This window comes from Cyprinus carpio, chromosome B4, assembly GCF_018340385.1.
Source record: "Cyprinus carpio isolate SPL01 chromosome B4, ASM1834038v1, whole genome shotgun sequence".
NCBI lineage: Eukaryota > Metazoa > Chordata > Actinopteri > Cypriniformes > Cyprinidae > Cyprinus > Cyprinus carpio.
In genome coordinates, this window is record NC_056600.1 from 18908950 (window position 1) to 18981038 (window position 72089).

At 40.3% G+C, this 72089-nt stretch overlaps 1 protein-coding gene across 1 annotated transcript; it reads left to right on the forward strand.

Moving 5' to 3' along the window:
- The first annotated feature begins 24639 nt into the window (after positions 1-24639).
- LOC109062839 (peroxisomal succinyl-coenzyme A thioesterase-like) lies at positions 24640-48610 on the forward strand. Its single transcript, XM_042722320.1, has 11 exons — positions 24640-24774; positions 29425-29627; positions 30769-30868; positions 30990-31180; positions 31342-31505; positions 31990-32109; positions 32204-32286; positions 33392-33482; positions 33590-33670; positions 47607-47748; positions 47884-48610. The coding sequence occupies exons 1-11, from the start codon at positions 24671-24673 to the stop codon at positions 48006-48008; spliced, it is 1404 nt and encodes a 467-aa protein (XP_042578254.1). The 5' UTR covers positions 24640-24670; the 3' UTR covers positions 48009-48610.
- Positions 48611-72089: the final 23479 nt, after the last annotated feature.

The window sequence follows — 72089 nt, forward strand, 5'->3', positions numbered from 1 at the left end:
CCCCCTCCACGACTTTCGTGAAGACACGGGGAGACAGGGACAGCCCAAAGGGCAGGACCTTGCACTGATATGCATGTCCTTTGAACACGAACCACAAAAATGGCCTGTTGCGCGGAAGGATTGACACATGAAAGTATGCGTCTTTCAGGTCGATCACTGCAAACCAATCTCGGGGACGGATGCACCCGAATTTGTGTTTCTGCATCAACATCTTGAACTGGTTAGCACTTGCAAGACACCCAGATACCACGCAAGCGGGACCAGCAGAGCCACCACTGTACCCGCAGTGGGGCAGCAAGGTGGAACGCAGGGACCCATCTCGGGCAGCTTGTGGGTGGACTGAAGAGGGGTCTGAGTGTGCGGTGCAACGCTTACCTGGTTCCACAGTTTGGCAGAGGGTGCATGAGTAGGGCATTTGTTGATGCTCTTGAACCGCCCGCTGCTGCCTGCTGGCGAGAGAGGAGGATGAGTGTGGTCCGGTGTTGATCCGTCCGCGACTCTCCGTGCCCTCTTGGGACCCAGAGACAGAGAAAACTGCCCTGTCATCGAGATTTTTGGAAACCAGATTCTTCACCCGGCTCTCCTCCGGGGGAGGGAGAGGTGGATTCACCATTTTTTGATAAATGTAGACTGAGTTTGTTTTAGTTAATTTGTTTTATAGTGAATTTTAATAATTAATCAGAAATATGATTAATATATATATCTCGCGTAACAGTTACATTAAAATTATTGAAGATGAAAAATAGGTCAATTGTATATATCAATAACTCATTACAAGGCACTGTAATTTACTCATTAATATGTCAATATTCCATTCTTCATATCAATTAACGTGATATCTTTTACTGGGAATTAATGCAAATCATACAGTGGTTTGTCCAGCAAACGGCCGTAAGATTAACTTATCAACTTCAATAAAGTTATCACTTCTAATAATTCCAGGAAAAATAGTTTCTGGCCATGAAACCATTCTCCCGTCCTTATAAAATTTAGGTTACTGGAAAGTAACAAATAAGCTTTGTAGCTAAGATCAAACATTTCATTGACTTCGTAATGTGAGCATTTTAGACAGAAGCAATCATGAATATATTGGCTTTTAATAATTGAACTAATAATACATCAAACTACGATTCACACAGAGTAAATATGCGTATAACAATACAAACAGTAAAAACAAATACAATACAAAACGAACAACAAAATGAGAGAGAGAGAGATAGAGAGAGAGAGAGTGAGTGAGTGAAAGGGTGAGCGAGAGAAGGTGAGAGAGAGATAGGCAGAATCATGTAGAATGATCGCGCAGTATGGCAAAATCACATACAGTAACCTTTTTGAAAGACAACAAGGAATCAGATCACCTTGAAAAGGGAATAGACAACCTTAAGCAGCGTTTAAATCTCTATAGGAAATAATACTTGCATGTGGGTATCTTTGTGCCTGCTAAGAGCTGGGCGTGTTCTCTCGTGTCTTCCGGGGCGAGCAGACTCGCGCGAAGTTTCAAAGGTTCAACGAACGTGGAGTTACCTCATTAAGGTTCTTAGAATGGCAGTTCTCGTGTAGGGAGAGGCGAATATAAGAATAAAACTTAGTAAAGAAAAGCAAAGAAAAACGGAGATGAAAGCTCCCTAAGGAGCCATCGCGACAGACGTTCTCTCGACGAAGTGCCGAAACAAAAAAAAGTGCGACGAGAAAGTTCTGTGTCAGTCTCTTATGGAGCGACTGGGTTCACGCCTCTGTTTGCGCGAACAACCAATGAACGTCCACGGTCTGAAGCGGGAAGAAGTTCCTTTGTCTCTGGGGAGACACCCACTCGAGTGAGTTATGGTGTTGTCAGAATTCAGCAATTATATTCCAGCAAGATGGTAATTCCAGAATAATACATTTTACTGTAATTTCCTATGTATGAGTGGTTCGGGTCAAAGCAAGACGGTTAAACAGATACCAAAAATGACAGGTAAAGGTAGGAGAAACATAAAGTTACATTCATATGCAGAATTACACACATTTAAAGTTTGATTAACACAATAAAATTGTAGATACTCCAATTTGATATGGAAGACATCTAAGCACAAAAGGGAAATACAGTCAATACATTTAGAATATATTTACTTTCCTTTTTCCTTACAAGAATTCCTAGCGAGCTGGGCTTTTTCTGTTTTTCCCAGTTGGGGTTATAAAGTTTTATGATCTGGTCAGGAATTTAAACCCAGCCATGCTGGCACCAGGCCGGCCATTCAGCTTGCAGAGAGTTTGATTTACCTGCATGAGTTCAGGGGCTAAAAGCTTTGGGTTTTTCGCCAAGGAATGTGCATTGTTTTAGATTCAACGAGCCATGATTCATTAATTCAGAACCAATGAATGAATGAACTGCTCATACGCTACAGTCCCCCTTTCCGTCGGATGAAGTCCCTGTGTGGACATCATCGGACGGCAATCATCACGATGGGCAGATGGCAGGTGAATCATGATGGTCGTGTAGCAGGTGGATCATAATGGCAGGTGGTTCCTGGAGCTGAGGATTCAGCTTGATGAGGTTCGGTGTGGTCTCGGACTTGGCACCCCCCTTCCGGGGATTCTGTCTGAGACCTGTAGAGATGCAAAGTGCAATGTCGGCAGCTGTCCAGGCTTGGACCGCAGATGACGGGTTCAGAACGGGCCGTCGAGACAGTGCTTGGAGGGCTGTGTCGACGGGAGCAATGTCAATGTTTCGGGACCCCCTTTCCTCAATCCGGAGTTCCAGTTCTGGATCTAAGATGAAGTTGTAATTCTTGAAGGATGGGAGTTCCAGTGCTGTCTGGTACTCTTCCCTCGGAAAATGGTCGTGAAGGTAGGGCGTGGCACCTTTCGGTACTTGAATCCCCCTATTCGGGTTGGGCACGTTGACACGGCTGGTTGTGTCATGCTGGTCGTAAGTGAGAGTAGCTGTACGCACGGGAGTGTTGACGAGCCATCTGTCACCTACAATCTCTGCTTGCGTCTCTGTGACTTGTGTACGAGGCTTGGATTCGGCAGGGCAATGTGTGTTGCTGACCAGGGTTTGCAACCCGCAGATTCCTTCAGTGTTGTTTCTGAGGAAGGGTTTGCTAAGGCAGAGATAATGAATGTCTTTGGTCAAAGTACACATGTGCAGGTTTGGGGCCAGGTACAGCTGTGTGTCGCTGTCGTGGTAGGCCACCACATCTGGAACGTGTGTCTTGGTGTGGGTGTTGCTTTTCCAAAACCTGACATTGACAATGTCTTTAAGTCTGTAGACTTGGCTTGACTCACTGATGGGTTTGGTTCAGGAGCACATCCACTTCCCTCTGCTCGGGATTGACGTGCAGTAGGATGGCGCTACCCAGAGAGTAGGCCAGGTGTATTTGTAGTGGGTCAGCTGGCGTGGTGATGGCGGAAGCCAGCACAGTTAGCACAAGGCTTAAGGGTATCATGTAAGGTGGGATTCTACCCGTGGTTAGGCTGTCATTGGAGGAGTTAACCTCCCACTGCATGTCTGTCGTTAGCGCTGTAACCAGCTGAGTCTTGGCAAAGTAATTCTGGAAGGCAGTAAACAGGGGTTTCATGGAGTTCACGGCCTGGTTCGCTGCATTGACACTGGACATACCAATGTTAAACAGAGTTCTGGCGGCAGCAGCGGCTCCGAGCAAAGCTCCCAGGAACCGACTGGAGTGGTGGTTGTGTCCAACTAACTCCACTTGTGTAACAGTCATTCTCTCACGTTGGCTGAACACGTGTTTGACATCGGCCTCAGCGTGAGTGAGGGAGTTCTCTGTCCATCGGGCACCTGCCAAGCTGTATTGGGCTACGGTGCTGGGGTAGTGTGGTCTGTAGTCGGTGGTCAGGAGTCTCAGTTGTTCTCTCGGTGGCAGCCGTCCTCTGGTTGGCTGACAGCACAGCATGGCGAACCACAGCAGCATCCTGGTACAGACAACAGGGAGAGAGAGAGACAAAAAGGGGAGGAAGAAACAAGCGAGGGTTGTCTTTGGTTGGACAGGGCAGTCTCTTTACTTTGTGGGCGGCAACTGGGTTTAGCTCGCCTTGGCCCATGTTTTGCCACATCTTGCTGCTGGCATGACGCTTGCTTCAGTGTCTCGTCAGTGGCTCTGGTGCTGCGTTGTGCAGCACATGATGCGTCATGGAAATACATTGGCATTATCCCCCTTTTGCGCCGTGGCATTACAAGCCTTGGCATTGTGATGTCAGACGGTGCACAACCCACAGTGTTGTTCTGTGCACGCAGCATGTGCTTTGTTTCATGCAGTGGTCTGAGGCACTGGTTGTCAGTGAGTGTAGACAGCGTGCAAGGGTGGATGGAGGAGTTTGAGAGGTGGTTAAGTAAAGTCTTTATGGAGGTGTCAGAAATCCGCTCGTCTGCTATGTTGGTATTTGTAAACAGCGGAGCCAGCGTAAGCGGCTCTGAGGTAGGCAGTCTAGTTTGTAAAGTTCTTATGCTGTGTGTAATCACTTTAACCTTGAAAGTGGGTGGGTGGGTTGGGAGTGACCACAGCCTGTTGTTTAGTGCGCCAGTTTTGGCGAGGGTGTCAGTTTGAACATTTAAGTCCTTGTCTAGACCTGGTAGCTTCTAGTGTCCTTTTACCTTCTTCCAGTACACAGTCACATTGTGTGTTTTTGTGATGTTATCACGTTCCTGGAACAGGTGTTGGTGTTTGACTGGCTTGTTGTTTGCAGTTTTGAAACCATTCTGTTTCCAGCTCGGAAGATGGCACACAAAACTGAGTCTGGCATAGTTAGAGTCTGTACATGCTTTGTTCAGAAAGATGCTGAATTCAGCTGGTGAGTTGGCATAGCTGAACGGGCACCTGTTGAAGGTGAACTGTCGGTTGCCAAATGTGAATGCCAGCTTGTGTTGGTTTTCGGGGTGCACCAGAATGGTCCAGAATCCAGAGGCCACATCAAGTGTAGAGGAGATTGTGGCTCCTCTGATTCGGGGTATTTCTTGTTCTAGCTGGGTCATGGGCCGTTGTGACAGCGGCATCTGTTGATTCAATTTCCTGTAGTCAATGGTGGGTCGCCATTCGCCGTTAGGTTTGAGGACGGGCCAGATGGGGGCTGAGTAGGTGCTGTTGCGTGGACGGATGACACCTTTTTCAAGCATAGATTCGATGATCTCCTGCACTGGTTCGTGTGAGGCGATGGGAATCTTGTACTGTTTGACAAAAGTGGGAGGAGCATCAGGGTGCGTAGGGATGTGCACCATGTGGAGGTTGGTAAGACCAGTCTAAAGAGTCTTTGGCACAGGATTCTTTGAATTCATAAAGAACTTGTCTGAGTCCTTGACGAACTGTATCGCTCTGAAGTGCATTAGCGTCTTGTAGAATTCGCTGCACTGGAGATTCAAAACCAGGGTAAGGCTCCTCCATCGGTGTGTCATCAGTCGGTTTGGTATTAAGAGGTGTAGCAGGTTCATCAGTCTCAACGACACTCTGGTGGGAGACTGTGTATACTGCGAGGTGTTGGTCCTCGGTCAGCTCCGTTCTGCACACCTGGTCTTTGGTCACCGACATGACAGATGTGATGGCGATGGATTTGAAGGGTGCAGTGAACAATGTGTTGTCTGTACTGCCTTCAGGTATCAGTGCAGGTGGAATGGGCCCTATGGACAGGTCGTACACGTTCAAAGTCATGAAAGTCATGGCTCACTAGCCATCCCAGCCGGTAGGCCTTGGGCCTTAGGTTGATGTCAGTTACCGTCCAGTTGTTGCACAGGATGTAAACTATATGAGATGACACTTCAGTGAGGGGTGTGGCTTCAAGTGTGAGTCCGAGTTCCACACATTCAGGTGAGGGTTGGAAGAAACCCAGCGTGGTGTGGTTTAAGGATTGAACACATCGCATGTTGAGCCGAACAGCGACCCCTTTGGTGTAAGCTGGTATCACCGTTCCCTGTTCGTTGACTAAGGTGCAGAGGAGCGAACTTGAGCCTTGGTTTGTTGTTGAGGCTGTGTACCCATGGCTGGCTGCTGGGGTTCCCGTGAGCTCTGTGACCTGGCAGTCTGGCTCTGTGGGAGTTCCCGTGACCTCTTTGACCTGGCAGTCTGTCACCGGCGACCTGTGTGGCTGGAGGTGAAGAGTTTCTCGCACTTGAGCCCAGACTTTTAGCTGTTTGAAGTCCAGTAAAGGTTCAAAGCGATCTAGCAGGTCTTTGCCGATGAGGAGTGGGTAAGTGTCCATTGGTGAAATGTACACAGGATGTACTAGACTCATAGGACCAATCGTCAGGTGAATGGAAGCTACCTTGTCAAACCGGATGTCATTCTGGCTGTATGACTGTACATTCAGTTCACAAGTTTGAGGTGTAAGAGTTTGATCTTGTCTCTTAGCTTCAAATTGGAGTCTTTTGAAAAGTTGAGATGAGATCACTGTAAGGTCTGATCCTGTGTTGATCAGGGCTTCCATGCTCACTCCTTTTCCTAACGTGATGTTCAGGTGGAGTTTTCGGCCCACCCCCTTTTCGACGAGGTTGCCCAGGAATGTTGGCATCGGGGCAGGTGTGACGATCGAAGGGTGGTTAGGACCGGTCTCGTGTAGCTTGCTGCTGCGGCGGCAGGTAGCCAAAACAGCATTTTCTGGTACCTTGGGATTGTGGTACCTGGTGTGAGGAAATGTGCTGTCTCGTTCAGGGTGTGCAGCTGTCAGCTGTGGAGCTTGGGTGATGCTGTCACCTTGTGATGTGACAGTTAGCTCTGTGGTCTGTGGATGACGAGCAGTGTTCGGGGTGCTTGGCTCAGTCAGATGGCAGTTAGACAGGGTGTTGGTTTCAGTTCTTATGCTTAGACATAGGAGGTCTGGTTCGTCTTTCTTGTCTTCCTTGTCTTCCTTGCGAGTTTTCATGTAAAGAAGCTCTTTCAGCACCCTCAGGATCTCTGCTGTCTCAGACGTGGCTGCCCTGTGTTTTTCTGATGTGTGCTCAGGATTGAGCTTACCAGTGTCGTGTCGAGAGTGGTTCCACTGCCGGCTGTCGGAACTTTGTGTCCTGGATGGTGGGGGTCGGCTCTTTTTGGGTCGCCGGTCCCAGAATGTTTCATAGCGTTCGCTCTGGGGCTTTGGACGAGCATCACCTCGATTATGTAGCCCTCTGCTGGCTTGGAACGGTCTTGACTCTCTGTAAAAAGGTCTGTGACTGTGGTGTTGTGGGGCGCCCTCTAGGGTCAAATCCGAGCAGTGCTCAGAGACAGAGTGGATTGTGGGGTTTTTCACAGTCTTTTCAGAAATAGTCTTTTGTTTGGTGTAAGCTTTGTGGGCTAAGTCCCATGACTCTTGTGTAGACATGCTACACGGACACGCTGAGACTCCGAGATGAAAACTCCAACTGGCATGTAGGTTTCGGAGGAACAAAGTTTCAAAGTTGACATTCTGTTCCATACCTGGTTTGTTGCGTGCTCCGAAGTAGGCTTTCCGTAGTTGACTGTAGAAAGTCTGTGGGTTTTCAAGTCGGCCCTGTTTGAGGTCCATAGCGTTAAGGAGCCCGTGGTCTGAGTCTGGATCAGAGAATTCAAGAATCAAAGTTTTTCTCAGTTGCTGGTAGTCCACTTTGACAGTCTCTGGTTGACGATCCAGAATCCTATGCACATCACGGCGGGACGTGATTCTTAACAGGTACAATTTGTCCAAAGCTGTCACGTTGGCGACAGTTTGTAAGTGAAAGCCAATGTCTTGTAAATAAGCGTAAACGTCATGACCTCCTGAAGGATCTGGATTGAACGTAGGGACATTTCTGGCTAGCTTGTCAAGTTCTCGGGGAGCCGTGCAGGGTTTAGTGGCATGCGTTCTCTGGAAGGGCTCTCCCCCCTCCGTTGCTGACAGGTGTTCTTGGAAGCTGGCTGGTGATGTCTTGAGCTGTGGGCTAAAACCCCCCTTTTCAGCTCTGGGTTCTTGGCTGAAAGGGTTGGAGTGGTGGGCCAGGAGAAACTCTATGGTGTGTGTTTCTCTGTTCCAGCCACTCTGTAATCTGTAAGAATGTTTCAGTTCAGCGTGAACAGTGTCAAGTTCATCTTGGAGCTCGTCTCTCTGCAGAGTAAGCTTGTCGATTTTAGCTCGGGGCGGCTTGCAAGTGTTTTTTCACAGGCCCTGGCTTTAGAGTCTCTTTCTTTCAGTTCAGTCTTTGCTCTCTCTAGGAGAGTGTCACATTGCTGGAGTTTTTCGTTGAGTTCCTTTTGGGCTTCTCTCTCCAACTGTCCTCTTTGGTCTGTGTCGAGGCGAAGATCTTGCAGGGCATTTTGAAGTCTTTCTACTTCTTTCTGTAGCTCTGGATCTGTGGCGTCCTCTTTCTCTGGCTGGTTCTGGGTCTCGAGGAGGAGCTGATCAAGGCGACTCTGGGTTCGGGCCTGGTCCTTCCAGGCCTCCTCCGCTTGCAGCATAAGTGTTGCTGCTTGCTGTTCCAGGTCGATGTTGCTCCATTCGCTGAGCCATGCCTGGGTGACGAGAATGTGAACAAGGCTTCCGAGGATCCTGGCGAGCTCTTTGTAGTTGTAGCTTTGGGTTGGATCGTGTGCGATCAGTTCATCTGGCTCGGTGTCCAGTTGCTCTTGGTTTAGGTGCTGCAGGTTACTGGCATCCTTGGGCAGGAAGGGGGTCATCACTGCTTTCAACCATGTTGAGAGGTTGCCCCCGTGGACTGCTGGACTGGATGAACGGAACATCCTGGCTCACTGTAGGTGAGAGAAACACAGCATACACACAAAGAGACCAATGCAAGTTCATTCTATGGTTAACGAGCTATACTCATACGGGCTATGCCGTTTATGAGAATTTTGGGGCTAACTGATGCAAACAGTCAGACAGTTCGCGGAGCCAATTAACTTGGGTCAACGGAGGACCTGAAATGGAGATTTGACAGGCAGTAGCCTAGCGGGTCACGTGATGACACCGGCTGCTGGTTGTCACTCTACTGTTTAGCTTCCTTGGTGGCTCTCATAGGTTACTGTCTTTCTGTGAAATGAAAGAAACAAAATCACAACAGAACAAAGGACAGAAAAGATCAAAGTGAAACAAAACACTTGAAATGAGATAAAACAGTAGTAACACGATATGTGTTAGGGAGAATAAGGAGGCCTAAGCCTACTGCTAGGTTTTAAGATAGGGCCAACAGGTGAGTGGGGCTATCGGGGTAGGAAACCTAGGAAGATGGTGTGGCTTGGAGAAGAGATGGGCCAAACACTTAAAATATATCCGGGGGAATATCTAATATTCTGTGGCTTATAATAAGTGGATGGGTTTTATCACATTTCGGTAACGCTGGTCGGGCAACCTTGCTCACTGGAAACCTGAGATGACTGTCCAATCACCAAGGGAGTTCTACAATCAAATACACAAAGGATGAACAAGGGAAACTTAAAGTGAATTAAGGCTTGTTTGTTTAAAATCAATTGAGTAAATATACAGATGGTGGACAACCAAAATGAGTAATGCCGCCGCGCGTACCGCCGCCGCAGGGCCGCGGCGTTAACTGCAAGTCAGTCGTGTGTTAAATTCATTCGCGAAACTACCGCCAGGTGGCGCAAAGGGACGGATTGCGAACTGAATGTAATTGTAAAATGAGATAAAAGGATGAGGTAAAACAACAATAACATTATGATATAACATTGTACCATTTTTAAAAAAAACATTAAAAAATGTACAGTGAGTTAATTTCAAAATTTAGGATAGTCTTAGGCTACAGTCTACTCATCAAAAATTAAAAGAAGACCTTTACACAAAGGATCTTATGCTTGCTATTGTTATTAAACAGTCATTAAATATAAGGCCTATATATACTGATAAAAAGCTAAATGTTTTCATTTCGGTTCATTCTTGGTTTAAAAAAAAATCCTTCAGGTTCCATTTGCAGACAGAAATGAGAACGGTCCAGCATTTAGCAATAATTATTATTAATTCTGTTATTATTCTTGATTTTTCATACTGCTAACACTTTGCATTTTTAGAATTATGCCTTTACTGTGTGACCAAAAAATTTTTATTTTCTGTTTCAGCTGTTTGATCATGCTGATGCCTCGCGCACATTCATTGGAAACAGTAGTCGTTCACCGTGCCATCCAGCGCGAGCAGCGGTCCACTTTGGCATATTTTTGTTAATTATGATTTTTTTTTTTTTCCTTTGATACTGAAACACGCGTGAACTACAAAGCCTATTTTTTCCTAATGAATAATAGTTGAGCTTGAAATAGGCAACATCACGAATATGGAAACGTTTGGATTTCTCCCGAATGAGAGCCCAACCTTACCTTATGGTTCGCTTTAAATTATTATTCATTTATTTTTTGTTTGTTTGTTTATAGTTAAGCCTATATTATTATATACTGCAATTTTATTTATCCATTAGAATTATATATTTGTAATTATTGTTCTGTTCTGATAAATTTGTAACATTTAAAGGATTTGTTGTAAAGTGAAGAGAACTAAAAATATCCTGTTGGCACATTAGGCCAGCCGTTATTATTTCTGAATGTAATAAAATGCAACTTATACATGACTTATATATGTTTTTTTTTTTTAATATATTTAATTTATTTTTTAGCCTGTTTTAAAAAATAAATAAATAAATAAATAAAATAACATGCAGCAAACGAAAATAGGCGATTAATCGGTTTAAAATTTGTTACTGTGGGGTAATTATAATTATTATATACTTAGAGACAGAGTCTGGCCTAATCTAGGCTATCCAGTGTTTTTAATTTTTTTATTTTCATTGCATATGAAAATGACTTTGTGCAGCACATTCACTTCGCACGCTCAACCTGCCTCACGCGTTGCTCAGCTGTGGACGATTTAAAAATGTTTGATATAAAGGTTGCTGTCCCATTTTATACAGGAATTGTTCATTAAAAAAAAAAAAAAATCAAATTATATTGTTAGTTCTAGTTATATTGTTAACACAAGTTCATTTAGGCTATTTAACATGCACTGTGACATTTTACCCTTTTTAACTTATAAACTCCTTGAGATTTTAAAGTCAGTTTAATAGTATTGAAGTTCAAGTTTTTTAAAAAAGGTTTTAAATGCTTAAATTATTTCTATGAATTAATAATATGTTATCAGGTTTTAATTGCTTAAATTATTTCCATGAATTAATAATATGTTATCATGTTTATTCTTATAGAAAATAAGTGTTTATTCTTTAAGAAAATAAGGGAAAAAATAAGGGACGATCCAAATATTATTCATATTTGTTTTGCTTCACCTACTGTATTTATGTACGCTACAATTATTCTAAAAACAGTGTAAAAAAAAAATAATGTCATTAAAAGTGCCATCGGCCTGAGTAAATTTTACCGTTATAGAATTGTGACTTTAAAGGTTAGTGATTTAGGAGGTGAAAATACTGTGAAATTACAAATGTTATGGGATTTTAAAGCATAACAACTGAAGGTCTAGAAACGTTAGCCAGTAAAGCATTTTTATAACAATGTTATTTTTAAACAATGGCACTTAAAGTTTTGAACTAAAATATTATTTCAACCATATAGCCTGTGAATAAACAAAATGACTTTTCAATGAAAGAACACTGAGAGTTTGCTTCTGGTGTTTGGATTTGTACTTCAATAATGAGCTCCAAGTTTAGGAATAGCCAACACGGTTTTTTTTTTCTTTCTTTCTCTCTCTCTCTCTCTTCTCTCTCTCTCTCTCTCTCTCTCTCTCTCTCTTTCTCTATTTAACTCTCTATTTAACAGCATTAATTTACAATGAAATACGTCTTCCTCCAGGTAGACTGAATGTTTTTCTGTCTTGCTACTTGCGGACTTTGAAGCTGGGTCAGTTAGCGCGAGTCCCGCTCGCTGTGAAGCGGGAGCAGCTGATGGAGGAGTCTTGTTGGTTTTGGAGTCTTCCGCAAACTCTACGTTCACAAATAACAATGATTTTCGTAAAATAATGATTAATTATCAATTGATAATTTGTTATTATTATGGTCTTGTGAAAACAATAATATGGGCTGCGGGAAAATAATGAATAAAAAGAGTAGGGCTGCTGTGAGTGCAGGCATGTTTCAACCCAGTAACATGAGAACACAGCGTTCCTCACAGCCAACAAACAGACCTAGTTCAGTTCAGCTGGAGGGGGGCTGGGGGTAGTTCTGTATCGCTTGTGGGGGTCGAGATAAAGGTGTGAATCTCTTGTTCTTTCATATGGACAGTGTCTTATGAGGGTATCAAACTTGCAGAACAGGTTTAGATAGGACTCGTGATTTTGGTTGTAGGGCAACTTTGAAGAAAGGTTTTGATCCACTTCAAATGTTGACTAATGTATAGCGCAATATAGTTTATTAGTTATTATAACTTCAGAGGAAGTTGCCTTAACTCAAAAATAAATAAATAAATAAATTCGCAAACTGTTGCGTTAATTTTATTTTGTTTCGTCTAAACAATATTTTTTTTTAGACTATGAAATATAAATTCTCACAGAATGTAGCCTATAACCAATATATTGAACCATCTCTTTATGTTTTTCTAAATCCCAAACAGAGTCCAGACATCAGTATGATCCGTCTATGATGTTTTATAGGCTTTTTTAGATTTGGGAATACACATGCGTTACAGACGTGACAAAAAAAACATTTTGGAGTTTTTGGAGACATTATTATTATTATTATTATTTATATAAGTTATAATTTATTTATTTTTTTATTTTTTTATTTTTGTTTATAGTTTTTTATTTTTTTATTATTGTTGTTATTTTGTATTTTGTTTATTTATTTATTTTATTTCAATTTTCGTTTTTGTGTTTCAGAGGAAAAATCAGTGTTAAAGCATCTCTCCATTAAAGACATTAAAGAGGCTATTTAATAGGTCTGCCTCCCATGTAAGATTTTTCTAGTTACTAGTCGTTCATTTGTCATTATTCAACTAATCGCAGGATTATACTACATTTACATCTATAATCCATAATGTGCCTTAATATATTTCGCGCTCAAGCACATGCATTAGCAGAAGTAGCCCAATAATTGTAAAAAAAGGAGACATTTTAATTATTTATTAATAAACAAAAATGTTTTCTTGTCGGCTGCAAGATGAAATTCACAGTGCTGACTCTCTCCACATGAACGCGCATTTAAAGAGAAATACAACCTTCACAGATTACATAATGCTTTCGTTCTGAATTGATTTGTTTAAAAGACATTTCAAGCTTTCTGTAGATATATTTATCATGTATGTGAGACACCACAATTTTAAGTTAATTCATTATCAGGAAAAAAAATTCAAGTGATCTAGAGGGCGCCTCCTTGTCCTGCATGCGCATTAATAATTTTTCGCACAAACACTTAAATATGAATAATTATTCACATTTTGCATGTGCATTACAACGTAAATTATTTTTTACATGCAATTATCCAAAATAAAACCAAACAAGATTTGTAATGAAGATAAACAAATAAGAATAAATGCTGCGCATGCACTCAGCATCACTCTTGCACGCAGACATTTTAAATACATGCATTTAAATGCGGCTGCAATTTTATTTATTTTTAACTTAAATTCTATGTAAGCAAGTAACGGCGGCTCCCTTTAAAATCACTGAAGTTGTCTATTAATGAAGCTCTTTTTTACATCATTTGCACTTTGGTGATTATAATGAGAGAACTTGAGTTTAATTGTGAGGAAGTTTTATTAATCCGTCCATTCTTTAGAATTTCAATGATTTAGCTAAATCGTGCAGGTTTCATTTATTCGTTTCTTGTTTTTAATTAGGCCTAAATAATGGGAACGAAATTATACAGTGCCTCACGTTTTACTAAAATAAAGAAAATAATTTTATAAAACACGCAACAATTTCTTACAGACAAATATGTTTTCCCAAGAAGTTGTCTGTCAAAATAAAGGACAGGTAACGAATAACAAAAATGCATGTTGTTTTATTAAAGGAATTTTAAAATATAAATTAAAATATAGGCCTAATATATGAGAATATTGACATTTTGCATATAGATCCATGTAGCCTAGCTCACTAAAATAGCCACTTTTAATGCTCTGATGCAAAGTAAACCACAATTTCTTTTGAATAATATAACACATAATTCATATTATATAAATAATACTGAACACCTATTAAATGTGTCAAATCTAAAATATGGTGTAATACTGTGTAGCTTAGAGAAAATATAAGCACAGGCACAGGCACAGGCTTGACATTTATCCTGCTTGAATTCGTTCTAAGAAATGCACATAATTTCATAATTACCAAACTTTCATCTGTGAATATTAAATTTTTTAACTATAGTGTTTTTCTTTCATTTTCCCTGACTGCAGCCGTCAAATGTAACACATCAGTGAGGCAAAACTGACGTCTATTTGCGAAAATGTGCTTTGATGCGCTTGTTTGAAAACTTGTGATTAAAGCGCCACTCAGCGGTCAAAAGCTGCAAATGCACTTTCCAGACGCCGCGGCGGCGGTACGAGCGGCGGTAGAAGTGACGTTTTGGATGTCTACCTACTGTATATGTAGAAATGAGAGGTAACAGCTTTACCTAATAATGATAAAACAAAAAGGGAATTATGATAGTGATGGTAATTATCAAAATAACCTAACCCAAAAGAGAGAATAAAAAGGAATAAAAATCAAAATAGAAATAGACAGGGTGAAATAATGGAGATGGAATTAGTAGATGGTAATGAAACAAGGGAGAAGGTGTATCTGGGTGCTTCACCTGGTAAACAGAAAACTTAATTCAAATTAAAAATTCAAAAATGGGTTTAAACTGAAATTTAAAATAAGCAAGAAGAGAGCTGAAAGCTATGAACCGACTTAACAGGAGACGGCCACTAGATGGCTCACTTCCTTCTAAGTGGGTCAATCAGTGGTTAACCTGAGACACTTAATTTACACTATTAAACAATTAAATTTTAATTCAAATCATGTTTGAACCAAGCTCAAAGTAAGTGTGAACAGTCAAAGGCAGGAAAATTTGTCTAACATAAAATAATATTCGCACGAGCAAAGCTGTAAATGCAAATAATTATTGAGAATTTAGACGGGCTAATTCAACAACCACAGGAAAAAAAAAATTAGCATTATCTGAAACGGCCACGAGATGGCGTAATTGCACTCATGCAGACTGAAGTCAGAAGGCAGGGCGTAATTTGAGATTACTAAACCCTTAAAAGACGCCCTCTGGTGTTTAGTTAGTGGAATTACACCCTACTTCAGTGTGATTTAGAATCTGAGCGTTTGTCAGCGCTGATTCTCCAACAGACAAAGGTTTGTACCTTTAAGGTGCTATACTGCACAAGAGCGTGAGGCAGGATTTCTTCGCTGCAAAACACGCAAATTTGAACAACAGGAATTGTCCGTCTGTTGCACTCCCATACACATTTATCAAAATAGCACTTATGATTTAAATGTTTTAGGTTTAAAATTGGGTAGCCAATTTTTCGACCAGGAGTTTTATCGTTTATTTTTGAATATCACTGTGGTTAACCACGAATTCAATAACGATATGTAATTACAAGGCCTTTTAATTACTGAATCAAAGGAACGTCGCTCTGATCAGATTTACGTCTCGTCCTAAAAAAAGAGATTTCTTCGTCTTTAATAGGCGGGTTACTAATATTAAAATGTTCTCTTTGCAGAGAGATCTTGATCTTCTCTTAACAGGACATTTAACATTATACTGCAGTGTACTTTCAGCAAAATAACAGTGACTATACTGTTAGGTATTTCTAGAAACTGTTAATGTGCTGACTGATCAGCTTTTTGCCTCAGTCAGTTAGGAGTGAGTTCGCGTCTTGCGACTTATCTCACAATCTCATAATTTCATTGCGCGCGTGCAGAAATTATTAACCATATAAACAGATTGAAACTGAATTGCTCATAAAACGAAGTTTGAAATGCCCGCGTTTCTCCACCAAAATAATGTAGCCGCACTGGGTAGTACGTTAACGTTAGCTCAAATGATATATAGGGAATTTTAATAATTAATCTGGAATATGATTAATATATATATCTCGCGTAACAGTTACATTAAAATTATTGAAGATGAAAAATAGGTCAATTGTATATATCAATAACTCATTACAAGGCACTGTAATTTACTCATTAATATGTCAATATTCCATTCTTCATATCAATTAACGTGATATCTTTTACTGGGAATTAATGCAAATCAAACAGTGGTTTTGTCCAGCAAACGGCCGTAAAATTAACTTATCAACTTCAATAAAGTTATCACTTCTTATAATTCCAGGAAAAATAGTTTCTGGCGATGAAACCATTCTCCCGTCCTTATAAAATTTAGGTTACTGGAAAGTAACAAATAAGCTTTGTAGCTAAGATCAAACATTTCATTGACTTCGTAATGTGAGCATTGTAGACAGAAGCAATCATGAATATATTGGCTTTTAATAATTGAACTAATAATACATCAAACTACGATTCACACAGAGTAAATATGCGTATAACAATACAAACAGTAAAAAAACAAATACAATACAAAACGAACAACAAAATGAGAGAGAGAGAGATATAGAGAGAGAGAGAGTGAGTGAGTGAAAGGGTGAGCGAGAGAAGGTGAGAGAGAGATAGGCAGAATCATGCAGAATGATCGCGCAGTATGGCAAAATCACATACAGTAACCTTTTTGAAAGACAACAAGGAATCAGATCACCTTGAAAAGGGAATAGACAACCTTAAGCAGCGTTTAAATCTCTATAGGAAATAATACTTGCATGTGGGTATCTTTGTGCCTGCTAAGAGCTGGGCGTGTTCTCTAGTGTCTTCCGGGGCGAGCAGACTCGCGCGAAGTTTCAAAGGTTCAACGAACGTGGAGTTACCAAAGAAATAATTCAGAGTTCGTCTCCCTCGTGTAGGGAGAGGCGAATATAAGAATAAAACTTAGTAAAGAAAAGCAAAGAAAAACGGAGATGAAAGCTCCCTAAGGAGCCATCGCGACAGACGTTCTCTCGACGAAGTGCCGAAACAAAAAGTGCAACGAGAAAGTTCTGTGTCAGTCTCTTATGGAGCGACTGGGTTCACGCCTCTGTTTGCGCGAACAACCAATGAACGTCCACGATCTGAAGCGGGCAAAAAGTTCATTTGTCTCTGGGGAGACACCCACTCGAGTGAGTTATGGTGTTGTCAGAATTCAGCAATTATATTCCAGCAAGATGGTAATTCCAGAATAATACATTTTACTGTAATTTCCTATGTATGAGTGGTTCGGTCAAAGCAATACGGTTTAAACAGATACCAAAAATGACAGGTAAAGGTAGGAGAAACATAAAGTTACATTCATATGCAGAATTACACACATTTAAAGTTTGATTAACACAATAAAATTGTAGATACTCCAATTTGATATGGAAGACATCTAAGCACAAAAGGGAAATACAGTCAATACATTTAGAATATATTTACTTTACTTTTTCCTTACAAGAATTCCTAGCGAGCTGGGCTTTTTCTGTTTCTCCCAGTTGGGGTTATAAAGTTTTATGATCTGGTCAGGAATTTAAACCCAGCCATGCTGGCACCAGGCCGGCCATTCAGCTTGCAGAGAGTTTGATTTACCTGCATGAGTTCAGGGGCTAAAAGCTTTGGGTTTTAGCCAAGGAATGTGCATTGTTTTAGATTCAACGAGCCATGATTCATTAATTCAGAACCAATGAATGAATGAACTGCTCATACGCTACACCATCCCCCCCAAAGAGTAGTTTCCTCTCTCTCTTTGTCGCCCATCCCAGGGCTTCTTGCTCTTCCACTCACCGCCAGGTCTGATGGGGGCCTGAACAGGCGGGGCGGCCTGCTTACACCCAGCTCCATGGCACCGCTGATGCGGCACAGTTGGCAACGTGCATGCTGGGGCACTGTGGCTGGCGGACGGGTGGAGGCAGCAGCTGCCAGGGGCAGGATGTGACGAATCACCTCAGTCTGCTTCTGTGCAGCCGAGAACTGCTGGGCACAGCTTTTGACTGCGTCGCCAAAGAGGCCGGTCTGGGACACAGGGGCATTGAGCTCCTGGACCATAAGTGTGGACATTGCATGACCCAGAGAACCCGTGGTGACCTTCATTGCTCGGAGTGCAAGGTCAGTAGTGGTTAGGAGCTCTTTCAGAACTTCTGGATTGGGACCACCCTCCTGCTGGTCCTTCAGTGCCTTGGCCTGATGAACCTGCAGTCACTCCATAGCATGTAAGGCGAAGACAGTTTCTCCACAAGCTGTATAAGCACCGCTGGTCAGACAAGACGAATACCTACAAGCCCGGTAGGGGAGCAACAGGTCTCCGCCAGGAGCAGGAGGTCTCAGGACACAACTGCATTGCTACCGAACGCTCCACCGGGGGGATTGCCACATACCCCCTAGCTGCACCCCCGTCGAGGGTGGTGAGGGAGGAGGAACCAGCAGGTCGGTTTCTGTCCATGACCTGGTGAGCTCCTCATGCACCACCGGGAAGAAAGGCACAGGGGCGGGGTGCTGAGAACCAGCATGAGCCACCCCGAGAAACCAATCATCCAACCTTGAGGGCACGGGAGGTGGTGGAGGTTTCCACTTTCCCTACCCTCTCAGCAGCCCAGGAAAGCATAGCCGACATCTTCGGATCTGATTCAGGCCTTGCCACCATCCCAGAGGGCAGCAGCACAGTGGAATCTTCCTCTCCAGAAAGCTCTCCCTCCAATGCAGTGATCGACATCTGATTGTTGGAAGGAGCACCAAAGGATACCACTGGTGCGCTCTTTAAAAGGGAACCGTAGTTGGGAAGCCCTAGAGGAGTGATGGTCCCCCGAGGGTTGGTTCCCTGAGGGGTTTGCCACCACTGTAACACTCAGACTGCCCGTGCTACTGCTCACAGGTGAAACGGCATCTTTAAAAAGACAATCCGTTGTCTTTACAAAGACGCACACGTGTACTCTTTTAGAGAATTTGGCTCCTTCAGGCAAATGCTCTTTTACGTGCCGAGACGCACAAGGGAAATGGCTGCTTGGAGCACGACAGGGGGTAATGCAGCCTGAAGTGCGCAACCCACTCGACACAGGAACAACCACCGCTGAAGAGCTGTCTGCCAACTTAAAAAGCTCCCTAGAGCATGCTGAACTCGTCGTCACTAATAAAGATATTGGCAGGAGCAGAACAATGTTATCGCTCGACTCCGAAGTGAAAAGCTGGTATGTGTTGCACCGGCTGCCTTTCTATGCTTACACTGTGATCAGCAGCAGCTCGATGCAATCATCGCATGCCAATATCCATTGGCTTGTTTAGTTTACACTTGAAGTAGATTGGTCTCTCGAAGCGAGATCCCAATTTGTCGTATACCAGCATGACGTCGAGGATGACCACCTGAAAGGGAACCATGGTTCCCCCAAGGGATTGAGATACTGAGTGGAGAGTGTGCATCTCCCTCGCACTGCTCACTGCGCATCACCCAAAAGGTCTGAAGAAGACAGCGTTCGCATTTCCCATGCATAATGCAGACAACACCATCTATTGATGACTCGAGGAAAATGCAGGTATTCACTGTTTCTTCTGACTTGATAATTTACAGAAAACAGCAAATAAAAATAAAATAAGTTTAACAATGCAAAGGGAGAAATAAAAATCTATACTTTTTACCACCTGTAAAAATTTATTTATTTATTTTTTCCGCATCAGAGCAGCAAAAACCGCAGCTCAAAAAGGCCTTTCACAGCAGTAGATCTAAGCCCTCAGTCAATGGTCATCAGACGCCTTTAAGAGCTATATCAGGTCCAGACATTTCCACATAAAGACAGCCCATCTAACCCTGATCAGCTAAAAAAAAAAAAAAAAAAAACTTTCGTTCTACCTCTTTCCGATGTTTCGGATCACGCTGCTTATTCAGCAGCAAGTGGGGCTCTCCCTTCTTGTGCAGTGAGCCGCCGCTCCTGTTGGTTGCAGTGTGAGCCCTCCATCTATCGTTTTGAATTGCGCTGCTCATTCGGTGGCGGAGAGGGCTCTCCATTCCTATGCAGTGAGCCACTGTTCCAGCGGTCGCAGTTTGAGCCCTGCATCATTTTGAATCGTGCTGCTTATTCAGCGGCAGGTGGTGCTCTCCCTTCTGTTGCAGTGAGCTGTCGTTCCCGTCGGATGCAGTGAGAGTCCTCCATTTGATGTTTTGCATCGTGTTCCTTATTCATTGGCAGGGAGGGCTCAGCTCAATGTTTTTTAATGTATTCCTTTAATCACGGCTCCGATGCTGTGAGCCGCAAGCTCCCGTCTGGCACTGCACAAGTTTTCCCAGTCGCCTTGCCTCCTCCTCACAAATTCTAAGCTGTTTCTCTTCACGGCATGCATATTTTGGGGGGCTACTAATCAAATTTTACTTTCTGGCTGCTGTCTCATTACTATTAGCTTCTTTTGAGGAGTTTTCTGATTTCAGCCTATATTCCGAGTTTGGAGCGGTCCCTCTGGACAGCAAGCTAAATATGCTTACTATTTGCTCAATCCTATTATATGTGTGAACTCATGAACCGTATAATAGGTAAAATCACTTTGATAATTGTAAACATACAACAAATGCAACATTACATTATATAATTGAATAGGATAATGAATAGAAAAATGAACGACTCGGACCCAAAGACTAGGGTGGAGAACTAATCATTTTGCATGGGCTGGGAAACGGAGAGGTTGTGGAAGTGGACCCCCACAAAAATTATAACCCAGAGGGAGGCAAGATTGGCATAGTGTGCATTGCCATTTAAAGAAATGTATCATCAAAAATGCTACAGTGCAGTTTCTTAATTGTATATTATTATAGTCAGTGACATCATTTGCCATACCACAGTTGTCAGGTGCTGCCAATTATAAGGTGAGGTCTCATGAACAGAGTGTGATTTTTTTATACGTAAAAAAAACAAAACAAACAAACAAAAAAAAAAACATTGGCAGAACAACCTGTGATTGTCTTGCCATGCAGTCTCTTGTCTTGTTGTTTTTTTAACGCATAAAAACAGTCACACTCTGTTCACGAGTCCTCACCTTGTCATTGGCCACACCTGACAACTGTGGTATGGCAAATGATGTCACTGAATGTAATAATATACAAATGAGAAATTGCACTGCAGCATGTTAATGACAAACTTCTGTTAATGGCAGTGCACACTAAACCAGTCGTGCCTCATTCGAGGTTATCATTTTTGTGGGGGTCCCCTTCCACAACGTCTCACTTTTCCAGTCCATGCTAAATGATTAGTTCTCCACCCTAGTCTTCCGCAGTCGTTCATTCATTTGTAATGTGATGACTTCCCGGATCAGTATCTTATGCAATAATACTAATGTAATGTTTTATTGGTTGTATGTCGTATTATATTTAGTAATTATCTAAATGATTTTGCGTTTAAGTTTAAAGCATCACTGTAAAAAATAAAAAGTTGAGAAGACTTAAAAGTTTAAGGCAACCAGCTTCAGCAGATTTTTGAGTTCTCAACTTGTTTTTGTATGAGATTTTTTAGTTTTCTCAACTTTTTGTTGTATAAACTGAAAACTGTTGGAAGCCGTGGTCGAGTCTTAACTTTTATAAAGAATATGTCTTCGGGTTTGAGACTTTAATCTTTGCAACTTTAGGGATCTTATCTATGCACAAACAGCTTGTAACACTCCAAAGAGAAAGGAAAACTTGAAATTGCATTATATGAACAAACAAAGTAACAAAACAACAAGTAAGATTGTAAGACATAACAAAACACTACCAGAGATGCATCACATAACTGTAACTTGTTTGTAAGGAAGGCTAGGAGTTATTAAAGGGGTCATATGACGTTGCTAAAAAGAACATTATTTTGTGTATTTGGTGTAATGCAATGTGTTTATGCGGAAATGTTACGCCCCTTACCATTCTGTGATGCTGTGTCCTGGTGCGACAACACAAAACCAATAAAACCCATTACAAACAAGGCATTTGTTGCACCAGTGGGGACATAATTACTGATTATAATGACTTATACTGTCTTTTTACGCATTGCGTTGCATATCACGCAATGTTAACATAAAACAAGCACTACTCTACACTGCTCAAAACTCAAGTTTGAATTGTCAGTGGCAAATTCTTTTAATATGAAAACGCACTTACAGGCTGTGAGTCAGAAGCGCCAGACTGTCATTGCAAAGTTGGAACTGCCCTACTTTATAGAAACAGCCTTTGTGTGTAGACGGTATTATAGGCTGCATTCCCAGGTTCAGGAAACAGTCCTCCGTAAAATACGCTGCACACATCTGAATATTTGGGTGGAACTGTTCTGGAACAGTGTTGTAAATACAACTTAACCTCTGATTTCTAGTTGTGTCCTCTTTTGGAAGGCCACACAAAGTAGTTTTTCTTTCACACCAAAACACACAGCGTCTCCACGACATGACAGCGGCGGCAGCAACAATACTACAGCGAGAATCAAAGTTATGCTTTCTTTCTTTGCGTGAACATTTGGACGGTGTTATGCAAATCTTCCCACACAGTGACGTAGACATGTGGGGCGTGTTTAAACGAGGCGTTTAATGAAGGCGTGGTCGAGTCAACTTTTATAAAGAATATTTCTTCGGGTTTAAGACTTTAGTCTTTGCAACTTTAGGGATCTTATCTATGCACGTACAGTTTGTAACACTCCAAAGAGAAAGGAATACTTGAAATCGCATCATATGACCCCTTTAACTAATTTCAGTATCCAAAACAGCTGAAAAGAACAAATGACTTGGACCCAAGGGTGAACTAATCATTTATACTTCCGTTATACAGATATTCTTAGCCTATGGGGCTGTCACATGGTGAACAAACAACCCGGACCCCAAGACCTGTAAGGTGAACTCTTTTTCCTTTACAGAACCTATAGGATGTTGTGCATGCTTGGTCATGCACACAAGATTAACAAATCACTCTTTGAAGCCCCTTTCACACTGCGATTCCGGAAAAAACACGGGTAATGTGTCCCGGCAATTGTTCCCGGGTTGCTAGATTTTGCACTTTCACACTGCCAGTGATTACCCGGAATATGTGTGTGCGTTCACACACAACCCGTGAAGGTCCTGTAAAGACACGTGATATCAGGGTGTGACGTGTAATGTACGAGTCGAAAACGCTAGGCACGTTAACTTTCACTTAGGCTGGTGAACGATCTCAGCGTCAGCGCGGAAAGTAAGGAACTAACTGACCTCTGCTTCGTTACAGTTCACACATATTTGTTTCGTTGCGAACGCTGATCTGCCTTAAAAACAACCGCTAAAAGAGTCGCGTGATAATGCGCGTCATCACTACGACACGGCATTAGTTCTGGCTTTTGTTCACACAGCGCTCGTTCCGGGACTGAACCCGGCAATGTTACTAGGTCCCCGACCCGGGTTCAATCCCGGAACGTGTTTGCTTTCACACAGAAGTCGACCCGGCAATGTACCGGCAATTTGCCGGGTCCGACTTGCAGTGTGAAAGGGGCTTGAGACAACTCGTTGTTCCTGAGACATATTAAAGATTTGTTCAAAAGAAATCAATATTTAATGAACAACCTATCAGTAAAGGGTGGTTTAACTACAGTTATTCAGGCTGCAGGATTGGTGAATGACTAAAGAAGGGTTATCAGTATGATGGTATAAAACTGTACATTTCTTGTCTATTACAAACCACTGCTATTTATACCACCTTGTATTGCACTCCTGTTAATGTTGATTCAAAACGAGTTTGCACTTAGTTTGTAATCGAAAAGATGTATTAACAGTAATAACATGTTATTATATTAACAGCTTGGGATGGTTACAAAATAGATGTATAAGATGATAAATCATACTGTATACTATTAATCATACGAGCATGTATTTAGAATGTTACCAGAGAGAGCGAGACAGAGATGGAAGGCAGAGGACAGGTAGAGAGGAAGAACAAAGCCCCCAAAAAGGATAGCAAAGAAGAGGCAAATAAAGAATGTCCCAAGAAACAGACAGAGACCAGAGATAGAGCAATTGTTACAGTCTTCTTTTATCCCTTCCATGACCATGTGACTGAAAACCAAACATTCAAACTAACCAATCAGCAGATTAAAGCTTTCCCAACTTTAATAAAGGTGTGACAATTAGCAGACCTCCGATGTCTACACATCTTGGCCTATACGCTTTGATTATTGTTAGCACCTCTGTGTCTTCAGCAATTCCAAATGTCCATTTTGTTATGGAAGATATAGTTTAGGACAGGAAAGCAAATGCCTTTGTTGATTTTCAACCCAACATAACATTTTTTTTTTTTTTTGATGTAACTGGTTATCTCAATTTTTATATTAATACTATTTCAAGAGTGATGTTGCCATATATGTTACTTATAAAGTCATATATAATTTTCACATCTGTATATTCCCTGGGGGGATGAAAATACAAGTTTATAAGATATATAAAATCCCCAAAGTAAAATCTGTATATTATGTCTGGTGGCTCCTTTATTGGGATGATAGGTTCAGAACAATCCTGCCATGACTTGTGTTGACACGTTGTGTTTTGTGTTTGACCATGTGGTTGGTGTAACCAACTTAATGTGAGTTTTTAGGTTTGTTTGTCTTGCCATGTACTCTCATGTCTATGTAAACTATGTGAGCAGGGTGTTCTGTCCTGTGGGCCATGCCCCAGTTATGTTGCCGCCTAACCTGCACTGATCACCTCAGGCAATTTTTTTACCGTAATAAAAAGCCCATCATACTCTGTTCCTGAGTCATTGCCTTTCTCATTGCCTGCACCTGCACAACCATATACAATTATGTATTACTTCACTGCAGCATTTTTTAATTCTAAACTTAGGTGTGTGGCAAATTTGACAATATTAAAACAAATAAACCGTGTGGACAACTTGATTTCCTTAAGGTAAGCCATTTGACTTGTATAATCAGTGTTTTCTTCAGGATGAGAAATTATATAAAAATATTTTGATAGCCACATTTCATTTTTAGTAAATGTTATAAATGTTCAAAGGTATAAAAATGTTTAAATTAAAAATATAAAAGGTTACATTCACTGTAAATTCCTCATTTATTTATATTCTTACCAGGGAGTGGATAAATTGGTATTACAATTATGTTACATAAGTAAATAAATATTGTATTGAGGATAATTGAAGATTTTTTTTTTTTTTATCAGTTTAATTACATGGTAACACTTTAGTATAGGGACCAATTCTCATTATTAACTAGTTTCTTATTAGCATGCCTATTATTAACATAAAGCACATATTCTGCATGACCATATTCTACATCCCTAATCCTACCCTATCCCTAATCCACTCATACATGCATTATTATAAAAGACTCACGGGTACTTACTGTACTGTACGACTTCTGTACGCCACCGCAATCGCCTTTACCTTGATTGCAGTCTTCATTAGTCAAAGAATTACTAGCGAGACTGGTTATCCAGTCGAGAAAACATAGTTTGAGTCTCATCTGCCCATACAGTGGTGGGATGTTGACAATCTGTTCAGTCTGTACTTCAAACAGCGCGACTTTTGAGGGAGATTGGCTCTTCAGAGATAATCACAGAATATGACAGAGCACGTGTTTTAAAGCCAAACACACTGGAATGAATAATTCACTTAAAACGCAATGCGAGTCTCTGTTCTCTCTGCAATCTCTCTCTCATCCTTTATATTAACTCTGTTTTGGATGGATTGTTTGAATACATTCGCTTACTGGATCATTGGACTGAAAATTTCCCGGAGTTTAGCAGCTTAAAATGATCTGATTGCAAGCAGAGAAGCAAAATTGGGTTAAAGGGTTAGAATAAAAAACGTGCTTCAGTAATTTTGCATTTATTGCGTTAATAATAATTATTTTAACACGTTAAGGATTGTAAAATTAATCGCATGCTTTAACGGATTAACGATGACAGCGCTAATTCATTTATTATATTAATTTAAACAATTATTATTAAACAATTAAATTCATTTAGTAACATAGAAATATATATTAGAATAGGCTATATCTTTAGAGTTTAATAATTAATTATCTTCTTATCGATCCACTGGTTCACATTTATAACTGCATGATTCCTGCATTAAAATAAGGGGCGTTTTGGTCTAAACAAAGACCAAAGAATGAAAAATGCTAATTCATTCTTTGCCAGCAGGTGGCGCTTTTCGCCAGTAAAAAACAAAGCAGCACAGCACCTGACTTTGAAACTTGCAGCGTTTATATTTATTCACTTAAACCATAGCCTTTTGAATTGTAAGCTACATCTCAATTTACATGTATATTTTGTTTGTTTTTTACTGGAGCACCACCTGAGTCTTATCCTCCCATGTCTACCAGTGATCCTTGTTTTACTCATACGGTACTCCCTGTGCAGATATCAATAGCATCACTGGGTTGTAGATTGCTAAATTGAGGGGGCAGATGGGTTGAAATTTGTATGTGTCGATTGTTTGAGAAGGATGTGTTTCATACAAGGTTTGGCAACTGGACAACCTTGGAATATGTTGACATGATTATTCATATAATGAGGTTTGGGCCAAACAGTATAGAAGCCAAGTATAGAAGTCAGTATAAGTTCTTTGTTTGGGCCATACAAATTACGGAAGTTTCACCGGAGGCGAATGTAGCAAACATAAAAGTGGGATTAGTGGGATTTTTAAAATTCAAAATACGGGAGAAAATACAGGAAAATATTTAAATGGGATTATAGTGGAATAGAATGGTAAAATACGGGAGAATCGCAGGAAAAATGGGATGGTTGACAGGTATGCCTGAATGGTTCATAAGCGGTTTGATTCTTGTATATTCACAGTCCTCTGCCTTGTTAAACCCAGCAACTTTCCAGATTTAGACTAATAATATTGCCCCTCCTGCCTATTATGAGCAAAGACTTGATTTTCACACATTTGGTAGCCCCATTCATTTCAAACTTATACGTTTATTGCACAGTTATGTTATATTCTGTTATACAATCATTATAATATACACATTATATTCATATAAATAGATTAGGCTATGTGAAAATTAATTTTTTTCTTCACTGTTATTTCAAAGCCTTAAAGGGTTAGTTCACCCAAAATGAAAATTAGCCCATTAATTACTCACACCCAAGTAATCCTAGGTGTATATGACTTTCTTCTTTCAGACGAATCCAGTTGGAGTTATATTAAAAATTGTCTTTGATCTTTTAAGCTGTTTCATGGCACTCAGCGGGTGTTGCATGCATCAGTCCAAAAGAAGTTAAATAAAAAGCGTCCCTCCATTAAAAAATTGTCTCACATGGCTCCGGGGGATGAACAAAGGCCTTCTGTAGCGAATCGAAGGCCTATGTTCACCCCCCAAAGCCGTATAAGACACTATTTTTATGGATGGGCGATTTATATTTAACTTCTTTTGGACTGATGCAAGCAACACCCGGAGTACCATGAAACAGCTAAAAAGTTCAAAGAAAATTTTTAATATAACCCTGACTAGGTTAGTCTGAAAGAAGAAAGTCATATACACCAAGGATGAATTGAGGGTGAGTAACATATGGGCTAATTTTAATTAGGATGTAGAAATGTTTAACAATTTACAGCATATTAAATAACGACAATATTAATTATATTACTTTTTATCCTGTGGGCCAGTGAAAATGCCATGTCACGACAACAACCCATATATATATATATATATATATATATATATATATATATATATATATATATATATACATATATACATATATATATATATACACACAGACACACAGTGCCATGAAAAGTTTTTTTTTTTTTTGCATATTTGTCATTTAAAAGATTCAGATCATCAAACAAATTTTAATATTACACAAAGATAATGCAAGTAAATTTTTGAATGATGATTTCATTTATTAAGGAAAAAAAAAGCTGTTCCAATGTATCTGCCCCATGTGAAAAAATGAATTGCCCCCTCCTGTTAAATCATGTAAGAACTGTGATTAACCACACTATTTTAGAAAGATGAGTAAAATTTCACTAGCCACACCCAGGTTTACAGCCAGACCTGTTGAATCAAGAAATCACTAATATAGAACCTGACTGACAAAATGAAGCATGCTTAAAGAGCAACACATCATGCCACGATCTAAAGAAATTCAAGAACAGATATGAAACAAAATAGTTGACGTGTATCAGTCTAGAAAGGGGTATAAAGCCATTTCTGATGCTTTGGGACTCCAGCAATCCACGGTCAGAGACATTATCCACAAATGGAGAAAACTTGGAACAGTGGTGAACCTTCCCATGAGTGGCCGGCCTACCAAAACTACTCCAAGAGCACAATGATGACTCATCCAGGAGGTCATAAAAGAACCCAGAACAACATCTAAAGAACTGCAGGCCTTACTTGCCTCAATTAAGGTCAGTGTTTTTGTTTCAACAATAAGACAGAGACTGTACAAAAATGGCATCCATGGGAGAGTTCCAAGGCAAAAGCCATTGCTGACCAAAAATAACACAAAGGCTTGGCTCACATTTGCCAAAAATATCTTGATTATCCCCAAGGCTTTTAGGCAAATATTCTGTAATTTCTGTAACTTTTTGGAAGGTATGTGTCCTGTTACATCTGTCGTAAAACCAACACAGCATTTCATAAAACGAACATCATACCAACAGTCAAAAATGGTGGTGGTAGTGTGATGGTCTGGGGCTGCTTTGCAGCTTTAGGACCTGGACGACTTGCCATAATTGATGGAAGTGTGCTTTTTTTGAGTTTTGGAGTGGCCAAGTCAAAGTCTAGACTTAAATCCAATTGAAATGCTGTGACTTTAAACAGTCCATTCATGATCGAAAACCGTCCAATATGGCTGATTTAAAACAATTCTGCAAAGAAGAGTATGCCAATATTCCTCCATAGTGATGTGAAAGACTCATTGTCGGTTATCGCAAACGCTTGTTTGCAGTTGTCGCTGCCAAGGATGGCACAACCAGTTATTAGATTTAGGGGGCAATTACTTTTTCATGGAGTGCCAGGCAGGTTTGGACAGCTTTTTTCCCTTAATAAAAGAAATCTTTGTTTCAAAACTGCATTTTGTATTTACTCGGGTTATCTTCGTGTAATATTAAAATTTGTTTGATGATCTGAATCTTTTTTAAGTGTGACAAATATGCAAAAAAAAAAAAAAAAAGATTAAAAAGAAAAAAGAACAGGAAGGTGGCAAAAACTTTTTATATATATATATATGCATGTGTGTGTATATAGGCCTTAGGGATTACATGGATATTTTATGGACATGTTGAGTGGGGTAGAGTAACGCTATTTAATCTCTGACTGGCAGATCTGTGTCAGACCATGGTTTTTGTTTAGCATTTTAAATGTTTACCCCCTATTTAACCTTGAAATAGAGAATTAAAATGTGCTGGGTAGGTTCTGTGGTTTGGTCTGCAGCTAGAATTTTTTCACAATAGATATTTGGACACTCTGAATAGGATGTCTTCGGTCTACCATTCATATTCCTTAACACAATTGCTATTCTTTATGGTAAGCCAGAAGAAAATTTCAGATGCTATTTTCACATGTATTCTAATAGGTCTGTGAGCACTCAGAAGAGGACATGCCCTTTGCTCTCTGTTCAGCCCGTTCGAGGACTGTTGGATGAGAAGTTTCAGATTGCGGTAACAAATTTACCACCAAATCAAAAAGTGACACTACACTCTCTGCATCAGTCAGATGACAAGGACTTCTGGGAGGCATTTGGACACTATGTCAGTGATGAACATGGATCAGTGACAGGTGTGTAGTACAGTCTAATGCATGATTTGATTCTGGCAGTTATTGGGAGCAAGTGGAGTGAGATCAGGAGAAATGTGACATGGGTTCTCTTTGACTAATTGATGAGCTGCTGGATTCAAGCTCATCTGTAGATACTTAGTCATGCTGGTTAGCAGGGCATTGCAGTAGTCTATTATTGAAATGACAAGAACTTGGTTGAGGAGCTGTGCATTGTTTTTTGACAAGAAAGATCTGATTTTCCAGTGTTATAAAGGGCAAATTTGCCTGAATGTGCCATTGTTAAAATTTTGGTGGCAAAGCTCAGCTGCTCATGAAACATTTCCAAGGTTTCATACTGTTCCATTTGGCATTAGGTCTATCAGCCCCCAGTTGGATTACAAGGAGCTCCATTTTAACAAAGCTGATGCTCCTTTATACAAGCTCCTTATAACAGCATAAGTCATGTTTTGGATTAAAGTGGAAATTACATCAGCTAGGTACTAGCCAGGTTTGCCAAGATGGTCTATCAGCCCTAACCAGGTTAACCATCAACCAGCTGATTGGACAAGTTTATGGCCATAAATTACATAAAATAAATGAATTACAGCTAGGTCCTACTTAAACTAGATAGAAACTAAGTAAATTTATATTCAAATGGGACTTGTTTTCCAGGAGAACTTTAGTGAAATTAAAGTTTCAGAGATATACTGGCTTAATGGTTAGAGAGTCGGACTTGTAACCCAAAAGTCATGGGTACAGTCTCAGTACCAACAGGGATTGGAGGTGGGAAGAGTGAAGGACCAGCACTGTCTTCCACCTTTAATACCATGACTGTGGTGAGAACCTTGAGCAAGGCACCGAACCCCCAACTGCTCCCAGGGTGCTGCAGCAAAAATTGCTGCCCACTGCTCCGGGTGTGGGTGTGTGTGTGTGTGTTCACTGCTCACTACTCTGTGTGTGCACTTGAATGGTTTAAATGCAGGGCACAAATTCCAAGTCACATCACTTCCAAATTCCAAAGCAAATTATCTACAGATTTTCAGCAAGGATTTCCAAATAACAAAAACTTTAAAACTGGTCATTTTGATATCAGTTTCGGGGAAGATACACATCTAGATTTGCAAGTACATGTTGTGGATGCATGCTGTCATATATAATTTAGGGTTCAAAGATGAAAGTTTGGGAGGCACTTATGATGGCACAGAGCCAATGGGGTTGCTGTGGAGCATGAGGCCCATACCAGGAAGTCGACATGGACTCAGGTAGCTTTGACTAGAAAAATGTGATGTGGGCTTTTTATTACCAAGTTTAAATTCAGATTTAATTTTTATGTGAGGAGCTTGGAAGCCAGAAGTCACCTAACTACTGTTCTTTTTACGCTAGGATACGTAAGAGGGACATTTTCAGACCAATGGAAGTTCGTATTTCAGTATACAGTGGGCATCTATCTCAAGGATTCAGTCAGCAAACACCCCTGACCACCAGAGTCATAGAACGCTGGTACGTCGCACCAGGTGTGCAGCGGGTGAACATCAGGGAGAAAGGAGTACGAGGAACATTATTCCTGCCTCCAGGTACAAATATCCATATTAGATTTCTAATCACCCACAACCATTCATGTTCAATTTTGACATTGTTTCATATTCCCCGGTTTCCCAAGGGGTTGATTTATATTTGATTTTGTGTTAAATACGTTATGTAAATTGCTTGAAAATGACTTGCCAAGTTTTTTTAGGCTCCGGGCCATACCCAGGAGTGCTGGACCTGTGGGGAGTAGGTGGTGATTTCGTTGAGTACCGTTCTGCCCTGCTTGCATCTCATGGCTTTGCATCCATGGCACTTGAGTACCTCACTCCAGAAGACCTGAGCCTGGAAGACACTGATGCTTCTTACTTTGAGGTAATTCAGAACTTTTGGTTTAAAAATGTGGACCAACTTGACATGACATTTGATGTAGTTTGGCATTGTAATTACCTGCCTGTTGTTCCGGAGGAACTGTTTCAGCACCCACTCAGATTTTCGGGCCATAAAAGCACATGTGATAATATATGGAGTTGATTTGCCATATGCTTAGACTGCTGAGTTTTAGCTTAATTAATTATCACAACATCTCATTATCTGTGACAAAGAAGGTGGTCACATATTGGATGAATGCCAAAAAAAAATAACAAAAAAAATAAATAATAATAAAATAAAAACACTGTCCATCAGCAGGAGAACAGTCCTCCATCCCGAACCTTCACTCAAAATGTAAATTCCATTTGGATTGAGTGCATGCAAACCTGGACCCAAAGTTGGGTTATGTTGTGGGACAACTGTATATAGTCTTTATATAGTCTTTACAGATATGCATGTTTATGTACTGTATACATGTTTCCTGTAGAAAGCATACCAGATCCTGAATAATCATCCAATGGTAAAGAAGGATCATTTGGCTGTTCTTGGGCTAAGTTTGGGAAGTGCCATCACACTCAGTATGGCGTCCTACTCCAAAGTCATTAAGGTTTGCTTGGCACATCTAAACACGTGTATCTACATTTTAAATGCAGATTATTTGTATTACATTCCATATTTTGGTGTGTCTTTTTATTGTGCAGCCCCAGTGTTGTGTGTGCATAAGTGGAAGTCATCTGATGCCTGTTGAAAAATCCCTCTCTGAACTCTTTGAGCTGATGAAAAGGTTAGACACAGAAACCATGAGGATGTAGGATTAGGATGTTATGGCATTATAAGTGTTTAGCTTTTATCATACTTTTAATTACACAGAGTTCCACCACAATCATTTGAGCACTTAAGTCGCAGTTAAGTGTGTGTGTATGTAGTAAAAGAGGTATGAAGCACCAAACAGAAAATAATGACATAAAATAGGGTGACCAAACGTGCTATTTTCCCAGGACACGTCCTGGCCACGATTTCTATATTGCCTAAAATATCCACGTTTTGGCTTTGGTTTCCTGTTTTCATACTTAATGAAGGTAATGATCATTTGACCAATAACATGCAGACATTGTACATAATCGACCAATCGTGGGATCTGCAGAGAAAGGTCAAAGCAAAGCAAATATCTGTACATATTAGTGTTCGACTTGAAGCAGCACTGAGCATACTGATCGGTGTATAACATCAAAGTTCCGTAAGAGCGATTCAAAAGCACAAGAAGCCATCTGCTCTCTAGAGCTCTCACGGTACTTTGTCGTACAACAATTGGTTTGTGCAGCCAAACAAAGCTAAAACGTGGATATTTTAGGCAATATAGAAATCCTGGCCAGGACATGTACTGGGAAAATGCCACGTTTGGTCACCCTAACATAAAATCTGAATATATAAATTATATAAATGTAAACTGTGAATATATAGAAGTAAATCTGAATATACACATATAGGTCTGAATTTATACAAGTAAAGCAGAATATATTTATAAATCTGAATATATATTTATAAATCTGAATATATAAATGTAATTCTAAATATATAATTGTAAGTCTGAATTTATAGACAAATCTGAATATATAAATGTTAATCAGAACATATAGTTATAAGTCTGAATATATAAATGTAAATCGTTAAATGTAGTTATAATTCTGAATATATAAATGTTAATTGTAATATGTAGATGTAAGTGTAACTATATAAATGTAAATTGTTTATACACACACACACACACACACACATATACATACATTGTGTTCACACTATTAAACAACTGTAATATTGAGTAAATCTGTCCATTGTGAATATTTTACTAATGTTAAAAATAAAAATATATATATATTTTTTAATTCCAGCCATGCAGATAAGCTATGTGTGAATGAGGACAACCAGGTTATCCTCAGAAATCTGATCTTATCACTTCCCTGTCAAAGTGCCAAAGTTGATGTGAGTATATATCATGATGGATTTGTTGATCTGTTTGTCTAGTTTTTAATCTATTTTTAATAATTTGTTTTTCTGTTAACGCCAATCATCTTTTAAAATGCACACAGGTTGGGAGAATAAAGTGTCCTCTTCTGTTGGTGAATGGTGATGATGATCAGACTCTTCCTGCAGTGGAATCTGCTGAAGACGTGAGTTACATATTTTTCAGTTCTGTCACAGTAAGCTTATAACTAAACATTGCTTTCTACTGTAACATAAAACAGAGCAAACTTCAAAACTTCATTAAAAGTTCATGGAACACTAAATTACATTTTCTGACATTTTAACTGAGGTGTTTGTGTTGTACATCATTGCAGACAATGTTAGCATCTGTTAATTTTAATTGTATGAGAAAACGTCTCAGGTTACGTATGTAACCATGGTTCCCTGAAAAGGGAACGAGACACTGCATCTGCTAAGGGTCACTATGGAGAGTGCCTTCAGTGTGACCGGTGTCTGAAGCTTACATTTGAGCATGACAATAACATTGGCTAGTTACAGCCTGTGACATTATCGCCCAGTGTGACCACAGTATAAAAGGGCACCGGGAGAGCACGTCATCCACTTCTTTGTCTTAAGCTTATGTGCGAAGCATGGCAAGGGACCTAGAGGACGCAGTGTCTCGTTCCCTTCTAAGGGAACCATGGTTACATATGTAACCTGAGACATTCCCCTCCAAGGGAACTTAAAACTGCATCCTCTAGGGGTCACTGTGGGGAACAGTATACCCACGCCAAAATGTTGTACATGATTGTGTTTTTGAGAAAACAACATTTATGTGTGGTCAGTGAAAAACTAAAATTTTGAAGTCACTGAAATAAGGTCATAAAACTGTAACCGGGTGGTCAGGAAAAAGAAACACACACGGCAACAGATTAATTTGTTTGTATAGGGGTTTTATCTGACTGCTGTTTTTTTTACTTAAAAGAAGTTACAGCGGTCGGCGGAAACACAGCTGAGCAAAAATAAATAAATACAAATAAATAATACACAAGAAAATAGGAAAAGTAAGAAAAATTACTAAATTCAAATTATTACTCCCAAGAGTTACACAGTGTAATGACACTGAAGACTTACAGAAAGAAAAAATAATAATAATGAAATGTTTCACCGGTTCCAATGTAACAAAAACAAAAATGTAGATTAACAACAGATTAACACTGGTTGAAAAGCAGTAGGAGACACACACTCCCAAATAATTTACTCTGGAGTGAGCACAACCAAAAATATCTTGATACTTGATCAGGCCGTGTAGACAAAGTGCAAAGGAACACTTAGATAAATGTTTTTAGCTTCACCAAAATCCTGAATCCTTATGCAAACATGGTCAAAAAGTGAGGTACTGACACAGTAAAGAATACGGTAGTGCTATGGTACAAAGAAGAGATAAAAGAAACACATTAATAAAGTAATCTCATCTCTGCTCTCACAATAACCACCTTTTTCACATGAAAGCACATTGTTAAACATTAAAACAGGAGTTTTAACAGGACTGATAGCATTTGTACAATCCCAGATACTAACACAAGAACAGAACAAGAAATACTGAACTTGAACTGGAAACTTCCACTATCACCCGACGCAAGGTTCACATGGATCACACACGATCTGATCTCATCTACAGAGAATTACACATCGAAAGTTCACACAAACAGGTCTCTGGTTCTCTCGGATATCAAAGAAAGGTTTTACCGTAATATTTACCCAGAAAGACAGCATCACTTCATAATAAATCTCCCTGATGCCAACACCACGACATGGCACTCGGCAGCTACATCGGATTATGACAAAATGGCTGTTCTATTCACGCACATGCAAACAGGAAATCTCGCGGGCAGAGATCGGTGATCTCTTAAAGGGGCCATACACTGTTTTAACACACATTAAAAACATGCTGTATTTATACCTCTGGCCACAAAACACCCAATGAACATTTGTTCACAAGACTGTCAAACCTGGAGCTTGTAGCCTAGAATTTTTGCTTCAAAATGATGTGAAAATCATCTTGTTTACTCGCTCACAGAAAACAATAGATTAATTTAAATTTTCTAAGACACTTTTTGTTTTGAAAGGGCATATGCCTGATTGACCATCAATATTAGTGTGATTCACACCTGAGAAAACAAAAGCCAGCATAATGAGCTACATAATGAGCCTTTCAATCAGGTGTGTGACCAAGAAGGCTCACCTGAGCTGGAGGGCTATGGTTAGAAAGGAAACGCTTGTCAACGCAGCCTCGAGGCGTCACTTTCTTGGCCCACTTTCACGGCAAGTCAAGCCTCACCATGGCTCAATCCATAACTTCAAGCAGCTCATTATACGTGGGGCAGGAGGATTATGAGGACTCAGTCTTGACTTCTTCATCCTCATCTGCAGTGTTGGGCAGTAACGCATTACTTGAGGCAGAGATTGATACACGGGAAAACAGGCAAGGAAGGACTAGACTAAACGAGGAACTATGAATAAGACAAAACTAGGACAATAGACTGGCTCCGTATCGCAGCTGACACTGGGAGAGTGAAAAACACAGAACAATACTCAGTGATCTGAGCAGCAAATGAACAGGTGTTATATAGGGAGTCTGACTGATTGCAGCTGTGTCATTAGTGCAATGGATCGTGCGATATGTAGTCTGGGGTATAGTGTGTAGTGTGAGAGTCTGTGTGGTGGATAATGACCTCTGGTGGTGAACAAACAGAGTTCGTAGACCAGATTCATGACAGCAGCATTGAGCAATGAAGTGCTGAAATTTGCTGCTCACGAATCCTCTCATTAAAACACACAAATTTCAGACATTATGAAAGATTCTTTATGCATATATTTATTGTGTTATAACAGAGATTTGTGAGACTGCGATGAACTGAGATAACTTTTAGCAGTGCTCTTTGCTGGCATTCTGCCATGCCAAACCATGAACGCAGCAGCCTATGCTTACTTTAGTTAAAAATAACAGTGTTTTGTGAATGTTGATGCTTTAATAAATATTTATCAGGAGCGTGTATGCTGGGATTTCATACATTTCATGGAGAAAAAAGTAACGTAAATAGTAATGTAACTAATTACTAATTACTTTTGAAATAAAGTAATCAGAACAGTAACGTGATTACTTTTAAAATGAGTAATTTGATTACATTTTCAGAGTAACTTGCCCAACACTACTCATCAGACATCTCCTGCTCAGTCTGGCTTTGACCCAGTAGAGCACTAGCTGCTGGATCAGACAACGTAAGAGAGATAGCATCGTTGTCCAGCAGCTAACTCTCATCTGTCACTGATGAGCACTAAAGGAAAATACGCTTTTTTAACTCATCAGCCAGGTCCATCTGTGATCCCCACAAGCTCATTTCCTTCTGTGCCTCAGGTCCTGAACCACGGGCAACTGATGGCTGTCCCTCTTTCCTCAAAAAGGGAAACAAACGAGAGCAGAGCTTTTTCATAGAAAAAAGCTCGCAGTGTGTGCAATCTGCCCCCTCGAGGACATGCTCTTCGCCCAAACAAAAGACACAAAGATTGTGTGTGTCATCTGGTGTCAAATAACGAGGACACGGATCCACACACTTCTTAAATGCCTTACTAGTGCCCAACATTGTAAGGAAGAGTAATCGTTCTTACCGGAAATGAACGCTTCAAACAAAACAGTCCTGAAGACAAAGAAGAGGATGTTGTGTTCTCCCAGTGCCCTTTTATACTGTGGTCGTGGCTGGTGATGACGTCACATAACGAGGTGTCAAATAACGAGGACACGGATCCACACACTTCTTAAATGCCTTACTAGTGCCCGCCATGGTAAGGAAGAGTAATTGTTCTTACCGGAAATGCACGCTTCAAACAAAACAGTCCTGAAGACAAAGAAGAGGATGATGTGTTCTCCCAGTGCCCTTTTATACTGTGGTCGTGGCTGGTGATGACGTCACAGGCCGTCACCGGCCAATGTTATTGTCATGTTTAGATGTATGTTTCAGACACTGATCACGCTGAAGGCATGCCCCATAGTGACCCCTAGAGGATGCAGTTTGAGGTTGCCTCGGAAGGGAACTGGTTAATTTTGAGCTTTTCTGCATTATGTTCATTCCACCAGCCAGGAACAGTGAACGAAAAAGTTCTGGAAAGTGACTTTGTGCCTCTCTGTGATGGTACCATGAGGCATCGCTCACTCATAGATCTCAGACTTCTGGAGGGGATGTAGATTCTCAAAAGTGAGTGGAAGTAGGAGGGTGCTGAGCCTGTGGCATGAATGTCTTGAACTTGATGCAAGCTGCAACCGGGAGCCAGTGCCGGGAGATAAAGAGAGGTGTGACATGGGCCCTTTTGGGTTCATCGAAGACCAGTCGTGCTGCTGAATTCTGAATCATTTGTAAAGGTTTGATTGTGCGTTGGAAGTCCAGCCAGAAGGGCATTGCAGTAGTCCAGTCTAGAAATGACAAGGGCCTGGACAAGAAGTTGTGCAGCATGCTCCCTTAGGAAGGAGCTAATTTTTCTGATGTTGTGCAATGCAAACCTGCAAGATCGAGTAGGTTTTGCAATGTGGTCTTTGAAAGTCAGCTGGTTATCCAAGATTACACCAAGATTTCTGACCAAACTTGATGGGGTAATTGTTGATGAACCCAACTAGATACTGAAATCATGCTGTAGAGTCGGAGTGGCAGGAAAGATGAGAAGCTCAGTCTTTGTCAGGTTGAGCTGTAGGTGATGTTCTTTCATTCATGCTGTGATGTTCTGCAGGCAGCCTGAGATCCGTGCAGCTACCGATCGATCATCTGGTTGAAATGAGAGATAGAACTGTCTGTCATCAGCATAGCAATGGTAGGAAAAACCATGTGCCTGTATGATGGGACCTAGTGATGCAGTGTTTATATGGAGAAGAGTAGAGGTCCAAGAACTCATCTCTGCGGAATACCGGTGAGCAGTTGATGTGCTTTGGAAACCTCCCCTCCCCATGTCACCTTTAAAGACCAATCATTGAGATAGGATTCAATGTAAAGTGGAATCCCTGTGGAGAACAAACTCGTGAGACTAGCATATCTCAGAGATGTGCATGCTGCGCATACGTCCGGTGTCATCTGCTGGAACGCCTATGACAGATCTGTCCACATATGACAGATACCGGAAGTGAGAGAAAAGTGCTAGGATGCCTCGAAGATGAGTAAAACAAAGGCTAATTTTCATATTCGGGTGAACTAACCCTTTAAGTCCAGTTGCTTGCCAGATTTGTGAGTGCTTGTGGTGGTAAGGCATTTGAAGTCAAATGAAGCTGGGAGTGAATGGAAATCTGCAGCATAAGGCAAAGTTACCAGAGACTATGAGTGGACTGCCATCCTCAGGGAATGAGGACAGCAGCCCATCCAGCTCTTTTAGGAAGGTCCCCAGTTGCCCAGGAGAGCGATAAATGACATACAACAAATACAACATGGAATTTTATCCGAGCTGTTACAGTAATAGCATGAGATTCAAATGAGTTATTATTGCAAATAGGGTAGCATAGGTAGAGTATTTTGCAATTATTAGAAACGAGAAGACCAGCACCTCCATCCCTCCCAACCTGTCAGTGGGTTTGAGAGAAGGAGAAGTTTTTAGAGAGAGCAGCAAGGGTTACTGAGTCTTCTGGATGAATCCAGGTCTCAGTCAAGCCCAAGATGCTAAGTGCAGTATGAGAAGCAATAGCAGGAATAAGGTTTTGTTGACAGCAGACTGATAATTCCAGAGACCCACAGAAAAAGAGAAAAGGTATCGAATAAGAGGAGCAGATAGAATGCAGGTTAGCAAAATTGCATTGCCATCTGCATTTAATGATAGAGCGTTGTTGTGAGACAACCGGAATCTATTGAAAACACGATAGAGGTGGAAAAGAGAAGATGGAAAGGGAAAATAGAAAAAAATACTTAAGTGCGTTGCCAGTTTTGTTGCTTGGTTAAAGTCATCCTGGTAAAAGTAGCAGTTCTTTACACTCGTAGATCCTTCTACCTGTTGCAAAATTGTCTGTGACCTCTTATAAAACCATGTCAGCTCATGGGCACCATATAAAACACCCCCGGCAACTTGGGCTAAAATGCCCCCAGAAGGCATCACTTCCCACTATGAAAGTTAATTACTGTAGTTACTGGATCAATATTACCATCGTGCATTTCAACCCTCACAATACCCACAAATTTTGGTCTTAATTTCCCATTCGCTTTATGTCATGTCATGCCTCGTCTCGTCCTGTTTATGTGGTACTGACACAGAGTTCAAATGTCCTGTAAAGAGACTAAACCTGTTGCGACGTGGCGGTGTCGCATCCGGTGTAGACTAGACATGGTTCACTGTTCCGCCGCCAAGCAAGTGGCACATTAACTCCTCATCTGCACACGCGCTCTCTTTGAATTAGGAATCGTTCCCACATTTCTTGTTAATATCTTTCATTTATCGCTGTGTCGTTTGTATTTGGCCAGTTTGGAGAAAGCATCACCAAAACTGACCAGCCCTGCGTTTGCGATCATGGGAACTTGAAGATACTTGTACAAACGCAGATGAGTGACATGAATGAAGATGGCTCCAGATCGGTGATATATTTGGTTTCCCAACAAGGTCCATAGACCAACACAAAATTGATTTGCTGAATACAGAATAAACTGTATTTTCCTGCGCTCAAATCTGCCAATCTAAAGGAAACGCTGTGTACGGCATTTGAGGTCATTTGAGAACGCATAAACATATAGTCTAAATAATACAATTTGCAACTATTAGTGTTATTACACTTGCATACAAAACTTTTTATTATGCTTGCGTGACATCACGTGCACTACGGCCAGTGGCAGTAGATGCGGTTCTCACGGCGACCGTCACAGCCCTACAATTATGGGCCATTATTCGAAGCATAAACCATAAAATATGTCCACCCTGACATGGACATATATTACTGTTAAATACGTTTTCATTGCAACATTAAGATACAAATTATATTTTCCGAAAGGTATGTGTAACGATTAGTCCACTGAAGGCGAGTGTAGATGAACCCAAGTGCAGTTTATTTACAGTGATAATCCAAACAATAAACAAAGACTTGACTTGCACAAACATGAACAGACTTGACTAGACTTGACTCGACGAGGCTTGAACAGACTTGGCATGAAACAGACTTGACTTGGCATGAAACAGACTAGACTCACCGACAGCAGGTTACAAACGTTACGTTAATACACGACAAGCGCTAATGACAAAAACATGACTACTTGTAACAAACAGTACAGGTCACATGACAAGAACAAACCAATGGGAAACAGACACATGACTAAGACAACCAAAGAGTAAACATAACTGATAAATCACATGACAAGACAATAAACCAATCAAAACATGACACAAACAGCATGAATCAAACTACAAAATAAAAGACATGAAAACAAGAACATGAAACAAAACCACAAAACAGACATTACAGTATGATGTCCCTTTCCTAAACAGGGTTATTTATTTGCTTTCAAATTATAAATGCATAAAATATTATGTAAACCATGTGTTTTTAGAGAAACTCATACAATTCACACATGTATTATTTTTTCTTATTTGGAGAAAACTTACTCGGTTACTAACGTAACCTCGGTTCTCTGAGATACGGAACGAGTACTGTGTCTGTTTAAGCAATAAAGACCGCCAAAGCCTGCCATAATGGGCAGGGTCATCTGGTTATATAAGCGGCAAATCGCCATAGGATCCTCAGGTTACTTCGACTGAACTGACGACTGAGTCGTGCAGCTACATAGCACGGCAAAGTACGCAGTACTCATTCCGTATCTCAGGGAACTGAGGTTACGTTAGTAACAGAGTACATTTCCTATCAATACTTCACTCATACTGCATCTGTTTAAGACACTTTGGGGAACCATTACAATCCCTCCATGCTACGCTAGAGAAATGACTAATACTTGCCTTAAGTACCAAAGGGGGCCCAGAGGGACCAAGTATTTTGTATGGAAGCCCCACAAAAGGCAGCAGGGCTAAACTTAAAGAGGTCAGCCCAGCCTTGTATAATCTTCCTGAAATAATTCAATACAGCTTCAGAACTCATACATGAAGTAGGCAAATGCCAAGCACTGGTTTTCATACGACAGAGCGCCCTGCTATGCAGAAAGGACCTGCATCTGTATGGCCAGGATGTCCAGACTATAGAATCTGGCAACTGTGGACGGCGTGGCCCAGCCGGCCACCGCACAAATTTCTGCAGTGGACACACCGCTAGACCAGGCCCAGGAAGAGGCAATGCCTCTAGTTGAGTGGGCTCCTTCATAGACTTTCAGTGCCCTGACGGTGCAGAGTAAGTTCAACTCTTGGTCTTGCTCTGAAGGAGGACGCGCCGATAGAGTTATTACCTTTGCTCTAAATGGAATAGAGAGAACTTTAGGTGCATAACGGTGCCTTTGTTTAAGGATGTCCTTAGAGTCGTTGGGCCCAAATTTGAGGCAGGTGGAGCTCACTGATAGCACCTGCAGATGTCCCATACACTTTACCAATGCTAATGCTAGTAGCAGAGCAGTCAGTACGGGCTGTACACCAGGCAGAGAAGACAGACCATTTAAGGTCATAAAGGTGTCTTGTAGACAGAACTCTAGCCTGAGTGATTGTGTTTAACACGTTCTTGGGGAGGCTCGCAAGCTCCCATCGAGAAGCCAACAGTGCAGAGCCCACAGCTGGTGCTGGGGGTGCCATATCGTTCCATTTGCCTGAGAGAGGAGATCCCGTTTGGTGGAAAGCTGGTTTGCCATCACACAGCACTCCCCAACCCGTGTTGGAGGCGTCTGTCGAGACCACTTTTCATCAGCAGACATTCTGCACATTCTGGCGCGGCTATCGCCCTCATTTGGGCTGAGTCTAAAACTGTTCCCAGGAACTATATCCATTGGCTGGGGGACAGCGCACTCTTGGCAAAATTGCCCCTTTGTCCCAGGCATTCTAAGTGGCTGAGGAGGAGGAATCTGTGAGATAGTAGCTCGTCCTCCAACTGGGCCAGAATGAGAGAGTCATCAAGGTAATTCGATGAGTAGGCTCGTCTGGCGAGAGCTTAAGTCACCCTACACGGCTTGGACGGGACTTCCAGCCGATGCCCGTGGGTCGGCACAGATGCGTGGCCACTGACTCAATCCAGGGGAGGCAGTCTGTCATATCCTTTTTCTTCAGCGCCGTCGACTGATGTGTGGTCGGGGTGAGGTGATGTTGGAAGTCGGTGAGGGTGGGGGGAGTTGAGGGTCCTGGTGGTCGGGTCGTGTAGGTGCGGGAAGAATGGTGAAGCTCGTTGTCGGGGGGCCTGACTGTGCCCTGGCAAGAACCACTAATCCAAATAGCTGCAGGTGGGCTCCTCTGGCAGAGACCACTCCAAATCCAGCTACTCCATAGCTTTAGACAGGACACAGAAAAGCTCGGCGTCCATGGCCATGCTGGGCTGTGCAGATGGCAAGGGGGCAGGTTCGACATACGAGCCCGACAGTTCCTTTGCATCTGAAGCCTCCAACGACATGTTGTCATCCATGGCATCCCACTCTCTGCCTCCGAATGAGACCAGATTGCTTGCAGCCGCAGAGGGATGCTTGTCTGGGAGTGAGAAGTGGACTGGAGAAACCTCTCTAAGTGGAGAGAGTGAGGCACGTTGGGGCTCAGCCAGCGTGGGCTCAATAGTCACCGAGCGCCGAGTTCCTCTGCCCCACTGTTTTTTCCTCACAGGCTCCTGGGCTCACGACAGTAGCAGTGTGGCATTTGCAGCAACGCTGAAAATTTACTCTGAAATTTGCCCTTTTATATTTCCAGATAGCGGCAGGGAACCGGAGACCGTCACTGCTGCAGGCGTGAGGGCAGCATGAAGCTGCGAGAATGGCCGAGCAGTAAGGGGTCTCTTAATCTGCAGCGAGGCTTGATCACAGAGAAGGCTTAGTAGTCTCGTAGAGCGAGGATCTAGTAGTCGTCACTGAGGGAGAATAATCTCAGGATCCTATGGCGATGTGGCGCTTATATAGACAAATGACCCCACCCATTCTGGCGGGCTTTACCAACATTGGCTTGTGCAGCTCCGCTGCCGAGCCAGTGTTTTTTTTTTTTTTTTTTTCTCTGCACGAAGCAATGGCCGTGCAGATACACTGTGTTATTGAAAGGCTTCAGTCTTCGGAGAAAAAGGAGTTTTTCCCAAAGCATCTCAAACAGATGCAGTATGAGTGAAGTAACGATAGAGACCTGATATTTGGATGCAGTTTTTTGTTTGCATGTTATCGCCACCACACCTAGCTATTGAAAACACTGGATTATATAGATAAGATTGAATTATTATTATATTTTCTTAAAGGGGCGGATTCCCCAATATGACAACCATTCAAGAAACATGGACAAACTCTTCTTATTTATTAAATAAAAATATTGTTTTTATTACCAAGTGATCAAAACACTCAAATTAAGTAATCTCTTATTTAACTAAATATTAATCTGAGAACAAAATTTTGGAATTTTATGATTTGACTATATTCTACTCTCATTCAAATTTAATGAGCAGTGCATGGGACATGGCAAAATACAACGCATCCAAATTTTATTTTAGTTATAAGAATAATGAAGACTGGACATCTCATACTCCCCCAGAATATGCGGAGTCAGAGCGGCACTCCCGGGCCGAAGGCTTCTAAGCAGAAGGCAGATCTGCAGACCATCATTCTTGCTAGATAGTCTTCAACTAAAGCATCCTGACTCCAATGGTCCAGGACTTCTGAGGTCGGGCCCCTCTGGGGAAGAGCAGTGTACACCTCATCATATAGTGCCCGTCTCTCCTCAGTGCCATCAGGAGTCTGGTTTGTCAACCTTGCCACCCCCAGTGCTTCAGGCCACAGCGGTTTCCAGCGAGTGCATCTCTCAGTATCCCCCTGGAAACGTAGCAGTTCTGGGAGGCTCGCTACCTCCTAGGAGGTCTCCAGAGTGACTAGATCGGCCGTCCCCTGCTGGACCTCAGCTTCAGGGCACCATGCTAGCCGCTCCAAGTACACCAGAGGTCAGTCTCAAGAGGAAGATTCTGCCAAATGTGTCTCAATGGGTCCTGCAAACTAAAAAGAGGCTACAAGATTCAAGGTCTCGTCCACCTCGGTTCTACGGGGTGTTTCCCACTCTGGTGGGCCCCGAGCAGGCTCTGGTCACAGAACAAGAAGTAAACACTCTCCTGAGGAAGGAGACCATCAAGGTGATCCCTCCTTTCAACAGAGAGTCTGGGTTCTACAGCCGGTACTTCATCATTCTGAAGAAAGATGGAGGGTTGCGTCCCTTTCTAGATCTTCTTCAGCTGAACCGTGCCTCAGGTTCAGAAAGCTGACATTCAATCAGGTCATGTCTCAATCACATCCCAGGACATGTTTGTCACTAAAGATTTGAAAGAGGTATACTTCCCATCCTTCCTCAACACAGGAAGTTCCTGAGGTTCGCTTTTGGGCGCAAAGCTTAACAGTGCTGGGTTCTTTCTTTTTGCGCAAGCATTGCTAGGTGTCCTCTCGCTACAGAGTGCTGAGGCCTCCACTCGCCAGAGCTCTTATAAGACAGCATCTATGAGTTGTAGGCTCTGGGTCCTCTGCGACTCCAGGGCATTTGCATATTGAACCATGTCAACGATTGGTTGATATTAACTCGTTCAGAGCATTTGGCGGCTCAACATCAAGATGTCATTCTCGCCCACATGGAAGAACTGGGGTTACGACTGAACGCCAAGAAAAGTGTGCTTCCCCATTACAGAGAACCACTTGTCTGGGCGTGGTGTGGGATTCGACCACAATGCAGGCACATCTGTCTCCTGGTCAGATCGAGTCGATCCTCGCGGCAGTCAAGAGAGTGAGAGAAGGCCAGTCACTCACTGTGAAACAGTTCCAAAAACTGTTGAGTCTGATGGCAGCTGCATCCAGCGTGATAACTTTTGGCCTGCTGTACATGAGACCCTTGCAGTGGTGGCTCAGGACCAAAGGGCTAACCCTGAGGGGAAACCCACTTCACATGATCAAGGTCACACGTTGCTGCTTTCGGGCCTTAGACATGTGGAGATAGCCTTGGTTCCTATCTCAGGGCCCGGTGCTGGGGACTCCTTGTCATTGTGTAATGCTTACATCAGATGCCTCCCTCACCATTTGGGGAGCAGTCAAGAGTGGCCGCTCAGCCCAGGGTCTGTGGAGCGGCCGCCACCTCATGTGGCACATCAGCTGCCTGGAGATGCTGGCCATGTTTCATGCATTGACCTCAGAGGCCACCATGTGTTGGTGCACACCAACAACACAGTGGTGGTCTCTTACATCAACCACCAGGAAGGTCTGTGTTCATGCCACCTTTACAGGCTGGCACACCAGATCCTTGTGTGTGCCCTAGGGAAACTCCTCTTCTTGAGAGCCGTACATATCCCAGGCCTTCTCAATCGGGAGCAGACATCCTGTCGGGGCAGGGACAGAGGCCTGGGGAATGGAGGCTCCAACCCAAGGGGATGGAGCTCATCTGGAGAGTGTTTGGACAGGCACAGATGTACCTGTTTGCAACTCAAGAGACTTTACACTGTTCCCTCTGGCTGTCTCTCACTCACCCAGCTCCTCTTGGACTGGATGCTATGGCTCAGACTTGGTCAAGGCTTTGTCTGTACACCTTCCCCCCTGGGAGTTCTGGAGAGAGTGCACCAGGACAGGGAGCCCAGTTCTGGCCAGGCCGAGTATGATTCTGTGATCTAATTTCCCTTCTTGACGGCTTTCCGTGGGAGATACCCATCAGAAAGGATCTCCTCTCTCAAGCAGGGCCTTCCCACTGCCTGGAGTTTTTTTGAACTGTGGGTGTGGCCAACTCATGTCTAGATTGGCTTTGATCGGCGCTTGTTTTTGCTGATTTAATTTGTTGAATCAGCCTTTTGGAATATCTGACAGATAGTAGACACATAGTTGCAAATTAATGAGAATTAGTTGACGTAGTTGGAAAGTTACTTATTGTTAGTAGAATGTCTAAGGTGGACTATTAAAATAAAGTGTAACTGATAAATTGAGAAATAAGTGACGTTGTGCATGTGTATTTTGTGTTCAGTCTATAGATATGTGTGCTGGCATGTAGTGTTTCTTAACAAAGTGACATTGTCAACTACTAGCCTGACATAAATAATACAGTGTTTTTAGTCATTTTCACAGATCAGTATGAACGGGGATCAGAAACATTCTGACAGCACTGTCATAATCAAGGACAGGAACTATTTGTTTTAAAAGTTTATTTAAAGGGGTCCTGAACTGACTTTTTATTATTTTGTACCATTTTCTGAGGTCTACTTATAATGCCATCAAGATTTTTTACATCAAAAAACATAATTTAGTAGTAATAAGCTATTTTCTGTCCTGTTTTTGACCCCCCCCCCCCCCCATCAGAACACTCTGTTTTAATAGGCATGGCAGATTGTAGACTACGAAGTAAATGCCCACTGCTATGACTGGCTAACACTTGTGTATGTTTGACAGATGGATGCATAAATACTCTTATCAAATATCAAACGATCTGTAATAACAGACGAAGCAAAATTAAAAAATCTTGTCTTTTTTTGTAAACAAATCTGCACTAAAAAAAGTGAACAAAGAACCAAGTTATCACTGATGCGGTCTGGAACTTTATTAAAAATAAAAGTTCATTCACTCTTTCCTAAAGTTGGGATCAGAAGGAAGACAATGCAAAGACAGTTTTTCCACAGCTTGGCACTCTACAGTATCTTGTCTTCGGAGCCATCTTTATCATTTGATTTGATTTCTGCATAGATCTACATGTTTGCCTCTCTCGTTATTAATACACTACATGCACAAATCGGTGGGTGGGGCTAAACAGGCAGTGATGTAGAAGCAGGCTTTGATCTTCTGCGGAGGCGGGGCTTATCCACACTTTTATATATGTCAAAATATCAAGGGCATTTTGGTTTCTCAGTTCATGACCCCTTTTAAAACTACAATTAAAAAAAAAAAAAAAAAAATTATATATATATATATATATATATATATATATATATATATATATATATATATATATATATATATATAAGTTGAAATGTATTCTCATCAATGATTTGGTTATTGACTACTGACCTTTTAAACCCAGATGGCGATGATGATGGAGAAAGCTGGAAATCGGCACTTGCTGGAAATCCTGATGTATCCTGATGCAGGTCATCTTATTGAACCTCCGTACTCACCTCACTTCCGTGCAACTAACTATAAACTAGAATGGACAAAGGAGAAAAGTATGAATGCATGATCTACTCTATCATTTCTTTTTGTTGTTTATAAGCCCACTCAATGTCAATTCTAATTTTATGTTTAGACTTGATTTGGGATTGTGTTTTACTTGTGAATGTGTGTTGTTATTGTTGCTGCAGTTGTCATGCTGTGGGGTGGGCAAACCAAACCGCATGCATACGCACAAGAGGACGCATGGAAGAAGATATTAGCATTTCTGTGGCAGCACCTGTCAGCACCTGTCAGCACCGTGACTTCATTTTAAGTGTCACCCATTTAAATGTAACCATTTTAAATCTCTGGTTTATTTTTAAATGGTGACATTATGATTCTGGAAGCTCTGTTGGCAGCCATCTTGAGAAGGTTAAACATTTAATTTCAAAATTTTTTTGAGAGATACATTTAAAGATTTTATTTAGTTTAGTTTTAAGTGTAAGTTTTTCCGAGTGATGAATGAACAGCAGAAAGTTGATACAATCACCCATTTATCCATGTTTATGCTACTGTGTCCATATCACCAAATAATAAGTAATCATTAAAAAGCAATAATGAAATTAATTTAGAATGAATTTGATTATCTATTAATGGATTATGGATTAATTGCATGGAAAACATCTGCTAGACACAGCAGTCTTCAGTGCTTCAAATCTGAAATGATGCCAGGATGTACTGTAATACGTTTCTGAAGTTTTTCATCTATAAAACGGATTTTAACACTCAAGCATCCTTCGTATAACAGCCCTTAATCTGTCCTTCATGGACAAATTTGGGCACAAAGGTCTCAGGTGTGATCCCAATTTTATTTATTTAATATTATTATAATATTTTAGAAATGTTCTATTACCACTTTCAATAAAATAAAATCTATCAAATTATGCAATTTTTGTGATTTTTTTTTTTACCTTTTTTATGTAAAATATGCTTATTTTATGCTATATTTAATATTTATTTTACTTCAGTAAAAAAAAAAAAAAAAAAAAAAAAATTCCAATAAGTTCAGACAGCCAAAACTTAAAAAACTGGTGACTTTGGTGACATCTGGTGGCTGATGATGGTATAAAAATATCAAAGTATCAAAAATATCAAAAGCCACTAGTTGGCAGTAGTTTTCAACGATGCATGCATGTGTATGTGTGTGTGAGAGAGAAACAGTGTTATTGTTTGACACATTAGCTGTGTCCCAAACTTAAGTGCGCATTTGAAGTGCGAATGCGTCACAGTGGCGCGACGAAGGGTGTCCCAAACTGAAGTGTGTGGACTCCGAAGTGTGGATGTGGCATCGTTGTTAACTTACAAAAATGATGATAATTCGGTGGCTAATTTAAAAATGTTCGTAAATCACCTGTAGGTAGCGCATTCATTCTGGTGTAAAATTAACGGTCGCCTGAGGGCGCTCTATGACCATTATCTTATCTGAGCTCAAAACGCTGCTCCGGAGAGTTTCAGGATACTAAAAAAAAACAATTACATAAAATTATGAACGTGTTAATGTGTGTTTATTTTTGTTCTTAGTATTTTAATAATATATGAACATAAAAGCATTACAAAACAAATAAATAATATACCATCAATGAAAACACACAGCTGACATGGAGGTATGTATAATTACAATAAAGTAATTTTGAGTGTTATTGGTATTAATAGTATATACATGTAATATAAAATTGCATATGTGACGATATTTTTGCAACCGTTCCAAGTCTCACGCGCAGTGTATACGTCACCGTCATAGACTGTATAAAAACAGGTCACCGTCCGAATCCGTTCACTTATTTCGTTCACTCCTTTCTGATTATAGTCCACTCAACTGATATACACTATATAGGGATTAGAGAATGAGTGAACGAGTGAGCGATTTCAGACACAGCTCTTATGGACACTTCGCACCCTACCATATCCCAGAATCACTTGCGTGCATATGACAAAGGTGTTTATATTCAGAGTGAGAGTTCTGTGGAGGACTTCACATTGAAATGTAAGTATTGTGTTTTCATTTACTCAAATACCTAGCGAAAGTGTTTAAAGCCAGGGTTTTTTTTTTAACATAAAGCCCACAAACAATAAGACAGCCAATATATAAGGCAATGGTCTTTCCCTTTGTTGTGTTTTTGAAGTGCTGTCATGCAAGAGATGTCTACAAATGTTTTAATCAAACTTCAGTATTTTGTATGCATGTCCTGCTGTGTCATATTTTCTAATGTTAAGATTGTTTCCATTTTCTTTTGTTTTAATACTATTCTGGAGAAAGTGAGCATGTGTTTTTGTTGTTAACAGGCATGGTTTATTTGTGAAGTGTCCTGAGACAGGTGAGGGAGCTAATGGACAGGGAGGACATCAAACTCAAACAAATACATTCTTCATTAGCCAAGAGAAAACAGTGGGAAAAAATGAGTACATTACAGGTTTTCCAATATATTTTTTTAAATGTCATGTTGTCAATGAAACAACCTAATTTCTGTAGTTTATTTTTGTGTCGCAAGTTAAAAATGAAATGCATAAATTGTATACATTATTCATTTTTTTGTGTGTAATTTATTCGTAAATAAGCCTGAGTACTGTCTGTACATTTTGTATTATTGTTTTGCATATTCACTTGTGTAAATAAAAGAAAAGTGCTTATGTACATTGTTATTTTTTTTTTTTAATGTAGCTTATAATTTTTTTCACAAAACATTGTTTTATATGTTTATTTATTATTATTATTTTGTATAAACATGAGCCCCGTCAGACTGGTCGTGGGGGAGGTGTTGCAACAATATATTGTGATATTCTCAATGTTACCCAGAAAACGGGATACAGGTTTAAATCATTTGAAATACTTATGCTTAATGTTACACTGTCAGATATGCAAAATAAATCTATTGTATCTCTTTCTCTGGCTACTGTGTATAGACCGCCATATACAGAATTCCTAAAAGAATTTGGAGATTTCCTCTCAGACCTGTTGGTTACCGCTGATAAAGCGCTAATTTTCGGAGATTTTAACATTCATATTGATAATACAAATGATGCATTAGGACTTGCGTTTACTAACTTATTAAACTGTTTTGGAGTAAAGCAAAATGTCAGCGGGCCCACTCATCGTTTTAATCATACGCTAGATTTAATTATATCGCATGGAATCGATCTTACTGACATAGATATCGTATCTCAAAGTGATGATGTTACTGACCATTTCCTTGTATCGTGCATTTTGTTCCAGCCACCAAAGACCGATTCGCAAATAACCTGCCTGATTTATCTCAACTGCTCTGTGTACCCATAAATACACATGAACTAGACGATATGACTGGCAACATGGGCACTATCTTCTCTAATACATTAGAAGCTGTTGCCCCCATCAAATTGAAAAAGGTTAGAGAAAAACGTACTGTGCCATGGTACAACAGTAATACCCATGCTCTCAAGAAAGAAACTTGTAGTCTTGAGCGCAAATGGAGAAAAACGAACTTGGAAGTATTGCATGGAAAAACAGTATGTCCAGGTATAGACAGGCTCTAAAAACTGCCAGGGCCGAGCATATCCACAAACTCATAGAAAACAACCAAAACAATCCAAGGTTTTTATTTAACACCGTGGCTAGATTAACAAATAACCAGACGCCACCCGATCTAAATATTCCCTCACAGTTAAATAGTAATGACTTTATGAATTTCTTCACTGATAAAATAGATAACATCAGAAATACAATAACAAATGTAGATTCTACAGCGTCTAATACTTTAGTTTTATCCATCGCACCCAAAGATAAACTGCAGTGCTTTACAACTATAGGACAGGAAGAGCTAAATAAACTTATCACTGCATCTAAACCAACAACATGTTTATTAGATCCTGTACCCACTAAATTACTACAAGAGTTGTTACCTGTAGCAGAAAAACAGCTTCTCAATATTATTAACTCGTCGTTATCTTTAGGTCATGTCCCAAAACCATTCAAGTTGGCGGTTATTAAGTGTCTTATTAAGAAACCACAACTAGATCCTAGTGAACTGGCAAATTACAGACCCAATTCAAATCTTCCATTTATGTCTAAAATTTTAGAAAAAGTTGTGTCTGCTCAATTGTGCTCCTACCTGCAAAAAAATGATCTCTATGAAGAATTTCAGTCGGGTTTCAGGCCCCATCATAGCACAGAAACTGCACTTGTTAAAATTACAAATGACTTGCTTCTTGCTTCAGATCAAGGCTGCATCTCATTGCTAGTTTTACTTGATCTTAGTGCTGCGTTCGACACCATAGATCACGACATACTCATAGATAGATTACAAAACTATACAGGTATCCAAGGGCAGGCTTTAAGATGGTTTAGATCCTACCTGTCCGATCGCTACCACTTTGTTTATCTAAATGGGGAGTCATCTCATTTATCACCAGTAAAATATGGAGTGCCACAAGGATCTGTCCTAGGTCCTCTACTATTTTCAATATACATGTTGCCCCTTGGTAATATCATTAGAAAATACGGGATTAGTTTCCATTGTTATGCTGATGATACTCAAATATATATCTCAACAAGACCAGGTGAAACTTCAAAATTATCTAAGCTAACAGAGTGTGTTAAAAATGTAAAAGATTGGATGACCAATAATTTTCTCCTATTAAATTCAGATAAGAAAGAGATATTAATTATTGGACCAAAAAACTTTACACAGAATCTCGTAGATTACAATTTGCAATTAGACGGATGTACTGTTACTTCCTCTACAGTCAAAAATCTGGGTGTTATATTAGACAGTAACTTGTCTTTTGAAAATCATATTTCCCATGTTACAAAAACAGCATTTTTCCATCTTAGAAACATTGCCAAGCTACGACACATGTTACCTGTTCCTGATGCAGAAAAGCTAGTTCATGCATTCATGACCTCTAGACTGGACTATTGTAATGCACTTCTAGGTGGTTGTCCTGCATCCTCAATAAACAAGCTACAGGTAGTCCAAAATGCAGTGGCTAGAGTCCTTACCAGGTCATTAAATTATGATGATATTTGTAGAATTTTACACTCTCTGCACTGGCTACCTATTAGGTTCCGTATCAGTTACAAAATATTATTACTTAAAAGGCCCTTAATGGCTTAGCTCCTGCGTACCTAACTAGTCTTCTACCACGCTACAATCCATCACGCTCCCTAAGGTCACAAAACGCTGGACTTTTGATAGTACCTAGGATAGCAAAGTCCACTAAAGGAGGTAGAGCTTTTTCGCATTTGGCTCCCAAACTCTGGAATAGCCTTCCTGATAATGTTCGGGGGTTCAAACACACTTCCTCTGTTTAAATCTAGATTAAAAACTCACCTTTTTGGCCAAGCATTCAAATAATGCATTTCATAATTTTGGACTGCAGTTATATCTGATCAAATGCGCACTATTATTCTTTAGCTTGGGTTAAACTAATTAATTTTACTTGGCTGGAACAGCAGCTACGCTAATTATGTCTCTATTTGTTTCTCTGTTTTAGGATTTACACAAGCTCCAGTCTGGATCCAGAACACCTGAGAAGAGTTGATGCCAGCCCCTCAGAGGACCTCAGATGATGCTAACCCAGAGACAACATACAGAACTACCACATTTTTGCTCTAAGTTTGATTGCATAATTTTTTTTATTAGTTTTTTTTTTTTGTTCTTTTATTGATTTTTCTAAAAACATTTCTGCCGTATACACATAAACTGACAGTCACCACTGATAAGCTACTACTAAATATTGTAGAAACTTAATTTTCTGTAAAGTTGCTTTGCAATGATTTGTATTGTAAAAAGCGCTATACAAATAAACTTGAATTGAATTGAATTGTTTGTCCTGTAAATACTTTTTTACACATTAAAACAAATTGTTCTATACATAATAGAAAGTACTTTTTACAACCATTTACAACATAGCTTAGGTTTAACATCAGAAAAACACCATCAGTTTGAGCCCAGCCCTGCCTCCGTGTGTTCTGGGGTCTTCAGGAGGTCAATCTCTTGGTGAATGGCCAGCACCTCCTCAGAGACTCGGAGGATAATGCGGTGACAGTGGAACGAGGCACTTGTCAAACACTCTGGAGACCATCTGTATGATGTACCGCTGGCAGACAGAAGAGAAACATCAGGGTCTGGATCATGGCACTCCATCACTGTTGCCGTTCACTTCTCAGTAGATCCAGCAGCACAGTCAGGGTCTCCCTGCTCAGAACAAAACTATTAAACACCTGTCCAGCACTGGCACATTCAGCTTTATCCTGCAGCACAGGGGTCTGCTCTGATTTAGGGAAAGAAGGAAAAGAGAAATTGTTTAGAGCTATGACAACGTAATTAGTACAAGAAATATAGACATACTTTAGTAAACTACTTTTAGTAACTACCAATACCATATTGGGGAAAAACTACTACTCATATTTGAAACTTTAGCTGAAGGGATAGTTCACCCAAAAATATAAATTATAAACCTGGAGCAACTGAAGGGTGAGTAAATGATTACACAATTTTCATTTTTGGCTGAACTATCCTTTAAGTAAAAGTACTTATCTTGCATACTCTAATATACTTAAGGTATTGAGAGTAAAAGTAAAGGTATGTGCAGTATTGTCTTGAAAAAAAGAATTTGTCAGGATGGTTTTACATTAATAATACTGCTGCACTTCTGTGTATGTTGCAGTTTACTTCAAAATATGTTCAAGGTTTTTAAATTTAAAGTTGCTGGACATTAAGCTGTACTATGCTCTTTTTTTAAATACAGTTTTATTTTTATGGTTAACTGCCTAAAAAATACGGGTTTCAAACCTGTCTACATATGGTCAAGACAATAAACTACATAAAATTGCACCTTTGTAAGATATCAGTCAGCATTTGAACTGCTATGTGTGCATTTTGCAGTTTTTCGTATGTATCATTACATTATTCCAGTAAGCTCCAAGCCAGTACCTGAATTTAAAGTTGTAATCCGACAAAGGATGCAGCAAACCAGTGTAGTTTACCTGGCCTCTGTCTTGGCTAAGCCTGAGGTTCATAACCGTCTCCTCTATTATGAGTAAATCATAAAAACAAAAACGATCAGTTCTGGCTCCACCTATCCTGGCAGGACTTTCCTCTCGTCAGAGCTCTTCTCACACCGTTGCTATGCGACAGAACACCAATCGGAAACACCTGGTGACGGAATTAGGAAATCCTGTGAAGGCGGAGCATCTCACGCACTTCGGAGGACCTTTCGTGCACTTCGGAGGTCTGGTGTTCGAAGTCCGTGGCCTTTGAAGTGTGCACACTCAACTTTGGGACACAGCTGTTGAGAATGTTGTATAGGCTCACCCCTTCATTTATGTGTGTGTTGATCTGCATTGTGTTGGATTTATTGGACAAATAATATATATATATTTTAATTTTAATATTTTATTACTGAACTGTAATAAAGAACTGTCATAGACCTAAAATTATTTTTAAAATGATTAACAACACTATCAACCCTTCGGTCTGCTCTCTCGCTAAAGTGTCTTCATCTATGTGTGAGGACTTTTTAAAGTTTTTTGTTAGTAAGATAAATGATCTAAGATTAGGAATTATTCCATCTCCTTCTGATCCTTCAATTCACCATAGCTGTACGGCTGTTTTTAGTCAATTTAACCATATTACTGGCACTCAGCTTCAAGAAATAGAGCACCTTAGGCCTTCAGGCTCTTCTGCTGATGTGATTCCTCCGTTTTTTCTCAAACAAGTATTTGAGGATGTTTGTTCTTTTCTGCTGGTCATGTTAAATCGTTGTTTAGAAACTGGCATTATACCTGAACTGCTAAAACATGCATCAGTCTACCCCTTACTTAAAAAACAGAACCTGGACCCCACAGTGTTAGGCAATTTTAGACCACTTTCCAATTTTTCATTTATGACTAAAATTTTGGAGAAAATAGTCCTGCAACAATTACAAAGCTTCCTAACTGATAATGCGATTTTTGAAACTTTTCAATCTGGGTTTAGAAAACACCATTCAACAGAGACTACATTTCTGAAGGTTTTTAATAACGTACTAATAACCTGTGACTCTGGCGACTATGCAGTTCTTGTGCTTTTAGATCTAACTGCTGCATTTGATACAGTAGATCACTCTGTACTTATTGCCCGATTGGAACAGTGTGCAGGCATTACTGGCAGTGCACTGGACTGGTTTATATCTTATTTTACAAACAGAAGCTTCTCAGTGAAGATTGGAGGATATTCCTCTAGTAAGGCTGTGTTATCATGTGGGGTTCCTCAAGGGTCGATTTTGGCCCCCATTCTTTTTTATTTATACATGCTTCCACTAGGTTCTATTATTAGAAAACATGGGCTGTCATTCCATTTTTACGCTGATGACACTCAAATTTATCTGCCCTTAAAATGCTCGTCAGATAATCTGGAAACTCTTATGGCCTGTTTGACTGAAGTAAAGACTTGGTTGTCTTTAAACTTTCTGAATTTTAATGAGAGCAAAACGGAAATTATTTTATTTGGACCGTCAAACTTCTCTACCATTCCTAAAGTAAATTTTGGTGGTCTGTCTTCTTGTGTGAAGCCGAGGGTGAGAAATCTGGGTGTAGTATTTGGTGAAACTTTGAAATTAGTAAAAAAGTAAAAATATTTCTTTCTTTTAAAAATTTCGAAAAAGTAATACATGTATTAATTTCTTCAAAGCTAGATTACTTCAATTCTCTCTACGTTGGGATTAGTCATGCAGCAATGTCTCGATTACAATTAGTACAAAATCCGGCAGCTAGACTTTTGACGGGTGCAAAAAAAAACGGAATCATATCACGCCAATTTTACGTTCTTTACACTGGTTGCCAGTGCATTATAGAGTGGAGTTTAAACTTTTATTTTTTGTTTACAAATCTTTAAATGGTCTGGCTCCACCTTGACTCCTGTCTATCCCGAAGTCAAAATTGAAGTGTAGGGGGGACCGTGCCTTCTCTGTAGTTACCCCTAGATTATGGAATGACTTGCAATTTCAATTAGAGTGGCCTCATCGTTATTTGTTTTTAAATCCAAGTTAAAAACATTTTTGTTTGATAAGGCATTCAACACATGCTGATGTACCATTCCATTGTATTTCATTATCAAATTGGTGAAGCACTTATTTTATTTTATTTTATTTTATGATATTTTATTCAAATCTATATTTGTATTGTGGTTTTATTGTTGTTAGTTTATGATTTTTTTTTATTACTGTAAAGCACATTGAACAATGTAAATTGTATTTAATTGTGCTATATAAATAAATTGCCATTGCCAATTGTCATTGCCATTGCCACCAGTTCATCTTCATTGATGAGGTTGGATTCAACCACACAAAAAGACGAAAGAGGGGAAGGAATATCATCGGCCAGCGTGCCATTGTTGAAGTCACTGGTCAGCGCGGAGGGAACATCACAATCTGTGTAGTGATTACCCACCACGGCGTCATCCATCACCATGATACCCTTGGCCCCTACAACACTGCCCATCTGATCACATTTCTGTATGTGTAGAACTGTAGTTGTGTGATTTGAGTAATGCCAGCCATCCATGCTATGTATTTTTTGTTGCAGAAAATCTTGGACATGGATGGAGCTACACAGCCTCATGAATTTATTTACCTTGATGAGGCTGGTTTCAACCTCAGCAAAACTAGACGACAGGGTCATAATATAAATGGCCAAAGGGCAATTGTGCACGTCCTGGGGCAGCGTGGGGGAAACACCACAATGTGTGCCGCCATAAGCCTTCGAGGGCTACTACACCTCATGCCAAACTAGGTCGCTACAATACGCAACATACTGTATACAAACATTTTTCGATGCACTTCTTGATGCAGTTGTATAGGACAGATCAGAGCAGCCTCAGCCTCAGCAAAACTAGATGACAGGGTCGTAATATAATTGTCCAAAGGGCAATTGTGCACGTCCCGGTGCAGCATGGGGAAAACATTACAATGTGTGCTGCCATAAGCCTTCGAGGGCTCCTACACTTCATGCCAAACTAGTTCCCTACAATACACAACATATACTCACATTTCTGCATGCACTTCATGATGCAGTTGTACAGGACAGATCAGAGCAGCCCAGGTTTGTTGTTGTCTGGGATAATGTTAGTTTCCACAACTTTAGCTGGACCCTTCCATTTTGCAGACAATTTAGAAATAAACCCCTCATCTGCTTTGGATAAAGGATGAGCTCGAACCCAAACTATGTCTCCTACTTGAAACAGAGTATCTTTCTTTTATTTTTATCATAATAGCATTTTTGCTTGGCCTGAGCTAGTTCCACCTGGATCAGACTTTGTTGGCTGTCTATCTCTTCATAGGTAGGGCTGCTTGGATCATGCTGTGAAAAAAAATCACCTGTGTCCTGTCTAAATGACTACTGTCCCATAGCACTGACTCCAATCATGATGAAGTGCTTTGAGAGATTAGTCATGCACAACATCAAAACCAGCCTCCCCAACACACTCGATCTGCTCCAGTTTGCATACCGTCCAAACCGTTCTACAGACAATGCAATTTCCTCCACCCTCCACCTGGCTCTTACCCACCTAGAAAATAAAGACTCCTATGACAGAATGTTGTTCATCGACGTCAGTTCAGCATTCAACACAATAATACCACAACAGATCATTAAGTAAGTAAACCTGCTGGGCCTTAAAAATTCCCTCTGTAATTGGATCCTGGACTTTCTAACCGGAAGACCTCAGTCAGTCCGTGTCGGCCACAACACCTCTAAGCACTACCACACTGAGCACAGGTACCCCACAAAGCTGTGTGCTCAGCCTGCTGCTATTCACGCTACTGACCCACAACTGCACTGCCAAGTTCAGCTCCAACCACAACATCAAGTTTGCGGATGACACAATGGTGGTAGGTCTCATCAGCAACAGCGATGAAATGCACTACAGAGAGGAAGTGGCACAGCTGGCTGAATGGTGTGGCACCAACAACCTGTTCAACCTTCAGGGGAAACTCCATTGATCACCCCCACTGACCAGCGATAGCTTGATTGTGAAGAGAGTTAGCAGCACTAAATTTCTGGGGGTGCACATCACAGAGGATCTCACCTGGATCACCAACACCATGTCAATCTCCAAGAAGGCACAACAGCGGCTACACTTTCTCCACCGGCTGAAAAGAGCAAGTCTCCCTCCACCCATCCTCACCACATTCTACAGGGGGAACCATTGAGAGTGTGCTGACCAGCTGCATCACTGTCTGGTACGGGAACTGTAGTGCAGCAGACCACAAGACCCTCCAGCGGATAGTGAACACAGCTGCAAAGATCATCGGTGCCCCTCTCCCCGTTATCCTGGACGTTTTCCTTAAACGATGCTCCAGCAAAGCCAACAGTATTGTGAAGGACCCCACCCATACCTCCCACGGTCTCTTCCAGCTCCTACCATCAGGAAGACGGTACCGGAGCATCAGAGTCCGCTCCGCCAGACTGCTAAACAGCTCTTTCCCCCAGGCTTTGAGAGCCCTGAACTCAAATCACCCTGCCCTCCTCTGAAACCCCACACAAACCCCAACCTCCTGAAACACGGACCATCTCACCTCCTAGACCCCCTCCCCAAACACCCCCCAACCTTACCACATCACAGAAAAACTGTCTGAAACATCCTTTTTTGTGCAATTAAAATCTCCCAAGCCAACTGCTTGACTTACGATGTTTCTCTTTTCACATGTACAGTGTTTATGTGTAGCATTGTATAGTTTGTATTTTGTTTTTTTTTAGTTTATGTATAGGTAAACATTTATATATATAGTATACTTAAAGTCAAAATCTGTCAGCCACCAATCTTTGGCAGTACCCTTTAATGTCAAAGAAGCAAGAATTTCACAATCATTGAGGCCCCGTCCACACGGAGACGCGTTTCTGTAAATACGCACAAATTTTTTATCGGATAGGCATTTCGTCCACACGGATCCGGCGTTTTCGTAAGGTGAAACTGCTATTTTTTGAAACCGGGTCCCAGAGTGGATAAATTTGAAAACGCCGTCTTTGGGTTTTCGTCTGGACGGCTAATCCGAATATTTTCTGAAACGATGACGTCATCAGTCCACGTCTCCCCCCTAGTCAGACACCGCTACGTCACGTAACAGCAACAAAAACATGAACAAACACTGAACGATTGTCTTTTTATTAACTAACATTAACACAGATTAATAAATGTATTGTTCCATGTTCGTTTGTGTACCACGCGCAAGGTTTATGAGCGTAGTCCATGTCTTCTTCTCCGTTTTTAGTGTCTCTCTGTGGCATAATTACAGCGCCACATGCTGGTCTGGCATGTATACTACATCATTTTGCGGTTTCGTGTGGACGCGGATATTTCTTGAGACGAGGAAAAAAAAAGATCGGATAGGGAAAGCTCTGGCTTCGTGTGGACATAGCCTGAGAGGATGAATGGCAAAATATTCCTCATATCTCTCTATGAAAGTAACAGGATCTTCCTCTTTACAATTGCGAAAACCTTGAAATTATTTTTTCACTGGAGGATGGAATGACATCATTGACATACCTTCTAAGCAGGACATTTGGCTACTTGGCACATGGCAAGTCTGGTTAACCACTGCTGCTCTAGAAACAGGAGCAGAAAGATTTGACTTGGGAAGTATTGGAGTAGACATAACAGGCATAAGGGTTTTTAATTTGTGGTTTATTTGAGCATTTCACATTTTCTAACAGTTCACCATAGATTTACCCAAATCTTAAAGTTCAAGCTCTATTTTTTTTTCTGGACTCTCTCACATTCTTGTTCCAGGTGGTAAGCCACTCTTTCTTCAATAGTTTTACACTCAGCAAAGGTCATGCTTTCATTCATCTTTTGAGCACACTTTTCAAAACGACTCTCCAATTTACTGACTCACTCAATTAACTGTTCTATCAATGTTGCACCTGATATTTGCACTTGCACTCTGATGTTCAATTTCATTTTCAGCCGCAACCACTTAATTTTCTTCTTCTGAGTCTACATAAAGATTACTAAATGCATCAATTAGTTCTCTAACAGACTCACTTCTGCTAAGGAATGCATCAGAAGAAAAATCAAGTTTGGGTTCCTGCTCATCCCTGTCATTAGATTTTAGGCTTGCCATATTTTATCAGCAGAATAAACAATATCTCATACAGAAATATGTCCCTGTTTGGGTGGGTTTCCAACATAAACATTGATTATTTCTACTTAATAAAATAAGGCAGCCACAAAACTCTTTTTTTAAACTTGTATTCATTTCAGTTGAAATGGCAGTAGAGAAAACAGTACACATTTTGCACCAGACACAACAGCGATAATATCAATCAAACACCACTTGTTCATCTGAGATCAAAAATTGACCCATCTTGATCAAACTATGAATTAAGTCCTTGTGTGTGAAAGCACTGTATGTGTAAAAGTCAAAGAAAACAGTCTTATCTGTGATTATGTTAGACACTGAAGGAGTCCAATGGAGACAACGACTGAAGTAGGCCTAAACATTGTCCTTGAATCACAATTATAATACGTATTGTACAGTGTCAAAGCAGTCCTTAAAGCAACTCCATGTTAGGGAACCAACAGGTAGACTTTAGTAGGCCTACTTGCCAATGCCGCCAACAAAGATTCAAATTCAATCCACAAAACTTCCATATGTATCAAGAATAATGTAGAGAGAAGAGAAAAAAAAACTGTTTTTCAACAAGGGCCTTCCACAAATCCAGCAGATCAGCTCAAACGCTGCTGGGCACGTGAGCTGTGTCATGAAGGATGCGCCGCCTTCGCAGGATTTCCTAATTGCGGCACCAGAGGTTCCAGATTAGCGCTCTCTCACATAGCAACGGTGTTAGAAGAGAGCTGACGAGAGGACAATCCTGCATTATACTTTTACTTAAAGGACATTTCAGCCAAAAATTAAAATTCTGTAATCATTTACTCACTGTTAAGTTGTTCCAGGTTTGGAATTTTCATTTTTAGGTGAACTATCCCTTTATCCAAGGTTTTAAATATGACTAGTAGTTTTTCCCCAATGTTGTATTGGTAGTTACTAAAAGTAGTTTACTACAGTATCTTAATATTTCTTCTACTAATTACTTTGTCATAGCTCTAAACTGTTTCTCTTTTCATTCTTTCCTTAAATCAGACCAGACCCCTCTACTGCAGGATAAAGCTGAATGTGGCAGCGCTAGACAGGTTTTTAATGGTTTTCAGCTGAGCAGGGAGGTCCTGACAGTGCTCCTGGAGAAGTGGACGCCAACAGTGATGGGGTGCCACAATCCAGACCCTGGTGTTTCTTTTCTGTCTGCCAGTGGTACATCATACAGAGTGGTCTCCAGAGTGTTTCACAGACATGCTTTGTTTTACTGTCACCGCATTGTCCTCCGAGTCGTTGAGGAGGTGCTGGCCAAGTGATCACCAAGAGATTCACCTCCTGAAGACCCCAGAACACATGGAGGCAGGGCTATGTTGTAAATAGTTGTAAAAAGTACTTTCAGTAATGTATTGAACTATAGGATGTTTTGTAAGCTGCACTAAAAAATGAACAATGTACATAATTACTTCTCTTTTATTTACACATGTGAATATGCAAAACAAAAATACAAAATGTACAGAAAGAACTCATTTACAAATAAATTACACTACAAAAATTGTAATTTAAATTGTAAAAATAATGTATGCAACTTATTCATTTCATTTTTAACTTACATCACACAAATTAGGATGTTTCATTGACAATGTGACATTTAAAAAAAGATATTGAAAAACTGTAATGTACCCATTTTTTCCACTGCTTTCTCTTGCTTAATAGAGAATGGCTAATAAATAATGTATTTGTTAAGCATTCTCTCAAGAAGAGAAAACAATATCTCCATTCTTTCCCTGCTCTCCTGTGCTCTACTCTCCTCTGTCTCTCTGGAGGTTGATGTCCTCTCTGTGTAGCTCCACCAGCTTCCACTCACCTGTCCCAGGAGACTCACAATCCTAAGGCAGAGCAAATAAACCATGCCTGTTAATAACAACAGCACAATGTATTTTCTAGCAAAAATGTGTCTATTAACTTAACTTTGTATTTTTACAGTATCCTTCCCCAGCAGGCTAATTTTCTCCTGAATAGTACTAAAACAAAAGAAAATGGAAACACCTATGAAAAATATAAAGACAGGTCTTTACATTCTTAACATTAGAAAATACGACACAGCAGTACATGCATGCAAAATACATATCTTGAATGACAGCACAACAAAGGGAAAAAATATTGCCTCATATAGTGGTTGTCTTAATGTTTGTGGGCTTTGCGTAAAAAAAAAAAAAAAAAAAAAAATGATTTTAACACTTTCACTAGGTATATGAGTAAACAAAATCACAATACTTGTATTTCAATGTGACCTCCCCCCACATACAGTAACTGCCATACATTATATATGGATTAGTGAATGAGTGAACGAGTGAGCGATTTCGGACACAGCTCATAAGATGTACACTTCATTTTACTAAATTATTAAAAGTTCCCAATGCTTTGGGAAAAGCTGCATTTTGAAATAGTTTTGATTTGATTACCATGACAAACAATGAGCCAATTGGTCATGTGCAGTGCTCACCATCTCCTCATTAGACAAAAGAAATGCATCTATACAGATTATGATTATAATGAAAGAGTTTTGTTTTCTATAAGTTTTATTTTGTAAGTACTTATTTAAAGCTTTCTATAGATTTATTTATCATATCTGTGAGGCATGTATTTGCTGAGTTTCGGTTCATTTTTGTGCTCCTGTTCAAGACCAGATGGCAGAAAGCGCATCATGTTTGTTTTCTTTATTTTATAAAAGCACAACGTTTTGTTGATATTGTGAGTGAACAAAAATAAAAGTAGACCCTTTACAGTTACGAATGATGAATTAGTCTTACCTTATGAGCAAAAATTATGGTGTATCCACGGAAAACATGCAAGTGATCGTGGTGATGCCTCCATGTCCTGCAAAGCGCTCTTCAGCTTCCACTCTCTGCACAAACTATTGGATATAGCGCACATTTATCTGGGTTTAATGTTTAAACATTGTTATATGTTTGAACTGTTTTAGTATATCTATAGATTTTATTTTAGGCAAGTCACACACACTGCTGTGTGTACATAATCCCACAAAAGACTCAAATATGTGTTTACATGCTCGTGCACTACAAATCATCTTGCACTGTTGTCATTAGTGTTTCCATTCTTGCCTATTGTGGTTTTCTTTTCTTTTTACTTTCTCTTCTCCTCTCTCTCGCTAATCTCTCGCTCCGGTTTTTCACAAGGTTATCAAACAACTGTGGTAAGAATCTTTCATCAAGCATGGTGAGTAATAGCTTCTCCTGCTATCGTTATTTGCACTGCTTGCCACAAGTATAGTTTATCTATCTCTGTCGGCTACGAGGGATTTACATGTGATAAATGCAGGGAAATAGTTAGGCTGACAGAGAAGATTTCAGAATTAGAGACACGCATCCAAACGTTAATTGAGGACAGTAAGAATGTGAGGGCGCTAGACACGGCTTTGGATGTGTCTATCTCAGGGAGTCCTGTATATTGTTCGGTTCCGGTAACAGCGCCATCGCAGCATGGCAACTGGGTGACAGTGAGGCGGCATAGTCGCGGGTCAAAACATTGCTCTTCTGTTCCGATCAAAACATTAAACAGGTTCTCCCCACTCAGTGATGCATCCACTGAGAAACCTGATGAAAGTAGTTATTGGCGATTCCATTGTACGGAACGTGAATATAGAGACACCAGCCACCATAGTCCAATGTTTACCGGAAGCCAGAGCACCTGACATCTTGGCAAATTTAAAAGTGCTGGCTAATGCTAAATGTTAATACAGTAAGATTGTTATTCACGTCGGCGCTAATGATGTTCAACTTCGTCAGTTGGACATCACTAAAAATAACATTAAAGAGGTGTGTGAACTTGCAAGCATGATATCAGACACTGTAATATGCTCTGGTCCCCTCCCTGCTTACCGTGGTGATGAGATGAGATGAGATGCATAGCAGATTGTCATCACTCAATGGCTGGATGTCTAAGTGGTGCCCGCAGAATAACATAGGTTTCATAGACAATTGGACGAGCTTTGGGGCAGACCTAACCTGTTGAAAAGAGATGGTCTTCATCCCTCCTGGGGTGGTGCCGCTCTTCTCTCTAGAAATATGGCACATAGTCTTAGAGTTTGTACTTGACTAACTGGGGCCCAGGTCAGGAAGCAGACAGACTGGCTAAACCGACCGTCTGCTAGCCGCCTCATGTCACAGAAGTTAATTCTCAGCACATAGAGACTCTTTCACCTAGATATCACACTATAGAGACTGCGTCTGTTCCACGAACTAGAAAATACAAAAAAAATGTCCAAACCAATTTAAGAGTAACAATTTAATTGAGGTTCAACAAATAAAAAAACAGATGCAATACGGATAAACAAATGATAAAGCTTGGCTTATTGAATATCAGGTCCCTTTCTATGAAAGCACTTTTTGTAAATAATATGATCACTGATCATAATCTAGATGTGCTCTGTTTGACAGAAACCTGGCTAAAACCTGATGATTACATAATTTTAAATGAGTCTATCCCCCAAGATTGCCGTTATAAACATGAGCCGTGTCCAAAAGGTTAATAGGGAGGTGTTGCTTCAATTTATAACAATGTTTTCAGGATTCCTCAGAGGGCATGCTTCAAGTATAACTCGTTTGAAGTAATGGTGCTTAATATAACATTATCCAGAGAAACAATTGTTAATGATAAATCCCCTGTGATGTTTGTACTGGCTACTGTATATAGGCCACCAGGGCACCATACAGACTTTATTAAAGAGTTTTTACATCTGAGTTTGTGCTGGCTGCAGATAAAGTTTTAATTGTTGGTGATTTTAATATCCATGTTGATAATGAAAAAGATGCATTGGGATCAGCATTTATAGCCATTCTGAACTCTATTGGGGTTAGACAACACATTTTAGGACCTACTCATTGTCGAAATCATACTCTAGATTTAATACTGTCACATGGAATTGATGTTGATGGTGTTGAAATTATGCAGCCAAGTGATGATATCTCAGATCATTATCTAGTTTTGTGCAAATTTCATATAGCTAAAACTGTAAATTCTACTTCTTGTTACAAGTATGGTAGAACCATCACTTCTACCACAAAAGACTGCTTTGTAAGTAATCTTCCTGATGTATCTGAACTCTTTAGCATATCCAAAACCTCAGAACAACTTGATGTAACAGAAACTATGGACTCTCTCTTTTCTAGCATTTTAGATAAAGGTTGCTCCTTTACGCTTAAGGAAGATTAAGGAAAACAGTCTGACACCATGGTATAATGAGCACATTCGCATCCTAAAGAAAGCAGCCCGGAAAATGGAGCGCAGCTGGAGGAAAACACAACTAAATGTTTTTCCTATTGCTTGGCAGGAAAGTTACCTATCCTACAGAAAAGCATTAAAAACTGCTAGATCTGATTACTTTTCGTCTTTTAGAAAAAAACAAACATAACCCCATGTATTTATTAATATAGTGGCTAAATTAACGAAAAATAAAGCATCAACAAGTGTTGACATTTCCCAATATCAAAGCAGTAATGACTTTATAAACTACTTTACTTCTAAAATCGATACTATTAAAGATAAAATTGTAACCGTGCAGCCATCAGCTACAGTATCGCATCAGACAGTGCACTATAGATCCCCTGAGGAACAGTTCCACTCATTCTCTACTATAGGAGAGGAAGAATTGTATAAACTTGTTAAATCATCTAAACCAACAACATGTATGTTCCATCTAAGCTCCTAAAAGAGGTGCTTCCAGAAGTCATAGATCCTGTTCTGACTATTATTAATTCCTCATTGCCATTAGGATATGTCCCCAAAACCTTCAAACTGACTGTTTTTAAGCCTCTCATCAAAAAACCACAACTTGACCCCGAAGAACTAGTTAATTATAGACCGATCTTGAATCTCCCTTTTCTGTCCAAGATACTAGAAAAGGTAGTATCCTCACAATTATATTCCTTCTTAGAGAAAAATTGTATCTGTGAGGATTTCCAGTCAGGATTAAGACCGTATCATAGTACTGAGACTGCTCTCCTTAGAGTTACAAATGACCTGCTCTTATCATCTGATCATGGTTGTGTCTCTCTATTAGTGCTATTGGATCTTAGTGCTGCGTTCGACGCTATTGACCATAACATTCTTTTGCATAGACTACAAAACTTTGTTGGCATTAATGGAAGTGCATTAGCATGGTTTAAATCGTATTTATATGAACGCCATCAATTTGTAGCAGTTAATGAAGAGGTATCATATCGATCACAAGTGCAGTATGGAGTACCTCAAGGCTCAGTTCTACGGCCATTACTCTTCATGCTTTACATGTTACCTTTGGGAGATATCATCAGGAAACACTGTGTTAGCTTACCCTGTATCCTGATGATACTCAGATCTATATTTCTTTGCGGCCCGGCGAAACATACCCATTTTTAGATTGTTAGAAGAATGGCATCTACGCTAATATTAGTCTGTTTCTCTCTTAATCCAAGGTCACCGTAGCCCCCAGATCCAGTCTGTATACAGATCAGAGGGTCACTGGAGTCACCCAGATCCAGTACGTATCTGGCACAGATGGTGGATCAGCACCTAGAAAGGACCTTTACAGTCCTGAAAGACAGCAGAGACCAGTACAACTAGAGCCCCAGATACAGATCCCCTGTAAAGACCTTGTCTCAGACGACCACTGGGACAAGACCACAGGAAACAGAGGATTCTTCTGCAGCATTGAATTGAACTGCTGATTTCGTCTGGTCAGAGGAGAACTGTCCCCCCGACTGAGCCTGGTTTCTCCCAAGGTTTTTTCTCCATTCAGTCACCGATGGAGTTTTGGTTCCTTGCCGCTGTTGCCTCTGGCTTGCTTAGTTGGGGACACTTCATTTACAGCGATATCGTTGACTTGATTGCCAATGATTGCACAGATACTATTTAAACTGAACTGAGAGGATGACAGCACTGAATTCAATGATGAACTGCCTTTAACTCTCATTTTGCATTATTGACACACTGTTTTCCTAATTAATGTTATTCATATGCTTTGACACAATCTTTTTTGTTTAAAGCGCTATATAAATAAAGGTGACTTGACTTGACTTGTTCCCCAGCCAGCTGCTTGACTTATGATGTTTCTCTTTGCACATGTACAGTATTATGTAAAGCATTCGTATACTTTATATGTTTTTCCTTTTCAGTCTATGTATAGTTAAACATTTATATATAGTATATTCATATTCAAAATCTATCAGTAGGTTAGTTGTGTATTGGTACAGTGTTTATGTGTATTTTGTGTATTTTTTTTTTTTTAGTTTATGTATAGGTAAACATTTATATATAGTATTTAAAGTCAAAATCTGTCAGTAGGTTAGTTGTCTATAGGTTTATACTGTTTTACTTCATTGTTGTATGTCTGTATTTTTGTAGCACCGTGGTCCTGTGAGTTATGACATTTCGTTCCACTCTATGTCCACACATGTAGCGGAATGACAATAAAGCCAACTTGAACTTGAACTCATGATGATTTGAGAAAGCTAAATTGATCAAACATATTATGATCAGCTCAATGTCTGATGCTGGCCACTTGGTCATTACTTTAAACTTATATTTAATGAACAAAAAATGCTCCAAACGTTTTTTGAAATTAACTTAATAAAAAAAAAATATATATATATAATCACTTTGCCATTACATACACAACTGAACTATTTTTAATAGCTGAAACAGTAGTATACGCTGATTTGGGAGAAGGGGGGGTGGGGGTAGGCGGGCTCGGATCAGTAATTCTGATAAGATGTCAGACATGGCCCGGGCTAGGGCCTGAGCGTCACGGACCAGGGCCGGGCTAGGGCCTAAATTTGAGGGCTCTAAGAGGCGTTACAAGTCATCTGAAACAAATTAATTTGTTTGCTCTTTACATTTTACTATGTTGATAGTTGTACATATTGTGGCAGTTTGAAAAAAAAAAAATTTTCTAACGGGACAAAAGCAAACATGAGATAGAAATTAATATTAATACATCAATTTTAGCTTGTTTCTACAAGTTTTTTTTTCCTCTCTCTTTTATTAAATGTCATGACTTGTGTTTCAAAAGCCTTTTGTTCAAATGCTCTGCAATGGAAGTGCAGTGCTGTACCTGGTGAAATATCACGCAAAGGTTTTGTGACGCAAATATCAAAATGTTATTATTTTGCAAATAATGCACTATTTCTAATGATCTAACAGAATTGTGCACAGAACTTAACAAAAAGTATTTATTTGATCAATGATAATTTTTGTGAAAAGGAATAAAAGTTATTGATGGTTTCATGCCTCTAGTGTTTATTTCAGTCAACCTGCAGTGAATTGATTGTATAAGGGGCTAGCAAAATTGTATGTAGAGGCATATTTTTCCAGTGAGCCTTTGGATAAATGTATCTGCTAAATTAATAAATGTAATGTAAAACAGGTGTTCTGAGGATACACACTTGTGCCTGTAATAGCCCCAAGCATGTTCCAGTCCGCCAGTCAGAAAAACTGAAGGTGGTTCTCTGCACGTCACTGATGTTGCTGACATCTCTTTGGAGGGTGGATTTTTATTTATTTATTTATTTATTTATTGTAGAAAGCTCATGTTTGAAGTCTTGCGAAAGTTAACAGGACATCACCGCTTACAACAGCTTGAACTAAACATGAGATGGTATTCAAAACCTGCTTTACTTCTTTTATCTGTCAGTGTAAACCAGAAATTCGAGAAGACAAAATATGGGGCAGATTGACTGCATGGTGAAAGATGGGTGTTTCATGTCAAGTCAAGGTCACTTTCACCTTGACAGCATTCTTATGTATCCATGTAGCCAATTCTTCTGAAATGCAAGTTTGTTATTTTATTTGCTAGGCATTAATTTACCACACTAAGTTTTAGAAAGACTGTATTAGGTTCAACCAAACATGTTCATAAAGAGCTATTTGGCTATTAGATAACTTTATTTTACTTTTCCACACTGGTAATCATGCATAATAAGACTAGGAATGTCTTATCCCCCCCAATGTTTAAATTGCTGTGGCAGAAATACAATAACAAAGTCAACATGCAAAATCCATGCATCCATCCATCCATCCATCCATCCATCCATCCAATCAATCAATCAATCAATCAATCAATTCAATATTTGTATTTGGGTCCAGTTGCTTTTTATTGATATTTAAATTTTAAACTTGAACACATACAGTATATACAACTATATATATATATATATAAAGTATTTAAGGTTAGAGACTTTTTTTCAAAGTACAGCAAGTTTCTTAAAAACAAACAAAAAACTTTTTTGACATGGCAAGGTTACTTCAGGCTTTCAAATGGAATAATCAAGACATTTAGAATAATATTTAAATACTACTACTAATAATAACAATAATAATAAAAATTATTGAAGATATTTTTGAAAACAGTTGTGTGCCCTCACATATTCAGGAAAAATGCCATTTCATTATTTTTGTTAAAAAAGTGATGGTTATGCCAGCTGACATTTTTTGTTATATGTAGTATTTGTGACATGAATGTCACTGAAAACATATCTAAGCCAACATTAATACAAAATATGTAATTTAAAAGAACATGGCACACATATTTTAAACATCCTTACTTTTTATTTACCATTTTTGCAAAGGCATATGGCAAATACTGGAGACTTTTATATCTGTCAGTCAATCTTGATTGTGTTTCCATAACAAAACCTTCCCCTTGAACATTTTGTGTGTGTGTGTGTGTGTGTGTGTGTGTGTGATTTTCTTATCCTCTTTTTTGAATGCTTTTCACTTTGGTGTTTGTAGCTTCCCTAATTCCCGGCTCTTTGTGCTCAGTATGGCTCTCGCTATTTTTACTCATTATTCCATCATCCCTTCAGCACTTGCAGTTTCTTTCTTTTCCTACTGTGACCCCACATGACTGATCTCTCTGTGAGCCTCCTTGCCGGCCACGGCACGGTCGAATACCCTCTTCATTTAATCGGAGAGGGAATGGAACGAGGCGCAGCATGGATCTCGGTTCTCCCACACCGCCGTTCCCCACAGGGCAGCCTTCCCGGAAAGCTGAGTCAGCACGAATGCCACCTTGGACTCCTCGGGCTCAAAGGTGCGAGGCTGCAGGGAGAAATGCATGGAACACTTGGTTAAAAATGTTCTGCAGTAGTTGGGCTCACCGGAGTAGCTTTCGGGAACTGGTAGGCGTGGTTCCGACCAGTAGCTGGGTTCGGGGACAGCCGGGGAACAGACGGTGCAGGTGGCGCAGCGGGAGTAGTCAGCTGTTGGATCAGCTGGGTGAGCTCGGACACCTGTGTCACCAGCGCGTCCGGTGTTGACGATGCTCTCCTGCTGCTGATCCATACGGTTGACACTGTGGTGGATGAATTCAGAGAGGGAAGTGGAACTTACTGCTTCCATGGTGGTCAGAGTGTTCTGTAACGATAAACAAAGGGGAGGAAGCAAGTGCAAGTTCTGAAACAAGAGTGTTTATTAGAGTCAGATACACGGGTAATCCAGGTGAGACAACAAGTGGTTGATGTGATGAATGACGTGGTGGTGAGTCGTTACATCCGGTGGTGAAGAGTGGACGGGGTTCCAGGGTCAGATGAACAGCGAAGATGAACACACAGAGAAACAGGAACGAGAAACCAGGCAGACATGCGGGAAACATCAAACAACGCTCTGACAAACACAAGACGTTGTTTAGGGATGTTGTTAGGGATCGGGTAATGAGTAACAGCTGGTGCAGATGAACAATCAACGGAGACGCCCACATGAAACAATCAGTGCTGACGAGCGACACACACAACTCCACCCACATCGTGCAAACCCGAGACCACAGTTTACCAACCGTGACACATTTACAGAAATGTATCATCAAAAATACTACAGTGCAGTTTCTCAATTGTATATTGTTATAGTCAGTGACATAATTTGCCATACCACAGTTCTCAGGTGCTGCCAATTATAAGGTGAGGTCGCGTGAACAGAGTGTGATTTTTTTTAATACATAAAAAAAATAAAAAAAAACCTTTGCCAGACCAACCTGTTATTGTCTCGCCATGCAGTCTTTTGCCTGTGTTCAGTTTTGTGGACGGGTTGTTCTGACAGTTTCTAATAAAAACCATCACACTCTGTTCACGAGTCCTCACCTTGTCATTGGCCACACCTGACAACTGTGGTATGGCAAATGATGTCACTGAATGTAATAATATACAAATGAGAAATTGCACTGTGTCATGTTAATGACAAACTTCTGTTAATGGCAGTGCACACTAAACCAGTCGTGCTTCATTCGGGGTTATCTTAATTTTGTGGGGGTCCCTTT

Bases quoted from the DNA above. Each gene is read 5' to 3' on its own strand.
- LOC109062839 (XM_042722320.1), top strand. From the start codon at position 24,671: ATGTATTACTTCACTGCAGCATTTTTTAATTCTAAACTTAGGTGTGTG. The intron at 31,181-31,341 runs GTACAAATATCC...AAGTTTTTTTAG, and splicing joins AACATTATTCCTGCCTCCAG to GCTCCGGGCCATACCCAGGA. The intron at 31,506-31,989 runs GTAATTCAGAAC...TGTTTCCTGTAG, and splicing joins CTGATGCTTCTTACTTTGAG to AAAGCATACCAGATCCTGAA.